Below are 60948 nucleotides of genomic sequence, written 5' to 3' on the forward strand. Positions count from 1 at the left end.
ATCTAAACAAACAGCTTTAAAAATTAAATAAATTACATGTAAATTTTTAATAATACATTTGTTATAAAACACAAAAAAAGTTTGATGAATGTTGGGTAAAAGGGGGACCATATGCCACTTTTTTTGAGGCAGCCTCAAATTAAAACCACAATAAATATTCTTAGTTATTTTCTTGGTTCGGGTAAGATGTGTTGGCTTTAGTTTATATTTTTCCTAAGTCATATTAATTAACATAATTTTTAAAACTTTTTCCATTGACCAAAGACAACAATATGAGATGAATATATCAAGGGGAAATTAAAAAAAATAAAAACATATTTTGCTGTTTTATACTTAAATTCATCAAACAAAGTATGTACAATAAACAATATATATATTGTTTATATCACATAACTTACCAAAAAAATTAAAACAAATATTTACTGCTTTTTTATTTTAACCAAATTTGGTTCTATATTACAAGCATTACATATAGGGACAGTTCTGCGGATTAGTTAAGTTAGCACAAAAAATACACACACTGAAATATTTTCACAGCCCTTGGAAAAACAATCAATCACGTCTGCCTCACATCACATCGTAAAGTTAATTTTTTAAACTTTCAGGAATGATCGATAATCGATAAAGGAAAACAAAATTTCAAAATGTGATAAAATCGATTACTCTGTTTCAAGTGCCCCTATGGCGAATAATTCCTGCAACTATTTAGGATGTTAAATAATTTTTCCTCGTATTTTTTTTCAAACCTTGATATGAAATTGTAAATATATTTAAGTATTTCACTTTCAGCATCAAGGAACAGGTAATGTGTGGCGTATACGTATTTTTAAATTATTTTTCAATACTCATACGCCATGTTGTACCATTTTGTTTCAATTTAACCTTTAATTTTTTCAACAAATAGCTTTAAAACTAAATAAATTACATGTCAATTTGTTATAAAATAAACAAAAAAAAAAAAACTCTGGCATTTTTGAATTTCAGTTGAATTGTGAATTTTGAATAATTTTTTATACATATAAATTATTTCTTTGCTTCTTTTTTATATCTATTTATCCAAGATTTTTTTTATATTTGATTGTAAACATATAAGTGAGCCCTTTGCTGTTTGTGTTCATTGTATATTCTACAGAGATAAGCTGTTACTTTTACGAGTGTGTGTATAAATAGTAAATGCAACTTTGGATTAGGCTATGTATTACACTAAGCAGTCATGGTTAAGGCAAAGGAAAACATTTCATAATGTTATAAATCAATGGCTGATAAAATAAGAAATATCAAATGTCATTTATCTTATTTAATACGAAAAGTAGCTTTTTTTACCAAAATACCAAGAAATATTGAATGGCAAAGGCAAAGAGTTATAAAATATGATTAAGAATTACGAAATTACTTACAAGAATTATTACTTTTATTCCAAAATTTTTATAAAAATGTTTAGTAAACTATTGTATTGTAGATAGCCAGAAAATCTTCTAAAATATTTTGAAAGTGTTTTTTTCTTTTCGGGTTATACTGCTTCTGTCTAAATTCTGCACAAGTCTGTTTCCTTCCCAATGTCATTAAAAAAATTATTCGAAGATAATTTAAAATATAAATCCAATTGTCCAGATATTTTCATAATAATTCAATTGCCATTTGTCTCTAAAAAATCTACTCTACAAAAAAAAACAAAAACATAAAAATCATCTTGGAGTACTTAAAACTACTTGCTTATACAAATAATATTAATACTACAAGCAGATAGTTGGTATTTGATAGTTGTCTATAAGACCAAACAAAAAAAAAACACATCAATAAAAAACAGAAGTCTTGTACGAAAGAAAACAAAAAAAAAACTTTTTCAACCATAAAAGTGGCAAAACTTTTGTTGACATGAATTTGGCACGTTCATATTGGTTTGATTATGGACTGAGTACTACTAGACGACGAGCAAAAAATATACAACAATTTTATTTTCTATTTCTTATTTGTTCCATTCGCTTTAAGTGACACTTAAACATTTGTCTCTAATTTTTTTAAGTTTTATACTATTTTTGTCTGTTATAGTTTTTGTAATTCTTTTTTTTTTTTTTTTTTGAAAATCTGCCAAAAAAAAAGTGGTCAAAAATATTAAGAGCAGCTGATAAAAAGAAGTAAAATGTAATTTTTAAGAAAAGCTACATATTTTTCTTAACTCTTTTTTAATAAGCTGTGTAAGTGTTGAAGCCAAAAATATAAATATAACTATTAAAAACTTATTAAAAATGTTCCAATAATATATTTATAATTTATGTTTTCTTTAACAAATTTAAAGCAATTCTTAACTTTATAAATCTAGTTTATAGATATTTTACAAATTTTATGTTTAAATTTTCAATAAATCTTTTTTAAACATATATGTATTATGGATTTATAAACCATGCAATAAATATTGCAAATCTAACCCTGTCTACTTAAATGTGTTTCTTCTTATTTGTACATAATTTAATAATGGCACAACCACTCTCGACATTAAGTACTAAATATTCAATTGAATTATTGATTAGCACATTTGCACCAGTGCACTTATACTAAGTTATGCAAAAGTCGGCTGAGATTATAAATGTGGGAACTTTAGCAGATGCAATTGAAATATGAAGAAGTAAACAGGAAGTTTATGCAAACAAAAGAATGAAATAAAGTTGGGAAAAATTACTTATGTATGTAAGTTTGAGGTTTTTGTCACTGGAATATTAATGAATTGTGATACTAAGGCTTAGTTGCATATGTCGTACAGTAGCTTAATTCAATGATCTGGCTGTATTCATTTAAAATTTTTTAACTTCGAAACTAATAAAATCGACTGTTTGTAGAATGCGTATTTAACCTATTTGAAACACAATTTATTATATTTGTGTTTGATTTACAAATTATGCGGCCTAAGTTAATCTACTTCAATAAAAAATTTATTATACGAATGCTATTAAAAGTATTTAATTTGTCTGAATTCAGACCGATTAAAACTCTTTCGGAAATATGACTTGTTGTTATTGCGAAACCACTTAAATAATCTGCCGTTAATGAATTCAAAATTTATGTGTCAGAATTTGACTAATTTTTAAAGTTGTTTTTTTAAAACATTAAGACTCCTTTTTCACCACCTTCAGATACTGTTTAACTAGTTATTCTTTCAGTTAAGACAATTTGTATATGAAAACATTCAATATGACTTAAAATTAAAATATAACTAGACATGGTAATAATTGGGGTATACATATGTTAACCTCGAACAAAATTATACCACATGGCGTATGAGTTTTGAAAAATATTTTTTTAATACTTATACGCCATGACATAGGCAGACTCAAACAAAATTATACCATAGAACTAGAACTGAACTAGAACTGAACTAGAACTGAACTAGAACTGAACTAGAACTGAACTAGAACTGAACTAGAACTGAACTAGAACTGAACTAGAACTGAACTAGAACTGAACTAGAACTGAACTAGAACTGAACTAGAACTGAACTAGAACTGAACTAGAACTGAACTAGAACTGAACTAGAACTGAACTAGAACTGAACTAGAACTGAACTAGAACTAGAACTAGAACTGAACTAGAACTGAACTAGAGCTAGAACTAGAACTAGAACTAGAACTGAACTGAACTGAACTAGAACTAGAACTAGAACTGAACTAGAACTGAACTAGAACTAGAACTGAACTAGAACTGATTTCTATAATATTTCTAGAACTGAACTAGAATAGAAGTAGAACTAGAGGATCAGTATAAACTTAAATTCCAATAGATTTCCTTCATAAAATCGGTGGCCGTCTATATAAAAAATATATTATATTTATACAGCAAACAGTTTAACAGTTAAATAAAACTCCGTTGCTAAAAACGAAAAACGGTCGAAGAAGTATTTTATGCGTTTTAAACACCAATGATGAGCACCTTGGTTCTAGATTTCTATAATATAAATAAAATGGGAATTAAGTTTTGTAGTTTCATGAAATAAAAAAAATCCTTTTAAAGAAATTTAAAAAGTCTATTATTTTGAACAATAGAAAAATTATTTTTTGGAAATTTTTACGTTCAATAAAGTTTTAGTGTAGTTTTTGAGTAAATAATTAAAACTTCCAAATAGCGGAAAATGCTAGAGAGTTGAATTTTTCCACAAAGATATTTCTTTTAGGTATTGAAAATGGGGAATATATTACTACTTACCACTTTATATTTTTTCATAAAAAAAATCAAATGTTTTCAGTTTAAATGCAGTTTTCATATTTATTAAGTTTTTTTTCACATTTTTAAATATTTTCATTCTTAATATTATTAAGTATAATTTATCTATCAATTACATTTATTGTTAATAGTTTTAAAATTTATGAAAAATATATTCAGAATATTCAGGGGGGTCTTCACATTATTACTTTTTTTATATATGTTTATATATTTCATTCTTTAGCAAATTACTAATAGTATAATATTTCCTATTCGTAAGTAATTTTATTTTTTAATTTTTTTATTGTTCCTTCACAATTTTCAATAATATTTAGTTGGCATAATCATCGATAAATGTATCGATTATATAGCGTTTTACTTCGTTTATGGATGTACGTTTCTCAGAGCACTGATAGCGTTCTTGATGTTCGGGTAGTATTAGGAGTTGTTGTAATTCACCCTGTTGTAACGAAAAAAAGATGAAAAAAATTACATTAGATTTTAGTCATTTATCTTAATGGCTTAAGTTAAAAACGTTTAAAATATATTTACTACTGTTACTAAATTGTTTTACTCACATTGAACCCTCTGCCTATTTCAACATCCGCTGTGACGGGCAGTGAAAATAAACGTTTTGATACAACAAAACTATTTGTCCAGGAACAATCAACGTGAATTGATATAAAATCACCATTCTGTATGCTATTTGAAATGTAAATAGAAGAGAAAACTTAAAGTAAACACAAGCAACTATAATATTTAAACCCTATGTCACTATATTGGGAAGGGTATTATTCATTTGTGCTGATGTCTGCAACAAAATTTTTAATCCTACTTCCACCTTAAAGTATATCAGTAACTTTCCAAGACGATTTAGCTATGTCTGTGCGCCCGTTCATTCCATGTAAAATATGTAATTCTATTAGTTAGTTAGTTAGTTAGTTAGTTAGTTAGTTAGTTAGTTAGTTAGTTGTATCCTGTTGAGATGGCAACAGCACCGAAGAACTTCCCCGAAGCATAAAAAAGCATACTAAATCAGTACTAATCTCCAATATATGGAAACTTTCCCGATCTTTCACCAATTTTAGCATCAATTCCATTCCCATGATCATAAAGGTCGATCTACGGCAAGGCAACCATTGAAAACTGACCTGACAATTCCTCAGCATATACTGGCATCCCACTACACGAAAGGTAAGAGATACCGATGGGGTTTAGGAATCCAGCATATGCTGCTTTGTACACAGACCTGTTCGAAGAGAGATTTATCCAACCCATTAGGTATAGGGTATATCAGTCCTTTAACCAACATTCTCTCACCGCGATTTTGGGTATTAAACCACAGCCACTACGTGCATACCGAAGGAACCTAAACCAACTGACCAGCCAGGACATAGTCCTGCGGCAACTGGCCACCCGTAGTGCCAAATTATATGGTGCTCTGGTTAGACCTCATGCCAAATCATTCCGAAGCGAAGCCAAGGATACATTCGACATCACCAGTTTATAGTCCCGGCAGAGTATCACCTCTTTACCAATACACCATGATGGAGATTTTATCATGGAAACATGCCCCCGGGGGTGAAAAGTGTATGTACATAAATCAAGTCCAAAAAAAATTATTTTGCGAACTTCTTGTATCAGGTTGGAATCAAACCTAACCACTAACCTACCACAGGCCGCAATGTCTATACAGTGTGTCTTTTAATAAGACTCAAACTCCGCCGATCTCAACATTTTGTGTGGTTAAGACGAGCAACATTTCCACATATTTTTCCCATATAAGATCCGATCAGTCAATTACACACTCTGTGCCTCGGTGTTCATGTAGTGGTATTTATTGAACACAAGTCGTCGGGATTTCATGGTGATTTAAAACCTAATACACGACCAATTCCCTATTTCGAAAATTTCTTTACAGTTCAAAATGTTTACTGGTAATGGATCATATTTAACTCACGTTGTTTCTAAGAAAAGTAAAGTCATCATGGATTAATACTAACAAGGCAGGTTTCTGGATTCACACATCCGTACTTCGATGAGGTTGTGACATTCCAAACAAATCTTTTTTTATTTAAATTACTTTTTCTTTTCCAAAAATCTAAATTAAATCTAAAAAAAATCATTAAATTTAAATTCCAAATTTAAAATCAAAATGTTTATCCTACCATAAGCTTAAAATGCACACACACACACCAACCCTTTCCAATAAATTTAAACCAAAAATTGACCAATTTTTTAATACAAACCATTTGATATAACAAAACTCATAAACCCACTTACCTTATAGCCACTTGATGCCAATGGTAATCGTATAAATTAAATTTAATGGGTAACATTTCGGTAGTTTTATCTCGTTCTAAGTACAAACGTAAACCATCTTTGCAGGATTCCAAATAGAGATTGTGTGTGGAATTGCGTATGGAGAATATTGTCGCTGTAGAACAACTATCATTCTGTGTTATTATGGAATGATGATTGCCAAAGGCAACCAAATGCACAGGCAGCAAATTGGTATAGGAATTGTCATAAAATAGATAAAGGGAAATGTGAAATAAAAAAATATATACAGAAATAAAGGTTTATTAAAAAGGATTATTTAAGTTTAGTAAAATTTAAGCAAATAAATAGTATTTTAAATGAGAATGCCATATTTTAGCTACCTTATGGGAATTGTAAACAAAAACATGAATTGAAATATTTAATTGGTATTCTTTCTACCTCTGCTAGTGATTTCAAAAAGACTTCATAACAATTCAATTGGAATTTCTGAACAATTTGCCTTCTAGCCACATACTCACCTTAACTCTTAAAGTCAACATAATAGTAAAATTTAATGAATTATGCCAATTTTGTACATAACCCATATTGATGGGTGTTGTAAATGTATTAAGATTTTGATTATTCGTTTCTGCTCCATCCGTTTCTGTATTTATGGTCGATGAAGATGACGATGATGCTGCAACAGCCATAGAACCACTTATTGTTGAGAAGAATGACGATGCTGCCGCTATTGTATTTAAGTCCATAGTCATTGTTTGCGTAGATACTGTATTGGTTTCATCATTGGTTGTGGGATATTTACGATAAAATTTCAATAAGTCATTAATATCATCTGAAATAAGAGAAACAAATCATATAGAATCATTAATGATAATGATTTTCAATAAATTTGAAAAGTAATGTAATAATAAGCAAGTTCGTATCTTTGGCAATGAGTGAAAAATTAAATAGCTTTTTAAGTTTTAACATCGGTCTTGAGCTTTGGCGATCATATGATACATTAAGTAATTAGTAATGAATTAAATATTATTTAGTATGGAAGGTGTTATGTCTGCTTAGCTATGTGTTTGTGATGATGTTTGTAACACCCAAAAATTTTTAGTCCTACATCCACCTCAAAGAATCACTTTCTGAGTCGATTTTGCTATGTCCGTCTTTCCGCCCGTCCGTCTGTCTGTGTGTCCATGTAAAACTTGTGCGTACACAACAGGTGGCAACTTAAAGATTATTTGATGAAATTTGACACAAACTCTTCTCTTGGTTAAAGTTCAAAGGCTATTGAAAACAGTTGAAATCGGTCCATTAATTCGCCTAGCTTCCATGCAATCCTATCCCCGAAAAGGGCTATTGGGCTCATAATTACATAAAATATTCTATTATGTAAACAAAAATCGGCAAAATTTAGTTTTATAGAACTCTTAGTAATACTACCGATTTTTGTAATGATCAGGCCAAGTTTGACCCTAACTCCCCTTCAGAAAATGAAAATACTAATAACACGATTAAATTAAAAGTTATCTATGTAAACTTTGAAGTAGACGTAACTTCCTCTACCAACATATAAAAATATGTCCCCTATTTACCCCTACTCTCCTATGAACCCTCTTGAAGAAAATCTCTTTGTTTGTCAACAATATGTAAAAATATTCCAGAATAAAGTTAAAAAATATTATAAACACTATTAACATACTGGTGTTTTTGTATGTGGGTGTGGCATTACGCCTACTTGAAATTTTGAAAAAAGTAGGCTTTAATTCCTTCTATTGGCACCCAGTCCTTTAGGCGGCAATAGAATAAACAAATATAGAAATTAAAGATTCATAGAATGTGATGATCCAGTCCTCTGTATACAATCAACTTCCAGACAGTTGAACCGAATTAAATAATCATTATACATGTTACTGCAAACCAATTTGCTTCAAGTGTCGGCAACAAAAACTGACACAAAAACAAAACAAATATTATATCAGTGACACTTACCATTACATTCGAAACTGTTGCAATTCCTTTGTTCAATGTTGTAGCCCTCACAGAACATGGTTGAAAATAGTTTTGCTGATTTATGTTTTTTGCGCTTAACTTTCAATTGTTGTTGCTGTTTTTTTAATTTTCTAGTATCCTTTTTATCCTTTAATGAAGCTGACGATGATAATGATGACGATGATGACGTTGATGGTGATGACAACAACGATTGTTTGTTAAATGATTTTTCATTGTTCATTGTTAAAGTTGCTGATGCAGCTAGTGGCGCTGATAACGTTGACATTTTTTCACTAAATGTATCATTGAAATGACCCTCAAATATGCGCATAACTTCGGGCTCTTCTGTTGTCGAATTTTCAACTCTAATCTCCGTTTGTGCTGTTGTTACAAAATGCAACATGTTGCCTGTTATTAAAGTATCCGTTTTGAGCAACATATTGTCGTTGCTGTAATAATGATGATTATTAACATCCGTTGCTGGAGTTGTTGTTTTGGCCACTTCCTTCTTTTTTCCAACCGTGGTATTTACATTGTTCACTGTATGCTCTTCATCACTTCTGCTATCTCTCACATCTTTTGTTTTCTGCTGCTCATTTATTTCATCATCAACTATTAAGCTTTCATTATCGTCCTCCACCTCACCTTCTTCCTCCTCATCTACTTCTACAACGACATCGGTATCAACATCTATGTCTACATCATCATCGTCCTCGTCATCTGCATTATTGAAATTCATGTTCAAATTAACCATTGGATTATCCAATAGACAACGTCGAAAACGTTGTTGAACACCTTTGCCACAGGCAACACTGCACACGGTGAAATCACTCCAATCGTCCCAACCTGTAAGTGGTATATAAAAATGAACAGAACAATCATTATAAAAATAAAAAATCTCTGGTTAATTTATTTTCAATGTAATTTTATTGTCAAGTAATTATTGTTACTTTTTTTACATTGAAAAGCTATTAAACAGTTGCACAAAATGTTATTAAATGTTTTAATTATGTTCGTATTTTAGATCCTAAAAAGATGTTTAAATGTTTAGCAAATAATAAAATACTTTGCAGAAATTTAAGGATTTTTTAAATTGAAGCATATGAATTGAAGTATTGAGCAGTTAGTCACCCAGCATGAAGTATAAATATTATAGGGACTTATGTAGTTTTGATTCGCAATTATTCTCATGTGAGTAATCACTAGTAATACTTGGTTCTCTAGGGAAAGACATAAATAAGAAGATATTGCAATTTTTTTACTAATTTCCGCACAATAAATACGTTAGTATTGATGAGGTGATTCAGTCAAGGACGACCTAACATTCTTTGAACCCGTTTATAAAGTTAATCTTTTAGCTGATCTTCTCACAAGAAGTTTCTGCTGTCGGAAAAATGTTCATGAAAATTAGTTTCAATTATTAAATGGTAACAAGTAAGTTTTGCACCTATAACCAAAATGATGATATCAATTACACAATGTATTTAACATACATTTTCTTTCGAATCGAGTTACAGAGTAATTCTCCCATAGTTACATTTAGCCTTAAAATTATGATATCAATTAACAAATTTGTAAAAAATATATATTTTTTTTAAATAACAAATTAATTAGAACAATTAATGTCAATAATTGAGACAAAAGTTAACATTGATTAATTTAATAATTGTTTAAACTAAATATTTAATATATACAAATTTGATTTTTTATTAATTTATTAATCAAATAAATTAAACTGTTTGGTAGAGAATTTTTTTAAAATCAATTAAGAAGGTGAATAAAACAAATTATTAATCGATTTCACCTTCCGACACTCAAAGGACTTCAAAGTGTTAAAAAGCATATTTTTCAAAAAATATTTTAAAATACTTCTATTGATCAAACAATGCCAAATTTGATGTCAAGCTAACAAAAAGAGTTGTAAAATATTTTGTGTTATTTTTGTTATTTACACAGAAAAAACTAAAAATGAGTTTTAATTAACAAAATAATAGTATCAAGCAAGTTTTGCACCTATAACCAAAATGATGATATTAATTACCAAATTTGTAAAAAAATAAAAATATATATATTTTTTTCAAAATAAAGAATTAATCAGAATAATTAATGTCAATAATTGAGACAAGATTTAAAATTGATTAATTCATTAATTGTATAAATTAAATATTTATTAAATATTTAATTTATTAATCAAATAAATTAAACTGTTTGATAGAGAATTTTTTAAAAATCAATTAAGAAGGTGATTAAAACAATCAAATTATTAATCGATTATACACAACGTTAAACGAATACTAGACCTTTAACAATGCGTTTAGCATTTACAAAAATTATCACTTTATTGACGCAATTTAACATATAAAGTGTTTAACCAATTGGTAAGGAAACTTGAATATTATATGCCTAAAATTTAAAAAAAAAAAATCAAAATAAAATATTAAAAATAAATCTAAAATAGAAAAGAAGCCCAGAAAATTTTTTTCAATCAATTAAAAAATTAAAATTTAATCAAAATTTTACACTTTAGTTTCAAACAGTTTCAAAAAACCAAACAATTAATACAAATAAAAATTTGTTTAAATAAAAAATAAAGAAAATTAAAACATGTCAATTGAAAATAAACTACCGATAATTTTTTCTCTGCAGTCAGGATCAAAAGATGTATAAAATATATTTCAAGATTTTTTTGAAAAAATAATATTAAAAATTTTAATTGATTTTTTAAGGATAACAATTTTAAAAGACATTTTTGAAAAATGTACTTTTTAAAATTTTGAAGTGGTTTTGAAAGGACACAGGATCGCGAAATGAAAAACTGAAAACGCAGATTTTTTCCCTTAAATTTATAGCATCAAATGTATATCATTCGGTTCTTGTTCTACACATAAAGTTCTTTTTTTAACACATTACTTTCCAACGTAGGTTTTACCTCAGTAAGTAGGTCAAACTTATTATATCGTTGAAATTGTTATATAGTTTTGCTAATATTATAAATTTTCTTAATATTTGCATTAAAAATTAAAATTCGAAAAACATTTCTTAAATTTTATAATAAATTTAATTTATTATTGCTCTGAAATATTTTCCCTTACTTATTTACGTAAATTACAAATTCCCTTCTAAACTCATACGATTTGTTTTTTATTAAATCACTGAATACAGTCGCTTTCAATGTTAAAATAGATACATGAAATAAAAAAAAAATTCTAAAAAAAAAATAAAAAGAAAAATGAAACAAATATAAAACATGAACCCAACATGTCAACGTACTCCACTCTGCTCTGAATGAGAAATGAAGTCAATTGTATTTTAATGCAAAAAAAAATAATAAAAAAATAGAAAAATCTAAAAAAAAAATACTTAAGTATGTACATATTTTAAGTCATAGAAAAATTCAACTCGTACCACAAGGTATGGATGTAGAACAAACGCTGCCATGCATTGGAGACAAAAACGAAATGCAAAAAATCAATAAGATAAAAATAATGAACTGTTGCTAAATAAAATGAATAGATATATTTTCATACAATTGTAAAAAAATATATACATAAATGAAGTTCATACTCAAGAGGATTGTTTCAAGTATAAAGATATAGTGTAGAGATATGAGTAAAAGAGTATTAGGAAAGGTAAATTTAACTTAAGAAAGATTTTAAGCAATTTATTTGGTTAAAATGAAATTCCAATACATGCATATACTTATTAATATAACATTTGGTAATCTTAAAAAAATAATAATATTTATTTAAATAATAATCCTACTTACCCAAATGTTTCCATATGTAATTCTCAAACTGTGATGACCAACGATGCAGACCATTTATACTGATTTTCAACACATCCTTTGTTGGCTGTTGCTGTTGGCGACGCTGTGATAATGTCGATGATGAGGATGATGTGTAGTCATGGATATCCATTAATAAATCATCTTGTTGTCGTTGTTGCTCTTCTATTGTTATCAATTTGCCAAAGATAATTAAATCACTTGGTAACATTTTCAATAAATTTTCATCAAAACATGATAATGGTTGAACAGTTGCATTTAATTGGCTGCAAATAAATATCGAAAAAAAAGAATATAAAAATATTATATTTAATAAAACAATATAATATAGATATACATATAAAAATAATTGCAGATAATCAATCAATATTTTTTTCACTTTATTCTACTAATATTAAAAAATGCAATTAAATACTTATTAGTTTACAAAGGATGAACAAATATTAAAAAAACTTATACTCATTTAAAAAATTTATTGAATATATGAAAAACAAAATCATGCAACCGTTACACAGCGGATCATTCTACAAGAAGTTGCGTAAATATTAATAATGTTTGATTTATAAATAAGGCCTGTAAACAATATGTGGAGGCTTAGATTTAAAATATATGGATTTCAAAGTTATTTTTCTAGGGTCCATCAATATGGGATTGAAAACATAAAACATCGAATTGAATCAGAATTTCATAAAATTTTGTTGAAAATATATATACTTAAACGTAAAGGACTATTTACGTATACGTTATTTATAATAATATAGTATTACCCATACGCAGTAGAGTACACATTTTAAATGGCACAAAAACATCGGTTAACAAATTAAAATATTCAAGATTTTAAAAACATTTAAATATTAAACAAGTAAGAGTGTTATATTCATCCATGCCGTACATAGTCACCATTAAATAAATAATATTTATTGGATGATTTTTATAACAATACTTCAGAAACATTGTAATAAGTTGTTCTGATTTACCTACTTATTAGAATGGGTTTATGCAGAACATTTCAGATTTCTGAAAAGAAATCTTGAAAATATTGATATCGCCTTTACTTCTACATCCAGTTTTGTGTTTCTAAAGTATTTCTAATAAGTTCTTCAGCAATACATAGTTATAGACTAGTTCATTGGAACGTATGAGATCTGGAACTCGTTGATAAATCTCCGAAACATAAATTTAATAAACTTAATTTCTTTATATAGAAGAGGATTTTACATGAAAATAAATAATTTCTAATATTTGAGATAAAAATGAATAGAATTGAATTTAAAGTGGAAAATTATAATTTTGTTTTTTATTGTTTATTCAAAAAAATTTATTTATTTTATTGATAACGACAATTCATTACCAAGTAATATATGAAATAACTACATTACCTACAATACTCATTACCAAAATTTGAAAATATTTCACTGGGTATGATTAATTATGGATCGATCGTACACAAATTTTACAGTAACAAAAAGTAAGAAATTATAGTCCAGCGAGGCCGACCATATAATATCTTACACCTGTTACAAAAAGTAAAATGTGATCAAGTTTTTATAATAAAATATAAAAGTTGAATTGTACCTTGCCTCAGACATACTTAAGCCATTTATTATTTAATAAAACTGTGGACATTTAAGTCAAATTTTTAAGGGAGCTTTTTATGGAGCTAAGGTCAAATGAGGTCCTTTCATTACAGGGTTGATGAGGGTCATCAAGGCTAGTATAGAATTTAGTTTTGCAGCTTTTTATCGACATACCAGTATATTAAACATAATTATAAACTTAAAAGAACTATTCAGCGGTTCTAGTTATATGGGAGCTAGGTGAAATCATTAATGTTAAACCATTTTCAATAGACTTCATCTCCGGGATAATATAAGATCATGTACCAAATTTCATTGAATTATCTTCAAAATTTCAACCAGTAATTTGATTACAAGGTTTACAAGCACTATCCGGAGGTTCAGTTGTATGGGGGCTAGGTTAAATAATGCACCGATCTTAAGCGATTTTAATAGGCTTCGTTCCTGGGACAATAGAAGATCATGTACAAAATTTTATTGAATTATCTTCAAAATTTCGACCCGTAGTTTGATTACAATGTTTACATGGAATGGCGGACATAGCTAAATCTTAATACTTGTACCAAATTTGTAAAATTTTCCACTAAATAAATTCCATTGTCATAAAATGTTTATTTCTAAAATTTTGTGATGAGATCTACATTCCGACGGATGTTATTAACAAAAAACCAAATTTCCGGGAATATGTTCTTTGTATGGGAGGTATATGAAATTGTAGACCGATTCTAGTGATTTTAAGCAGAGATTGAGATCTTATGTAGAAACGGATGTATGCCGATTTTTATGGAATTATCTTGCATAGTTTTCGAGAAAATTACATCAGAATGTGTAAAAAATGCTTGTTTTTTCGAGGTTGTTTCAAATTTTGATTCATAACTTTTCCCGATGTGAACCGATTTTGCCCATTTCCAATACCAAACAACTTAGGAAAACAGAGAACATTTTGGGTGAATTCGGTTAAATTCTATTGCTTTGTTTTATCGTGAGCGTGTTTTACTCAGACAGACGGACATAGCTAAATCGACTCAGAATTTGAGAAGGACCCAGAATATATATACTTTGTTGGGTCTCAGATGAATATTTCTTGGTGTTATACACGGAATGACAAAGTTATACATGCCCCCTATCAACTAATGGTGTTGGAGGGTATAAAAAACAACTAAAAGTTTTTATATAAAACTGTTCAAACAGTGCCCGTATGCTTCTTAAAGTGTATTAAAATATTGAAAAAATAAAAAAATCCTTAATGATACCCGTATATTTTAATCTTATGGTTAAATCTCTTCCATAAGCTGAATGCTACAATTTCAATTTCACTTTTATTCTTACACTATTTTACATTTATCCTTAATTGTTAAATATGCACTTTTGAGCACAAGGAAAAATAAATTGATTGCTCCAATTTAAACCCCACCATAAATTAAGTTCCAACAGAAAAAAAATAGCAAAAAACAAAACAAAAGAACAAGCTGTATAGTAGCAAAAGGGAAAAACATTAATCCAACAATTTCAATTTCTTATTTGTTGTGTGCATTCCTTTTTTGTTCACTTACCCCTCATATAAATACGAAGCCTCTGATGAATTAATAGTGCCACTGTTGTAGCTTGAGCCAGTGCCACTACTACCACCATTGGCACTGTTGCCATTATTACTGTCATTCGTATTGCTGCTGGTGCTAATGCCACCACCATTACCACTACCATTGGCAAAATTGTTACTACTACTGCTGGTGCTACTGCTACTCGTGCTATGTGATGTTGCATGTTCAGCAGCATTGGGTGTCATTTTTAGTAACGATGCCCCTTTGTAGATTGTTTCCGGTGTTAATGTTATTAAAATGGCATCAGCATTCATAGACGCCAGCATGGCGGCTCTATTAGTTGCAGCATCACTAAAAGTTTGCTGTTGCTTTTGTTTGCTTTGTTGCTGTCGTGTTTTTTCAGCAGTTTTTGTTGAAGTTGCGGATGATGACGATGTGGACGACGACGATGATGATGACGTTGTAAATTTGTGTACTTTTTGTATTCTTTTTAAAGATGCAAGAACTTTATTTTGTTCATTTTGCCACTTTAACAATAATGCATCGTTACTATTGTGCAAAATACGTAAATCTTCATCATCGTCATGATTAAAAATGTGGGCACCCAAGGCCTTAAGTATCACTGGACTTGTTTTGATGAGTTCACTAAGGCTTTTATGTTCACATGGCGAACTACCAGCACTTGTACCACCCTCAATGCCACCAACTCGACTGCGTCTTAAGCCTCCTTCACCTCCGCCTGCACCTCTAACAGGCTTTTCATGATTTCTTAACCTTCTGTTGGCTGCTGCTGTTGAAGTAGTTTCAGCTGTCGTTATAATGGGTGTTGCTAAAGTAGCCTGCCATTCTAATACAAGTACCAGACAACTAAATAAAAGGCAGGTTATAACATGCAGACACTTTGGCTGTTGGAATTTTCGTTGTTTCTTGTGCATAGTTTCTATTTAATATTTTCTTAAAAAATGTTAAGTAAAAAATTGTTTATTTTTAAGCTACAAAAAGTCTTGAGCAATTAATTTTTTTATTCCTTTCTTGTGTATAATACAGCAAAAATTCTCTACATGTTTTATGTAAGATCTTTTATTCTATAACTAGGTTCTTTTTTTCTAGCTGCTTTTTTATAGCAAAAAACACAATTTGCTTTTTAGTCGTGTTCTATCCAACACCCCCAAGTTTTTTACTTATACATTTCATGCTGGTATTTATCCTTGAAACATTTCAAAATTTCATAGTTGAAAGTCACGTAATGAAATTGTACTTCATTTTGATTACAGCTGATAAAAAATTATCGCAAAAGCATTTGGAAACATTGTGGTTGTTATGGTATTTAATTTAGATGTTGAATCTGTAAATAAAGGCAAAATAAGTTTTACATCAATTACAATAAAAGAAAATCTTGTTAATTAAGCTTAATAAATTTTGAATTTATAATTGTGTTTGACATTATCTTAATATCCGGCGAATGATTATAATTGCAAAGTTTATTACAAGTAATTGCAATAAAAAAGTACACAAGTCAGATTTCTATATTCGACTATGCCGAATCTTATATACCCTTTACCAATTCAATTGATTTTTGTATTTTATTATAATTTTACATTTTATATCTGCATCAAAGTAAGTAAAAACTACAATAACAAATAAATAGCTGCGTATTGAATCTACTTGTACACACGTCACACATAACATACACACAAACAAATATAAACTGCATTAGCGCAGAAAGAAATATTAACCGTTGTACTGTACTACCACCATCAAACTGTATTACCACCCTCAAACAAATATGAGCTGTATTACCAACATATCTGCTTGTTCTTTTTTTTATGCTTTAATTTATAATTTATTAAGGAAATTTTCTTAGGTAGTCTCAGGTTTTTGCCCATATCTCAGTTAATTTTGGACCGATTTTGCTGATTTTAAATAGAAAGCTTATCGATGGCTTGTCTGACAGAATAACTGAAGAGTTGGATCCCGAAGATATCTAGAGTCTTCAGAAAATTGATTTCAACAGACAGACGGACATGGTTTAATCGACACCGTTATCTATAAGGATCCAGAATATATATACTTTGTAGGATCGAAAGATTTTATACCATTCTCACGAAGGTGAAGGGTATAAAAAGATAATTCAAATTTACTCTAGTACGATTATTAAGGAATATGCACCTTTGAAATTCGAAGTATAGTGACTTACATATGTACATCCGTTTGTACGTCTGCGTCTCTATATAACACTCTGTTTATTTGTATAATAAAATTTGCAATCTTCCAAAATGGGAGTCAATTATTACCTAATTTTAATCTCATTATGGAAAAAAATATTTATAAAATTAGATTAGATTAGATTAGATTAGAAGAAAGGTCTATCTATTAAATTTTATAAGAAGATGTGACTTAGGATAGTTCTATAACGAACCTAAGTATAAGCAGATACTTGTTGCATGCGTATAAATTACGTAAGAATGACATTATAGTAATTAGTGTACTGGAGTAACACCTGTAGCACGGGGCGGATTTGAAAACTAACTAACTAACTAGCTAACTAACTAACTAACTAACTAACTAACTAACTAACTAACTAACTAACTAACTAACTAACTAACTAACTAACTAACTAACTAACTAACTAACTAACTAACTAGCTAACTAACTAACTAACTAACTAACTAACTAACTAACTAACTAACTAACTAACTAACTAATTAACTAACTAACTAACTAACTAACTAACTAACTAACTAACTAACTAACTAACTAACTAACTAACCAACTAACTAAGTATCTATCTATCTATCTATCTATCTATCTATCTATCTATCTATCTATCTATCTATCTATCTATCTATCTTTCTATCTATCTATCTATCTATCTATCTATCTATCTATCTATCTATTTATCTATCTATCTATTTATCTATTTATCTATATATCTATTTATCTATCTATCTATCTATCTATCTATCTATCTATCTATCTATCTATCTATCTATCTATCTATCTATCTATCTATCTATCTATCTATCTATCTATCTATCTATCTGTCTATCTATCTATCTATTTATCTATCTATTTATCTATCTATTTATCTATCTATCTATCTATCTATCTATCTATCTATCTATCTATCTATCTATCTATCTATCTATCTATATATCTATCTGTCTGTCTATATATCTATCTATATATCTATCTATCTATCTATCTATCTATCTATCTATCTATCTATCTATCTACATACATACATTCTAAAATGCTACATAAAATTTACTTAAACTTTATCACTTACGTACATGAATTATCTAAACAAAAAGTAGTCGTTTTATTATGCCTACTTTTATAAAGTATTTTGATTTTTAAGGGTCTGATTTAGTTTGTTTTTTTAATTATTACTTTTTATTGCAAGTCCCTGACCTCTTCGATTATTGTTAAAGGTTCGGCATAAGGATTAATGCAAGGCCTTCTAGCGTAGAATATGCTTCGATAAACGTTGCCATTTTTAACATAGTCAACATTTTTAGTCATAAATTAAATTATTGACATAAAGTAGATTCCAGAACGTACTAGTGCCTTTAATTAAAGATAATCTTCTCTAAGATCACAAATGTAGCAAACTAAAAGGCCTTTGAAACATTCATTCTGTAAACCATCAAATCTTATGTTATGCATTTAATATTCTTTTCAATAAACCAAATTAAAGAAGTTTGATTTAAATACATAAAAAAAGAAATTACAACCTTTTTTGTGTTTTTCCAAAGAAACTTTTTTATGTTGACTCATTAAATATTCATTGCATTTAATTAATTATAAATGTATCTTGAAAAAGTCATGATGTGTCCTTGAAACTTTTTTTCTCTGTATCTTTTTTCTAATTTTCATTTCCTGTCACATTTCTATTTGCATGTGCCCAACCAAAACAAAAAAAAGGTCAAGTACAGTTAAAAATTTCTCAAAAATTTCTTGCTAACTCTTGATGTTGATGAAACTTTAACGTGTTTTAAAAAGGTTTAGTTATTTTATTTATTCGTTTTTTCATCTTTTATTAATATGACAAAAAGTAGAATGAAATTATAAAATATTTTGCCAAAAACCTTTCTTATTACATTGTTGAATATTGAAAAAAGAAAGTAAATTCCAAATAAAATTCTTGATTTAGTTATGTTTTTTGAAGTAGGAAGGAAGTCTTTTTTTTCAATATAAAATAGTAAAATTTAATAAAATAATATTTATTAAATTGTTTTACAAAAATGCTAAAATATTGTAAAATTAAATTTTTAAGCAAATTTTATGCTTTATTATTAACGTTTGAAATTCCATAAAATACCATAAATTATAAATTATGTAGCAAATATTCGTTTTTTTTTTGTTCTTTTTAATTACAAAACTTATTAAAAAAGATTTAATTTGTAATTAAATTTTGTTCTCTAAATAAAAACCCATCATTTTAATTTTTGTATTTATCTGTTGAAATTTTTTGCTATATTTTCATTATGTATATTCATTGTTATAATAGCATTGTTTTTGCTTCAATTGATATAATAAATTATTTAATTAATTATATATACACATGGATAATCGATATTTTTAACATTAAACACACCTATTTACATAATTGTACTATTACAAAAAAAAAAAAAAATACATACTATTAAATAATAGCCCAGGGATGGGATTCAGCAAAATGGTTTAAAAAAAGACAAGCTATGTCAAATTTTAAAAACAATTGCTTTAGACATTAATGGAGCTATTTTTGATCAAGTACTTTTTATAGATATGATTATTTAAAATTAATAGCCCAGGGATGGAATGCAGCAAAATGGTTTAAAAAAAGATAAGTCAGACAGCTTACTAAGCTATGTCGAATTTTTAAAGCAATTGCTTTAGACATTAATGGAGCTTTTTACAGATATGATTATTTAAAATTAATCTGATTCCGCAAAAATATCTGATTTCACAGAAAGATTTATCGACACACAAAACTTACTAAGTATACACACGATTTTTGAACATTGCTCTCGGAAATGCATTTATTTGCAATTTTAGATACGAAATGAATCTTAATATATATTCCATGAAAATAAAAGTAAAGAAATAATAGAAGATTTTAAAAAAATGAAACAAATAATGGATCGTTAGGTGTATAAAAATATCCTCCAAGAGCTTTTGCGCTCATATACAGTACTATAAATGTCAACTAATTAAAAATATTTGCGGGATAATGTTGTAAATAGGCTTGTATATCTACAATTAACATAGTAGCGGATATTACATTTGTTTAGCAGTTTATGTCGTTGATTCACCTTTATTAAAATTCCCATTATTTTTTTACAACTACTCAGAAAAAAAGTTTTCAAATAAATTTTTTTACGTATTAATTGACAATTTTTCTCGATATATTTTAAAATTTAAATAAATATTAAATATCAAACATTGTCATATGCAAAAATAACTTTCGGCAAACAAGAACTTATCTTAATTTTTAACAACAGACATTTCTCTATGTGTAACTCCATCAGAAAACTTCCAAGCACTCATTCTCTTAGTTTGGAAATTACGTATGTGTGTTTGGAAAATAAACCAGAGAGCTCAATTGGGAGCTCGCTGCGCTTGTATGTCGTAATCAGAACAATATGAACGCGCAACGCTGCCTTAAACTTATTCATGACAAATTTTCTATATCATCATTCAGTATGTGCGTTTTCCTTGATGTTGGAATTAGGTCTATTATGGGAGCTATACCCAATTATTCATCCAAAAAAATAATTTCAGAGTAATAGATGTATATACCAATCGTATTTATGTCAAAGATTAGTCCAACATTTTTATTTGTTTATTAGTTAAGTGAATTGAAGTGGGCCTTATATAAAAGCTATGACCAATTATAGACCAATACTGATCTAGGCCGTTAATGTGTACGCAACTGAATCAATGTGTGTACGCATCTGAAAAATTTTGTGGTACCGATATGCCGTAAAAGAAATGCTTCCCTATAAACATCAGGATGATATTTTGAATAGATATTTTGATCTAAAAATATATAAATTTTTTAAAGCAGAATATTTTTGTTAAATTTTTAAACAGTGAGCGTATGAGTAATTTTCTAGAGAGGACTATTCAATTATGTACATAAATTACATCGCTTTACTTCAGAGTTGTCCATACACATTCACTTGATATAGGTAAAGCAGCAGAGAACAAAATGTAACCCAAAATAAAACTGTACTAATAAAATGACTGCAAACTAAAAAGTATATTCTAACTGTCAAATTGATATTATGGATTTTGATAGACAGTGTACATTAAAGTTCGTATATAAAAATCTATCAGCTGTGCTCTCTCATTCACCTACATAAATTCGGCTTTCTCAAATTTTTGTTGTTGTATTTCTGTGTGGATTTTAAAAATGTTGCGTACAGATCTTAATTCGGCAAATGCTGATCAGCAACTGAGTTGACTTTATTTTGCAAGTTGAGAGATAATCAACTAACACGTGCTCAAATAAGAAAATATAGAAGTAAGCTTATAGTGTAGGTGAGTCAACGCAACGTTAGCAGAATATTCTTGCCCTATCTCGCGTGGTTGGGAATCGAGATTTTGGGCAACAATACTATATTTATATTTTTAAGTAACCATAACTATTTCCTGAATGGATCCTTTTTTAGGGGCAAGGGATCTTTAACTGGATCAGTCCTTATTAAATTTGGAATAAAACTATTTCTTGAAGGGAACCTCGTATGGGGATAGGGTCAATTATGGACTGATTATTATAAAAGTTGAAAGACAGATTGTGGATCGCGAAAAACATAATTGTGTAAAATTTTATTTCTATATATTTTCTATCCCGTAATGAGTGTTAGGCTTTTTTTTTTTTTGAAACGATCCTTGTTTGGGGGCAAGGGTCAATTTTTGACTTGTATAAGTCTTATGTGTGTCTAATTTCATCACTATATTCATATTCTTAAGCAAGTAATTAGATTAATAGTCATTTTATGAAGGGGACCTAATATGAGGGTAGGGCCATGGGTTGTTAGAAATTGACTTATGCCGAATTCCATCGCTATACTTGAACTTTGCAGCCAGTAATGAGTGTTAATGTCATTTTCAAAAGAAAACCTTATACGGAGGAAAGGGTCAATTATGGACCGATCCTAAAAAGAATTGGTACAAAGATTCAATAGGGAACGTATTTCTGTTGAGTTTTATCGCTTAACTCGTTCTGAAACATATATACTTTGTGGGGTCTCATATAAATATTTTTTAGAGCTACACATTGAATGAATAACTTACGTACACCCTCTATCACTGATGGTAGGGAGGGGGTCCAGTACTTCTTTTATTTTGTTAGATGTTTAAAACAGTAATTCTTTGTATATTGCGATTCCTTGAAAATAAAGAGAAAAACTAATTATATTGCCAATTCTTAACTACACTTTTTGAATACTCTAATATATTTACTTTTCATATACAATTTATTCCTACAAACATTTCGTTTATGAATAAATAACATTTATTTAAAATCACTTTGTTCACATCTAATCTTGTCAAAGCTTCTTAACAAAACAAATATTCTTAAATAAACAAAGTACATAATTAAATTTAAATTCAAATACTTAAATTTGTAACGAAATTTCAAATTTATTTCCATGTCAATTTAAAATGATCAAAGAAATTTTATTAATCCCATCCCTGATTTTCTATACATACATTTTTGTATGCTATTATTCCTAATACCAAGCATAACAATACCTATAAATTAATAAATATAAATAATTTTCCCTTTTTGCTGCCTTTCAACATACGAAATCGAAATATTTTAATTAAATTTCAACGAGAATTTATTGAATTATTTGTTAAATTTAATAGCAACATCAGCAACAGAGGAGCAACAAGCTTTTTAACAGCATCGTCATTCGGTATCATAAACATTCGCATCAGCATTATAATAGTACTCATCAACAACATCATTATTTCCTATAATATGCTATTAAGTATGTTTGTATGGTTGTATGTTGGTTGAACATTAAGACAACAATTGAGGAATGGGAAATGAACGAATCCTTGTTTATGTATGTGTCTGTTATAAATAGGAAATTTACTAGGAAACCAGTGGAATGAAGCAGTTGAGGCAGGAGAAGGAGTAGCATAAAGCTTGTATAATGTTGTCAGCTACAATGATTGCTTTTGCAATTCACTACAAATATAATGCTCAGCTTTAAGAGTTAACAGCAAATAAATATGTATACATATAAGGATGGAGTCTAAGGGGATTTTTTGTTAATACCCACCATATGCATATCATATGATCTAATTTAATTTATGTTTAAATCCATCTTGACTTTTAGAGGTTGGTATTTTTCTTATACCTTTCACAATCGAATATATTTTATGAAAATATAAACATATTATTGTTTAATTTTTGGACGTTTTGCTGGAATAGAGTTTATATTATAATTTATGTGCTAAGGAAAATTGCTTTTGATGACAACTTAGATTTCAAGAGTGTAAGGACATTTATACCCGCCACAAAATAGCAGTGGAAATTTATTTAAGATTTGAGGAGGCACTGTCAGCCGAATAAATCATAACTTTGGTCGAACTGAATAAAAGTGGTTATATATTGCCTTCGTTCAGATATATTATCTTCGTTAAACGACCTGGAACTGACAAAGCAATTTGAAAAAACGTCATAGTTTTACATTGGACATATTACACAATCAACGAATGTGCCTTATAGCATACCTGAAAAATAATATGTTGGAAATTTTGAAACGCTAATTCCAGATAGAATGTCTTTTTAAAGCGAAACATTTGAGCAAAAACCTGTAGGAATAAGTTAATTTATAGATGGCTCTAAATTGGGAGACAAAGTGGGCCAGTGGGCCAGGGGGCCAGGGGTCAACAAAATCTAACTTTTTGAATGCCTTTTAATTAAAAATAGCTAATTCCTACGAACTTCCACCCGTTAAGTTCAAAAACCGTTATTAACATGTTCTGAAATTTTTGAACCATGGCGATTTTTGTATAGATATTATTTACGCCACTTTTTGGATGTTTTATCATTCTAAAGAGTATATAAATGATGAAAGTTATGTTAGGTTAGGTTAAGAAGCGTTATACGCCATAAAAACGGTACATATCCACTCGAAGAACTTAAGGTCCATTGTGATTCCCTTCAAGGCGTGAGAATTCAAAAACCGAAAAAAACAAAGTAAAAACACACACACACTAAAATAAACATGTAGAAAAGTATAGTCGGACATGGCCGACCATATAGTACTCAACACCATGAGTATATTTTTAAAATTTTTATTTTTCATAAAGAAACTTTTATGTTGAATTTTAACTTTAAGCAATTTATTTAAGCAATTTATTGATAAAAATACAAAATTTTCTAATTGGGGCCTTATATAGGTCAAATATGGGTGGATCCTCGTAAATTTGGGAAAAGAATAAATTTTTAAATAACAGTTAGTTTTGTTGAGTTTCATTACGATTCAAATGGTTACAAGTCAAATTTAGACGTTTAAGACATTTTTGAAGGGGGGTTTGTATGGGGGCTAGGGTCAAATAAGGACCTATCATTACGAAAATCTGCAGTGACATTTATACTTATATAAAACTTATATATGACAATTTTTAGAGAGATAATAGAATATTTGACGTAATTATGGTATAAAAAGTCCAAATCGGGAGTTACGGTTGTATGGGGGCTAGGTGAAATAATGGACCGCTTTCAACTTCCGGCTTCGTCTCTGTGCCAAAAAGCATGCTTGGTCCAAATTTCATCAACTTATCTTGAAAATTGCGGCCTGCACAAGGTTTACATGGACAGCCAGCCGGACTGACGGACGATGTCTGTCCGTCTTAATCGACTCAAAAATGATTCTGAATCGATCAGTATACTTTAAGGTGGGTATTGAACCAATATTTTTGTGTGTTACAAACATCAGCACAAACATATAATACTCTCAACACTATAGTGTTGTAGGGTATAAAAACGAAAATGATGGATATATCTATTTAACAAGTCTGTACCCCAAGCAATAAAGCGGTAAGAGAGAGAGAGAGAGAGAAAAACCTTCGTCCCCCTATAAAGCCCAGACGAAAAAGTGACTAATGCTCTTGGCAAAACCTTGGTAATATCCCCAATTCCGTTGTGAAACCTATTTCCTAGGCATTTCAGCCTGAGACTCTGTATCCTTGGACAGTGGCAAAAAATTATATGCTCGATCGACTCACTTCCTCCTCATCCTAACAAAACCTACAATAATTCTGTATATTACTGCCCACCATTTTGAGAATTCTGATAGGAATGTCTGTTAGGATTCCCATCAGACTTTTTTGTTTTACCCATAAACAACAATTTGCCATAAATAAATTTCAGATATTCCACAAAGTACAAACCAATAAAACTATTTTTTGTTAACATTGGGAATTTGTTAAAAATGCAGTGAAATATTTCCTATTGAATTCAACATTTGTTTATTATTTTTCTACTCACCATCAAAAAAGATGGGGGTATATTGATTTTGTCATTCCGTTTGTAACACATCGAAATATTGGTCATAGAATCATAAAAGTATATATATTCCGCGTCCTTATTAAATTCTAAGACGATCTACCCATGTCCGTCCGTCTGTCTGTTAAAATCACGAGAAAAGCTAGACAATTGAAATTTTGCATAAATATTCGCTATTGCTGAGGTTTGTTTGGTATTGAAAATTAGTCATATCGGTCCACTTTTTCGGATATCACCCATCATACAAGTGAACCTCCTGAAAACAGCTTTAACAGGCATAAAAAAAAATAATACTTCGTAACATAATTCTTCATTCCGAATTTAATGAGGACTGATCTATAACTGACCCTAGCCCATATAAAAGTTTCCCTTTAGGAACGAGTTTCGGTTATTAAAATACGAGTTTTCCTTATTTAAAATATGAGTATTGCGCTGAAACAGGTTCTATACAAACGAAATCAATGTACAAAATTTTATCAGTATCGGTTCATAATTGACGTCTATAAAGGTCCTTTTTCGAAAATTACTCATACGCTCACGATATAAAAATTTAACTAAAATATTTGGTTTTAAAAAAATAATATTTTGTTACTTCAAAAGAGATCGTTCGATAATTGACTTAAGCCATATTTTCAATATCGCCCTGATGTTTTACGGCATACGGTTTGATAGTGGGTATATGAGATTCGGCACAGCCAAATATAACACTCTTACTTGGTACGTACTCATGAATTCAAAATATTACACAATTCACAATTGGTGCCGTAACGTAAGTAAGTTATCACTATTCTTTTGTTTTTGTGAAACTAGAGCTAACCGAAATATTTCGATAAAAAGTTTGAGTATTGCCTGGTGTAATCATAAAACAAGCTTTTAGACAGAAGACCGAGCAATAACGGAATGTGTAAACTGGATTAGAATAAATATGGCGTCCACCGTGCTTGACATATTAACCAAGAACTAGAAGGCAATTAGAGTAATATCAGGTGATTAAGTTTAATTTGTAAAAACATTTAATTGAATACTCATTCAGAGGAAAGGTTTACATCATATAGGTATCACACAACTTGGGAGTAGTTGGCAATGAATCCCATAAGATCTTGGAATACTGAAACGGTGGTATAACCACAAAGATTATATCGGGTAACCCTAATGAGAGAAGAACGGGAAATTTCCTCAAAATGGGGAAGTCTAAGGTTAGTATAATGGTACTTATCCCGAGTGGACACACTCACAGCAATACAAAATTGGCAGTGCTGATTGAGAAGAATGTAGAGCATGTAGAGAAGACCAAAAAACTAGGGAGCACTTTCTTTGCAAGTGTCAGGAACTCGTCGAAGTTAGATCTTGGGAGTTATATTACTTATTTTGGAAATAATATTCCTCACCAACACTGTTTGGAAAACTCTTAGGAATTATGTTCAGGAAATTTAAATTTAATTTAAAATGAAAATTATTTACTTAATTAACCCACAATTCTATTATTAAAAAGATATATTTCAGAAGTTATTTTATAAAATTTTAATATATCATACAAAATATTCCTCTATTATCCTTCATTCAGCTCTCATAATAAACTTCAATATCTGCAAAAATTTAATAACGAAATGAAAAAAATAACATTTATTGTTTAAACGAAATCTTGCCATTCTATTACTTTATTAAATTCCAATACATATTGCATATTGAAAAATCTTTGCGATACTACTAGTAGAAGATAAAGCAAAGAGTATCGACTAAAGAATAAACAATATTGTATAACTTGGATTATATTCTTTAAACTTAAATTGTTTTTACTTAGAGTTTTTCTACGAAATGAAACGTATATTGTTCACCTAACAATATTTTCTTCTGTTTTGTTATGTTTTTTTATTTTTTTAGCAATTTCTTTTGTACACACATACATACATATATATTTACTTATACTTGTATTTATATATGTACATGTAAACGTTAAAAAAAAAAAACTGGCTGAAGTTAAAAGGTTTCCATGGATAATAACAATTACGGATTAGGAGCATAAACTACTCTAATGTTAAATGAAAATATTTTACAAAAGCAATGGCTTGTAAATAATTCCCATTTAGTTAAGCTGTTTTACCTACATACATACATACATTTATTTAGTTATTTCTTGGAACAATAATAGCAAAAAAATATACAAATTGGTTAAAAGTAAAAGAGGAAATGTAAAATACAAAAAAGGAGGAAACCGTTATAAAAGGAAATTCAAGTAAATTACATTTATGTATATGTACAAGTCGTATGTATGTTTGAGTTTCTTAAACGAAAAAAAATATTTTTAGAACATTTTTATATGAAAGGTTTTTTTTTTGCAATTCCTGATAGAGATTAAATAATTCATATGCCATGTAATGAATCTTTAAGCTTTCGGCCAAGAACTTCTTGTAAACAGATCATCATTATTAAATCCTTGAAAGATTTAATCTTAGTTTCGAAAAAAAGAAAACGTTACAATATCATTTTCTGTTTGCTTATATAGTTGTAGAAAGGCAATAATACCTATAACTATTACTTTAAATAAATATTTATTTGCTTCGTCATTATTTGCAATAATGCAAAATCAAAACAAGTAAGAAATTATAAAGGGCGAGGCCGACCTGCTACAAAAATAAAATATGATTTAGGGTGGGTCTCTTACTCATCAGTTAAAATAGGCTTAACTTACTGTTATATTAAACTCGGAACAAATTTAGGCGGACTTTAACCGATGATTGTGTTTTTATACCCACCATCAAAAAAGATGGGGGTATATTGATTTTGTCATTCCGTTTAAAACACATAGAAATATTGGTCATAGAACCATAAAAGTATATATATTCCAGGTCCTTATAAAATTCTAAGACGATGTAGCCATGTCCGTCCGTCTGTCTGTCCGTCTGTCTGTCTGTTGAAATCATGATAGGGACACATGAGAGGAGCTAGACAGTTGAAATTTTGCACAGATATTCCCTATTGCTACAGTTAATTTGGTATTAAAAACGGGCTATATCGGTCCATTTTTTTGAATAGCCCCCATACAAATGGACCTCCTGAAAACAGCTTTAACGGCAACTTCGTTTTGCAGCTTTTTGTCGAGATAAGAATAAATGGAATATAATTATGAACTTAAAAGCTCTATTCGGCGGGTTCAGTTGTATGGGGCTAGGTGAAATAATGCACTGCTCTTAACAATTTTCAACAGGCTTCGTCCATGGAACAATAGAAGATTATGTACCAAGTTTAATGAAATTGTCTTCATAAATGCGACCTGTAGATTTGTAATCAATGCATGAACGGATGGACATAGCTAAATCGACTCAAAACATCAGCACAAACAAAATATACCCTCCCTACTAAAGTGGTGTAGTGTGTGAAAATAGTGGATACGTCTTTCGCTAAATATTTGAATAACCATTTAAACTTAGCTTACAGAATAACTAACTAACTAGCTACACGCAGAGAAAAAATATAGTTGTGGTAACCATAATCTAAGAGCAACATATTATGGTTAGAATTATGGTTAAATCTACAACATATTATGATCATTATTAGTATAATAACCTATCATATTATGATTAAATATAGTCCGAATATTTCATCATAATATAGTGATAATGTGATGTTGTAGTATCATATTGTAGTTTCAAGCAACCACATTATGGTTTCATGTAATCATATAATGGCTTCAGGTAATCATATTATTGTTTCAAGTAACCATATTATGGTTACAAGTAGTCACATGTCTTCATGTAAACATTTTATGGTTACATATTAAACATAATATGGTTAATCTTATGTGCTCGGCGTAAAATGTAATTATTTGTTAATTTTCTTTTAAACAAACACAAAACTTTTAAGCACTGATATTCCCATAAAAATATATATCCACACTTTCAAGCCAATATACACACAATATAATTTTTTTTAATTATTAATTTTTTATATACCCTATTATATTTTTAGATATTATTTATTTTACACAATTATTTTAACACTGCATTTGATTAACAGTTTATTTAATCCGATCTAGTACGGATAAACCATACAACTGATATAAAAATGGCGATACCAAAATATTTTAAATAGTAAACGTATTTTACTTATATCTTAAACATTATATGCATAAGCGTGTAAAATCCTACCATTTAATGATTATTTGATAGTTTAAATGATTCTAAAGAATATAATATGTTTACATAATTATCATTATTTATTTGTTGTAAAAATAAATGTTTTTCAGAGAATCATTCTCAAATTTATAATTGTCATAAACACATAAATGTTTTCAGTAACTTAAATATTGATGAAGTTCAATAAAAATTAAAATTGTTTGGTTATGACAACAAATTATTGTTACAAAAAACATAGAATAGTTTTCCTAACCATGCCGAACCATGTTTTTTCTCTGCGTGTAACTAACTGAAGAACTGACTGGGCAACTAACTGTAGTGATGTTTGTAACACTCTAAAAGAAAACAAGTAGGAAAGTATAGTCGGGCATTGCCGACCATATAATACCCTACACTATGAGTATATTTTTAAAATTTTTACTTTTTATAAAATTTTTATTTTTGTAAAGAAACTTTTATGTTGAATATTACCATAATTCCAAAATATTTAAGCCATTTATTGATAAAAAAACTAAAATTTCTAAATGAGGCATTATATAGGTCAAATATGGGCCGATCCTCGGTAAATTTGGGAAAAGGATATATTTCTAAATAACAGTTAGTTTTGTTGAGTTTCATTGCGATACAAATTGTTACAAATCAATTTTAGACGTTTAAGTCATTTTTTGAAGGGGGGTTTGCATGGGGGCTAGGGTCAAATATAGGCCGATCCTTACGAAAATCTGCAGTATCATTTATACTTATATAAAACTTATTTGTGCCAATTTTAAGAGAGATAGCAGAATATTTGACGTAATTATAGCATAAAAAGTTCAAATCGGGAGGTACGGTTGTATGGGGGCTAGGTGAAATAATGGACCGATTTCAACCATTTTCAATAGGCTTCGTCCCTGTGCCAAAAAACATGCTTGGTCCAAATTTCATCAAATTATCTTGAAAATTGCGGCCTGTACCTTGCGCACAAGTTTTACATGGACAGCCAGCCAGCCGGACAGACGGACGGACGGACGGACATGTCTTAATCGACTCAAAAAATGATTCTGAATCGATCGGTATACTTTAAGGTGGGTATTTTATACCCTACACCCACTATAGTGGTGTAGGGTATAAAAATGGCCCTATACTAACCTTTAGGTATGAAATCGGTTGAAATGTTCATTATTTCGCCTAGCCCCCATACAACCGTATTCCCGAATAAAGATTTTGAGCTCATTGTTGTGTTAAATTAGTTTTGTAGAACTTTAAATGACACTAATGTAGTTTGTAAAGATCAGTCTTCATTTAGCCCTAACAAATCCCCCTCAGAAAATGATTTCTAGGCAATATTCTTTATAAACACTTATAAAACGATTAAATTCAACATAAAAAGAAGATGTAGACTTCACGTCTACTTCTCCTCTACCAAAATTTATAAAGATAGGCTCTTTTGTAGAAAATCTCTTTTTTTATCAACTATAAATTAAAATATTTCGGAAGTAATTAAATGCTTTTATAAATTAAATGTTTAACAAAAATTCTTCAACAACCCTTAATAATTTCCTAAGACTATACATACCGAAGACAAAATTGTCTTTGTCTTTTACCTTAAAGATACAATTATTCAAGTACTGCAACTACCTTTCCACAAATAATCAAAAAGAAATCAACAACAATTTTAAGTACTTGTCGTTTTTTTGACTTGTTTTCGTTTTTCCTCATAAATGTTCACATTTTTTGTTCAATTTTAATTGACATTTATCATGTTGCTTCTCTTAAGAGTATTTTAGGTTGGAAAAAATTCATCATACATCAATTATCAAAAAAAAAAAAAAGAAAACCCAAAAAAAGAAATACATTTAAACTGACAATTAACAAGTTTTGTCTCTTTTTGTACCCTATAATAAAACAGAAGGTTATTGTGGAGATGTTGCGACAAGAATGAAATTTATTGAAAATGATTTAAGTCAGATAACAATTGTAAGTAATAATATTTAGCATGATTCTCAAAATATATCTTATTGGCAGATGTAAAAACGTTAATATAAAAATTGTGAAAAATTTATAAAAATTGGTGTAAATCTTCCTAAATGCCATAATATGAAAATCCCATAAATGTTATATATAACTCGGGTATGATGCCATAACGCCGCATATGCTCAATTATGCTTTTTGTTTTATTTTTGGGAATGATTGTAAATGTTCATGACAAAGTAAGAGGCAATAACTACACTTAAGGTAGAAGGAAAAATGCAAGGATTTAAAAAATGTCATATTGTTTGTTGTTGCCAATTAAAATAAAGAAAATTTAAGGACATGAAAAGTAAAATTCAGGTATATTTTTTCGTGCCCAAAAATTGTTTTTAATTGTTATAAAGAGTTTTATTTCATTAATAAATCCTAACGTTTGTTTTGATATGCACCTTAATGAGTAGAATCACTCGAAAGACAACGAACTTTAACAAGTATGAATTTATAGTCGGACATTGCCGATCATATGATACCCTACACTAGTCAGTATGTTAAAATTTTGAATTGTTTTAAATAAAGCATTTAATTTGTTTAATTGTGGAATATTTTTACCTATTGTTGACAAAAAAAGAGATTTTCCACAAGAGGGCTCATAGGGGAGAAGGGGTAAATATGGGCCTTAGAAATATTTGTAGAGGAATTTACGTCTATTTCAAAGTCATTTATGTAGATTTTAATCGTTTTATAAGTAATTATAAGTTAATTTTGACCTTCAAAACTTTTTCTGAAGGGGAGTCTGTATGGGGACTAGGGTCAAATGAGGTCCCATCATAAAAATTAGTATTGTCATTTATTATTTACTAAAAAAAGAGCATGTGCCAAATTTCATGAAATTATCTTAAAAATTGCGACCTGTAGCGTGAGCACAAGGATTACATGGACACACAGACAGACAGACGGACATAGCTAGGACCAATATTTTTGGATGTTACAAACTTCAGCAAAAACGCATAATACCCTCCCCACTATAGTGGGGTAGGGTATAAAAACATCACGTCCAAGTGATAGGTTTACATGGCATTCAGCGTATCAAGGCATCAACTGCCAAGAGTAAAAGGTGCAATCTAAACCACTCTCGGACTGACAGACAAAAGAATGAATATATTCAAACACTCGCGAAACCTAACTTACCATACAAAAGAATGATTATATACAAGCACTCGGGGAACCTCACTTACCATGATCACCATTGCCAGAAGTCGGTTCAATGTAGAACCCATACAGAACCTTAAAGTAGCTCTGACAAATGAAGAAGAGGGTCTGATTTACACTTTAGTAATATAACACTGTTCTGCATAAAATATTTTTTTCGCTCTGACTACGACAACTTAAGTACTCATGAATCTAGTTTTGATTTTAAAATACTTATGGAGACCAGTGTAATTTTTAACTAAGGATAATTCTCTAATGAGTTTAAGCGAAGTTGAATGATGATCAAATGCATGATCGAGTTTTAAAAGAATCTCTGCAGTGAATTATGGGTGAATTTAAGCCTTAAACTAATCTCTGTTGCAAATATAATCCAACGAAACCGCTATAAGAATTCTCTTACCGAAAATGACTTTCGAAGAACCCGAGACGTGCACAGCTATACAAAATTGGACATAGGGATTCTGACGAAAGGCATGCGGAGAGGACAGTCCAATTCGGGAACTCTTTATTTAAGGTTTACTTCATTCGAGAGTAGTAGGCAACGAGAGGGCGAGATCTCGCAAAACCATTCAATGCAACGCAATCTAAATATATTAAAACAAGTAAGAAATTATAGTCAGGCGAGACGAACCATATAATATGATTTAGTTTTCATAATAAAGCATTTAAATTGAATTGTACTTATACTGTTGAGAAAAATGGACATTAAGTCAAATTTTTAATGGGGCTTTTTAAAGGGACTAGGGTCTAATGAGGGCCTATAATTACAAAGTTCATGAGGTTCATCAAGGCTAGTATGGAACTTATATGAAGTTAAAAGCAATATTTGGGGAAATAATGCAACGATGTTAACCATTTTCAATAAACTTTGTCAACGGTATCATAGAAGATCATGTGCAAATATTATTGAATTATCGTAAAACTTGTGATCTGTAGGTTGACTTTAAGCTTTACAAGGCTTGGTGAAATAATAAACCGATCTTAACCATTTTCAATAGGCTTCATCCCTGGGAGAATAAAAGATCATGTACCAAATTTCATTAAATTATATTCAAAATTTGCTACCTGTAGTTTGATTACAAGGGACGGACAGACGGACGAACATAGCTAAATCGACTCAGAAAATGGTATAGGACCAATATTATTGTGCATAACAAACATCAGCACAAACCTAATATACCCTCCCCAAAGTGGTGTAGGATATAAATATGACTGATAGAATCCCTTGCTATAAAGAAACGGTGGATAGAACGGATTCAGAGGACAGAGGGAGCACATTTCTTGCCATTGTCAGGCATTTGTCGAAGATCGCTACAAGTATCTTGAGAGTGATATCATTACGGAAATAACATTCCTTACGAACAAAGATTGAAAAATTCTTATTAATTTCGTCCAAGAAACGGATTTTTCTTCTACAGGGCGCACAACGGGCCCTATAGGTGTATTTCTTTTATCTTATACAAAATCAGTAATAAAAATTTTTAATAATTTCACGCTAAAAAAAAAATAATTAAATGATGATTAAGAATAAAACAGAAGTTTGCAATGTTTTTGTAAAACTCTATACTTGAAATGTTTATAGAAATAAAGAATAAAAATATATTTTAATTTGGCCTCAAGGTTAACCCAACTCCTTAGAAAGACAAAAATAAATCCTTTATAAAGAACGTTTTGCTTAAATTTTCGTTGTTCCTGGAAAACATAACCAGAAATGTTAAAAAAAGAACAAGTAATGGAAAAGCTATACAATAGACTTTACTTAACAAAGAGGGAGCTGTATATGGATAATGTATTTTAACATTGGTATCTGGTATGTAACATTAACAGAACATAATCAGATTAAGGAAAAAGATGTTTTCTATTTATAAGATCTAAGAGAGTTTTTTTTTTCTTTGAAAATTACAACTAAAATAGAAATGTTCATCTTTAATGCGTAATATATGTGTGTATTCGTAGAATAACAAAATCTTTTCGTTGTGACAACCACATGTTTTGCTAAACGAATGATATGTTGCAGCAATTCATTACTTATATATAGTTATACGGAATAAATATTTTATTTTTATTTTTAGTTTAATTAAAAATTCGTTTATAGTAACTAAAGTTATATGCTAAGTATGCATTAATTTAAATATGTAGGGTTATAAATTATTCGTCTTAACTTTCTTTAATTTGTTTACTTGCTTTATTTAACTGTTTTTTTTCTTATTGGTTAAACCTTTTGAATTTTTTAAAATGAGGTTTTGTTTATACAAAAACAAATACAATTTTCATTTTAATTAAGTTGTAATCATGTAAATGGTTTTGTAAGACTTTTTCTTAAAGTTACACAATGAAAATAATAATCTTGTCAAATAAATAAAGGTGAAATGAAAAATTTTAATTCTGGCAAAAGAAAAAACAAACAAACAAACAAACAAATAAACACTTTAAGACTTTAAAGCAATTTAATGGCTGCTTAATTAAGATCCGAAAATTAAATGAAATAAACTATACATAAGGGAATAATTAAAGACACTTTAAAAAAATATTTTGCTATAACAAGTTAGAGTGTTATATTCGGCTGTGCCGAATCTTAAATACCCTCCACCAGCTGCTTTTATGTTATTACTTTTCTAATTGATCAAATATTTGTAGAAATAAGTTTTCTCATGTCTTTAATAGAAAAAATCCTATAAGTTAAATCTATTACAATTCCATTTATAATTATGTTCTACACAAAATTTTGTTCAACACAAATTGATAATGCTCTTTAAATACGGTTAAAGTGCTTTTAGGGGCTGGACCTAATATAGGAGAAATAGAAGTATAAGTACAAAACTAATATTTTTGCCAAATAATGTATCAATAGCTTAATTTGGTAATAAGTAATGTGCGTTTAAGAGATTTTCGAAAAAGGACTTTGTATGGGAGCTATGTCCAATTATGTATATAAAGACAAAATTTAGAATTTTGCATCTATATCATTACTTGGTAATAAATATTGTGTATCTAAGTGATTTCCTGGAACTAGTATGAGAGCTATGACCAAATATGGACCGATCGTAAAACAATTTTATAGTGAATTTATGTATATAAGAGCAATATATTTGATAAATGTATGGATATCAATATTTGGTTATGAGTTATGTGCGTATTTTCTGATTTTCGGAAGGGAAACTTGTATGTGTGTTTTTCTAAGAGGGACCTTGTGTGGGAGCTATGATCATTTATGGACCGATTGAAAAAACATTTCACAATATTATTTCTCTGTATATGAGCAACACTTGCGCCATACTTTATATGGATATTTTAATTAAGTAATGAGTTATGTGCGTTTTAGTGATTTTCGGGAGAAGATTTTGTATGGGAGCTATGACCAGTTATAGACCGATGGAAAAAAATTCCTTAGTAATATTTTTTTATATATGATCAATACTTGTACCAAATTTTATATGGATATCTTAATTAGGTAATGAGTTACATGCTTGAGTACAATACTTGTACCAAATTTTATATCGATATCTTGATTTACTAATGAGTTTTGCGCGTTTAAGTGATTTTCGGGAGGGGACCTTGTATGGGAGCTATAACCAATTATGAACCGATCCATAAAAACTTTCATTGTAATATTTCTGTATATAAGAGCAATACTTGTACTAAATTTTATATCGATATCTTAATTTAGTAATGAGTTAAGCGCGTTTAAGTGATTTTCGGGAGGGGACCTTGTATGGGAGCTATGACCAAATATGGACCGATCCAAAAAATCTTGCATTGTAATACTTCTATGTGTAAGAGCAATACTTGTACCAAATTTTATAACGATATCTTAATTTAGTAATGAGTTATGCGGGTTTAACTGATTTTCGGGAGGGGACCTTGTATGGGAGCTATGACCAATTATGGACCGATCCAAAAAAGCTTTTAATTGTAATATTTCCGTATATAAGAGCAATACTTATACCAAATTTTATATCGATATCTTAATTTAGTAATGAGTTGTGCGCGTTTAAGTGATTTTCGGAAGGGGGCCCTGTATGGGAGCTATGACCAATTATGGACCCACCAAAAAAATTTTTCCGCTGAATTAATTCTATTGTCATAAAATTTCAATTTCTAAAATTTTGTGAAGATATCGACATTACGACGGAAGTTATTAACAAGAAACCAAATATCCGGGAATTTGTACATTTGTATGGGAGGTATACGAAATTGTGAACCGATTCTGGCGATTTTACGCAGAGATTAAGCTCTTGTGTGGAAACGAATGTATGCCGATTTTTATGGAATTATCTTGCATAGTTTTCGAGAAAATTATATCAGAATGTGTAAAAAATGCCTATTTTTTTCGAGGTTGTTTCAAATTTTGATTCATAACTTTTTCCGATGTGAACCGATTTTTGCCCATTTTCAATACCAAACAACTTAGGAAAACGAAGAACATTTTGGGAGAATTTGGTTAAATTCCATTGCTTCGTTTTATCGTGAGCGTGTTTTACACAGACAGACGGACATAGCTAGATCGACTCAGAATTTGATAAGAACCCAGAATATATATACTTTGTTGGGTCTCAGATGAATACTTCTTGGTGTTACACACTGAATGACAAAGTTATATATACCCTCTGTCACCACTGATGGTGGTGGAGGGTATAAAAATATATTTTTTATATTTTTATACCCTACACTACTAACATGGTGTTGTTTCAACACCAAAACATATTGGTCCTACACCAATCAGCACAGAATCACTTTCTGAGTCCGTCAGTCTATTCATCCTTCCTTCCGTCTGCCTGTCTGTCTATCTTTTTGCCTATCTTTGTGTCCATGTAAACATTTTGAGCATTTTGTAAGTTATTTTAATGAATTTTGGCACTTACGCGTCCAATAATGAAGTCTATTAAAAATATGTAGTTAAAATCGGTCCATTATTTCACCTATACCTATATAAAGTCCCCTTTAGAAAATTACTTGAATGTTCACACTTTACTAAAAAAATTAATCTATATATATAAAATTCTAACGTTACTGACTGACTGACTGATTGACTGATTCATCATCGCACAGCCTAAACGGTTAAAGCTAAAGAGCTGAAATTTGGACTACATACGTACTACTATTTGGGATGAAGATATTGAAATTAAAATATTAATTTTAAATAATTATATAAATATAATGAATAAAAGTATTATTAAATATATTAGGATACACCCAAAACTAAAATGATATACTAACACTTAACAAAAATAAAGGGAAACATTCCAATAACATTTTTTAACAAATTTTTTCAAACATAATCAAAATATGTTTTTAAATGTAAGATTATTTCAGCATAATATCTTCTGATAAAGGACTATATTAATGTATGCAAATTGTAAATATAAATAAATATATGTATATATATGTTGAACATGCATGAGTGCATAAATTTACCACACCTGGAAAATATTAATTATAATGCCGGAAGCTCAATTAAAATAAAACAATAAAGACATAGCTAAATAAAAGAAAGGTAATGAAAATAAGCTGCAAAACATATATTCATGGAAATTTATAAAATGTATATATTACATGGCAACTAATTAATTAAAAACGCATCATCTATAATATGCAAACAGAACAGAAAAGGCAAAAAGTATAATGTTGCATTTTGTTTTTATTTTGTCTTACTCTATTTGCAGTTAAAGAAGTAAAGAATACATACATAATGATAACAAAACAATGAACCAAACAGCCAGCCAGTCAACTACAGAATCGACAGACTCGCAGCAATGCATTCAGGCAGACAGACAGGCATCTATTCAGCTTACGAACCACAGTCTCAATGAAAACTCACTCTCATTAACCGACTCTATAGAAATAAAAAGTGTTGAATGTTTATTAAAATATAAACATAAATATAACAAGTAAGAGTGTTATATTCGGCTATGCCGAATCTTATATACCCACCATAAAACCTTGTTTGACTCGAATGAAACTTACTTATGTCGAATTTCATCTATATACTCGTATTTTAAGGACAGTTGTAAGTGTTAAAGTAATTTTCTGAAGGAAACCTTAGACAGAATTGTATTAAATAAATTTGTGACGAATTTCATCGCTACAATCGTATTTTTAGAAATCTTATATGGGCGGTAGGTTCAATCATGGACCGATCCTCATAAAATTTTTTAGATAGATTTTGACTCGTATGAAACATACTTATGTCGAATTTCATCTATACATATACTAGTATTTTTAAGCCAGTAATGAGCGTTAAAGACATTTTTTTAGGTGACCTTATATGGGGGATACGGTCAATTATGGACCGATTCTCATAAAATTTTGCATAGTGATCATAAGAAACTTACTTATGTCGAATTTTTCGCTATATTCGTATTTTTAAACAAGTTTTTAAACAAGTTAGCTGCTTTTCGAGGGGTCACCTGTCTGGGGGTTATCCGATATTGTCCATTTTCAATACCAAAAAAACCTTACGTATAAGAAATATTTATGTGAAGCTCTTTCCATTCGGACTCTATCGTGCTTTCAACAGACAGACGGACGGACAGACATAGCTAGATCGTCTTAGAATTTAACGAATATATATACTTTTGTGGGTCTATGGCCAATAATTTGATGTGTTACAAACGGAATAACAAAATCAATATGCCCCCATCGTTTTTGATGGTGGGTATAAAAAAAGGCAAAAGAAACAGCAACAATAATAACAAATACATGAATGGAATGAATTTTTAACACACACACATATTAATACACTTCTCATATAATTTTACTGTTTGTTGCAACTTTATGTTTGATTATGTAAAAATTTAAAAAGGATATTGTAACACAAAAAATACGATTTTAATTATCAAGTTTTATAAAAAAATGCCTTACTTTACATAAATTTCTATATGCATGTACCCAGTAAACAATTTTTTCAGATGTCTGATGTTAGAAAATTTCTGAAATAATTCTTGTACTTTATCAGAATTTTTAACGAATTTCTAAATTTCTATCAGACATTTGACAGAATAATCGGCAAATTTTTCTTGTTTTAGAATTTTCTGCACAATTTCTGAAGTCTGCACATTGTCGAAAGGGAATTTCAGTGCTACGACAATTATGAGACTAATATGCACATTGGCTGATGACAATTTGATTTTTATTCATATATAATTTTCAGACATAAAGGAGAGTAGTCTGTACATTTTCTGAAGTAAATAATAGAACGGTTTAAGAATTATATCCGATAAATCTACACATAATCTGAAGAGATTTTTTTTCTTTTTTTCTTTAAAGAAAAAATGAATAAACAAACGAAGCATTTCGCAAACGTTTCCATAATGTACAAAACTTTTTAAATAGTTTTGAACATGCGCAAAACCAAAAACAAAACAATTTTAAGTGAGAAAGTGCGAAGACAAAACAACCCAGAAGTCCCCAAGTTATTACAAATTAAAACGATTCTGATTGTATACTAATATGTCAATAGGAAAATTTTGTGTAGAGCATACAGCATAGCATAGCATCCGATTCTGATCAGTATTATTCCTTTTCTATTGTTAAATTAAATGCACATTTATTTCATCTCGTTTTTTTATTAATTTTTATAGTCTCCACCACCATCAGTGGTGATAGAGGGTATATTTAAGTTTGTCATTCCGTGTATAACACCAATAAATATTTATCTGAGTCTCAACAATGTATATATATTCTGGGTCCTTATCAAATTCTACGTCGATAACTATGTCTGTCTGAATCTTAAATACCCACCACCAGCTACATATATATAGGACTGACGGCACCCATCTTATGAACCGATCGTGAAAAAAATCTTGAAATAGCTTTATTAAGTAATAAGAAATGTGCGTTTAAGAGATTTTTGTAAAAGGACTTTGTATGAGAGTTATATCCAATTATGTATATAAAGATAACATTTCAAAATTTTGTATCTATATCATTATTTGGTAATGAATATTGTGAATTTAGGTGATTTTCTGGAGGGGACCTAGTATGAGAGCTATGACCAAATATTGACCGATCGTAAAACTATTTTAAAAGCAGTATTTTTGCTAAATGTATTGATATTAATATTTTTAATGAATTTCGTACGTTAAGAGATTTTCGGGAGAGAACCTTGTATGAGAGCTATGACCAAGGATGGTCCGATCGTGAAAACATTTCGAAATAACATTTATGTGTACAAAAATAATATTTATGGCAAATATTTAATGGATATCACTATTTGATAATGAGTATTTTTCTTTCCAGTATTTTTCTGGAAGGGACTTTGTATGGGATCTATCTATGACCAGTTATGAACTGATCCGAAAAAATTTCACAGTATTATTTATCTGTATATGAGCAACACTTATGACAAACTGTATATGGATACCATAATTTCGTAATGAGTTATGGCGTTTAAGTGATTTTTGGGAGGGGACTTTGTATGGGAGCTACGACCAATTATGAACAGATACAAAAATACTTTCTTGGTAATATTTCTGTATACAAGAGCAATACTTGTACCAAATTTCATATCGATATCTTAATTAAGTAATGAGTTATGCGCGTTTAATTGATTTTCGGCAGGGGACCTTGTATGGGGACTATGACCAATTATGGACTGATCGGAAAAACCTTTCACAGTAATCTTTATATGCATATGAGCATTACTTATACTAAATTATATGTACCAAATTTTATATGGATATCCTAATTTGGCAATGAAAAATGTGATCTTCGGGTGGGGACCTTGTATCGGAGCTATGTACAATTATGGACCGATCCAGAAAATTTTTTCTGAATGAATTCTATTGGCATAAGATTTTAATTTGTAAAATTTTGTGAAGATATCGGCATTGTTAATGAAGTTATTAACAAAAACCCATTTTTCCGGGAATGTGTACTTTTGTATGGGAGGTATATCAAATTCTGGACTGATGCTGGCAACTTTCAGCAGAGGTCAAGCTCTTATGTAGAAACGAACGTGTAATGATTTTCACGGAATTATCGTGGATAGTTTTCGAGAAAATTACATCTGAATGCTTATTTTTTCGAGGTTAAATTTTGATTCATAACTTTTCCCGTTGTGAATCGATTTTGCCCATTTTCAGTACCAAACTGCTTAAGACAATATTGAATATTATCGGTGAATTTGGCTGACTTCCTTTGCTTAGTTTAAACGTGAGCGTGATTTAGGCAGACAGACGGACAGACATAGTTATCGACGTAGAATTTGATAAGGACCCAGAATATATATACATTGTTGAGACTCAGATAAATATTTATTGGTGTTATACACGGAATGACAAACTTAAATATACCTCCTATCACCACTGATGGTGGTGGAGACTATAAAAATTAAAAAAAACGAGATGAAATAAATGTGCATTTCATTTTACAATAGAATAGGAATAATACTGATCAGAATCGGATGGTATGCTGTATGCTCTATATATATATATATATATATATATATATATATATATATATATATATATATATATATATATATATATATATATATATATATATATATATACATATTTCATTCATAAAAAAGCTATCTGCACAATTTTTTTTCGGATCGGTCCACAATTGGTCATAGCTGCCATAGAAGGCCCACTTCCGAAAATAAGTTAAAATGACATATTTCATTGATAAATAAAGCTATCGGCATAAAATTCGACTTGAGTATGTTACATGCAGATATAAACTATTTTACAAAACTTTTTGTCAGATAAAATTTCCCGATCTTCCCGGACATAGTTCTTATAATTAGGCAACTGTGATAAAATTCGAAGCAAAAATGTTTTGTTTTCATACAAATAACTCCCTTTAGGAAATTTTTTCTAGATAAACCCGTAATTGACTCTTATATAATGTCTACTTTTAAAAGTCACTTAAACGCATATACATATTTTATTGTATTATCGGGACAAAATTCGATTTGAATATGTTTTGTAACATATAAACCACTCAACAATTTTTTTTATGCGGCCCATTTTTGGTCATATCTGGCTTAGATGTCCCACTTCAGAAATAATTTTTTTACGCAATTGGGGGTAGAATTCAAATTATTATTTTTATTGGCATACAAATCATTTTTCGAAAATAACTTAAACGCATATTGATAATCGAAGTTATCGGAATAAAATTCGACGTAAATGCGTATTTTGTATATATATCCGGTTCATTTTTAAAAATCACTTAATAACACATTAATTGTAAAATGTTTATATCAGGCCTATATAACTCTGAAATAAGGACATCAACCTCGTTTCAAAAATCATTTAAATTAAAAATATAGATGTCGGAATAAAACCCGACACAAATTGTAAATATACAAATATTTTTATTTGAGGCAAGCATTAGTTTTGTCGAAATATTGAAAAATCATATAGTTAAATGGGTTTTAATAAAAAAGTTGCTTGCTGGTGGAGGGTATTTAAGATTCGGCACAGTCGAATATAGCACTCTAGTTTGTAGATTATTATTATACCCACCATCAAAAAAGATGGGGGGTATATTGTTTTTGTCATTCCGTTTGTAACACATTGAAATATTCGTCTAAGACCCATAAAAGTATATATATTCTGGGTCCTTATTAGATTCTAAGACGATCTAGCCATGTCCGTCCGTCTGTCCGTCTGTCTGTCTGTTGAAAACACGATAGAGTCCAAACAGAAGTAGCTAGCGAGCTGAAATTTTTCACAGTTACTTATAGTTGACTCAGTTCGTTTGGTATTGAAAATGGGCAATATCGGTCCACGATTTCGCCTAGCCCCCATATAAGGCCCCCTTTAGAAAATGACATTATCGCCCATAACTTACTAACAAAAGCATCAATAGCGGTATAATTCGGCACAAACATGTTTGATGGGGACATAAATCTTTTCGTAGAATTTTATAAGGATCGGTCAATAATTGACCCTACCCCCCATATAAAGTCCCCTTCAGAAAATGACTTTATCGCTCACAACTGACTAACAGAAGCAGCAATAGCGGTGTAATTCGACACAAACATGTGTTATGGTGACATAAATCTCTTCGTAGAATTTTATAAGGATCGGTCCATAATTGACCCTACCTCCCATATAAAGTCCCCTTCAGAAAATGACTTTATCGCCCATAACTGGCTAAGAAAAGCATCAATAGCAATGAAATTCGGCACAAACATGTTCTACGGGAACATAAATTTCTTCGTAGAATTTTATAAGGATCGGTCCATAATTGACCCTACCCCCCATACAAAGTCCCCTTCAGAAAATGACTTTATCACCCATAATTGACTAACAGAAGCATCATTAGCGGTATAATTCGGCACAAATATGTTTTATGAGGACATATATCTCTTCGTAGAATTTTATAAGGATCGGTCAATAATTGACCCTACCCCCATATAAAGTACCCTTCAGAAAATGACTTTATCGCTCACAACTGACTAACAGAAGCATCAATAGCGGTGTAATTCGGAACAAACATGTTTTATGGTGACATAAATCTCTTTGTAGAATTTTATAAGGATCGGTCCATAATTGACCCTACCCCCCATATAAAGTCCCCTTCAGAAAATGACTTTATCGCCCATAACTAGCTAAGAGAAGCATCAATAGCAGTGAAATTCAGCACAAACATGTTCTACGGGAACATAAATCTCTTCGTAGAATTCTATAAGGATCGGTCCACAATTGACCCAACCCCCCATACAAAGTCCCCTTCAGAAAATGACTTTATCGCCCATAACTGCCTAACAGAAGCATCAATAGAGGTTTTGTTTGGCACAAACATGCTTTATGAGGACATAAATCTCTCCGTAGAATTCTATAAGGATCGGTCCATAATTGACCCTAACCCCCATATAAAGTCCCCTTCGGAAAATTACTTTATCGCCCATAACTGGTTAAGAGAAGCATCGATAGCAGTGAAATTCGGCACAAATATGTTTTACGGAAACATAAATCTCTTTTTAGAATTTTATAAGGATTAGTCTATAATTGACCCTATCCCACCTATAAGGTCCCTTTCAGAAAACGACTTTAATGCTCATATCTACCTTAAGAAGTATATATATAACAATAATATTCGACATACAAAAGTTTTATAGCAACTAAAATCATTTTCATAAATTTTATAAGGATGGGTCCATTATTGTCTGACCCCCCAAATAAGGTCCCCTTTAGGAAATGAATTCATCGCTCATTACTACAAAATTCTACACAAACAAGTTTCGTGCGAGCCAAAATCTCCCTATCAATTTTTATAAGGATCGATCCTTATAATCCTTATCTCCCATATTAGGTCGCCTTGACTTTAATGCTCATATCTGCTCATAACATACATATATATAAAGCAATAAAATTCGACATAAAAAAGTTTTATAGGAACTAAATTCATTTTTTGAATTTAATGAGAATGGGTCCATAATTGAACCTACCAAGGTCCCCTTCTGAAAATGATTTTAAGACTTATTACTGACTCAAAAATGTGAGTACATCAGTAAAATTCTACATAAACATGAATGATTTGATGGTGGGTATATAAGATTCGGCATGGCCGAATATAACACTCTTACTTGTTCGTTCTTCAACTGTTTTTTCTAATTTTCTGTAATATTGAGGCTAGAATCAATCAAACTTAAAGAGTTCTCTAAAAGGGGAATTTTTGATATTGCAGATATATATATATATATAATATAATTATATATATATATATATATATATAATATATATTATATATATATATATATATATATATATATAATATATAATATATAATATATATATATAAATATATATAATATATTATATATATATATATATAATATATATATATATATATATATATATACATTTACAATAATGATATTTATTTTATTCCATTACGATGAGGGTAGCGAAGCACACTGGGTATAGCTAGTATTACGATAAAATAACTGCAAATAACTTTTATACAAACATTAACTCCATTAGTTATCAATTTTTTAAGGATTGGCCCAATTTTTATATCTTGATATGGATTAGATCTATTTTACTATCTTTTCAAAAATCGACATATCTAAGTATTATATAAGTATAGGTTAGGTTGATAGGAGAAGGTACACTACATCAAATCCAAAGAAATTAACATAGTGCACTATCGCGTCTTTTGTGTTCTTCTTTTTATGAACAAAAAGAATTGTCCACTGAATTATTATTCTTCAATGTTTAGAAATCTATACTACATCAAATCCAAAAAAGTAATCCCAGGTCACTCTCAGGTTTTTTTGGTTCTTCTTTTCATGAAAAAAAAAACGAAATTGTTCACGGAATTTTTATTTTTCAATGAGGAATGTTATTCCTATTATCTAACACATATTTTTAGTTTCAGATTTAGTTGCGTCGAATGGTTTTGCCTTCATCAGGTTAACTATCTCACGTCCACTTCTCTTTAGACCAATTACATTTGCTCTTTCGGCCGAAGTGGCCTGGTAACCATATCATAAAATCCAATTCGGTCTTAAATTTAATTCTATGACCTTTCAGACTTAGTTGCGTCAAATGGTTTTGCCTTTATCAGGTTAACTATCTCGAGTCCCCTTCTCTTTAGAGCAAATGTCAAAAACGAAAGGACAGTTTTTGACATTTGCCCTTTCGGCCGAAGTGGCCTGGTAACCATATGATGTAAATCTTACCTCTGGGAGAATAAACAGTTTATTATTTCCTACAATCCAATTCGGTCTTAAATTTAATTCTATCACCTTTCGGTAAATATATAAAGCCGTATGGTCACCATATCTCCTTATGGGTCTTTAATATAGAACCCCAGACTCACTTTGTCACCCAATTTAGAGCCATCTGGATAGCAATGGATTCCTACATTGATGACATGTTCTATATCCACTTTTGGTCAGTTCGCTGAACTCTCTATAGGGGTGTTATATTACACTTTTTTCCTAAGAAGTCCACCAAATTATTATGATGCATAAGCTAGAATTGCTCGAATTGCACTTTTTTAAAGCCAACTTGTCATAACTTAAGCAATCGGCTAGGAATCATATTTGTATGTCAGTGTAAACTTTATGCTCCAGGTTTCATAGATAATTAAATAAAATTTGTTTTATATTCTTTTCTGGATCCAATGACGAAGGCTGTTAAAAATTATTGAAATCGATACATTATTTCACCTATTCCCCCACCATATATGGCTCATTATTATAGTAAACATATTTGTATCTCACTAAAAATTGGCTCAACTATGTTTTAAGTAAATCCACCGAAAAAAAGAACTTCTAAAGAAGCGAAAAAGAAGTAGAATTTACTCCATGAAAACGCTGATGATTTTAAGATAGGCTTGTCAAGGGAGAGATGTTCTTTTTTTGTTTAATTTGACTTAAATAATTTTTACACATTAGACACACTTAATACAAAAGATTCATTAAACATAACTGCCACAGAAGGTATTCGTCACTTAGTATTACTTTTGAAGTGGTGATAAATGTTATTCTTTAGAAAGTACTTCGTTTTATTTTAGCTGAACACAAGTTGCTTCTTTGAAAGTCATTAAATGTCACTTCCACAGAAGGTAAAAAAATACATTTAGAGATACTTTTGAAGTGATGACAAATGTTATTCTTTGAGAAGTACTTCGCTGGGAGGTTAATAATCTTGATAATAGAGATTCATTTTACTGTAGCTCACATACAAATCCATCCACTAGGATTAATGTCTTCTTTCAATAACATAGTTTTTCGTTAATAAATTTATTAGATATCTTGTAACTAAGGTAAAATTCAACATTAATGATTTATTATAGAAAATAAATCATATTTAATATTCGTAATTGGTAAAAAATATCATATGGTCGACAACACTATACATTCTTACTTGCTATGTTCTATAATTAATTCCAAAAGAAAATTCCTATTAAAAACAAACGTATGGTTTAAGTCAATTTAGGTTTTTATATTATTAAAATTACAATTTTATTGCTGACTATATCCTAAAATTTGTAGACAATAAATTTATATACTTTATATAGCAATAAATCATATTTTTTTAACTTTAAGAGCAACAACAATAAAAATATACTTATAAAATATAATAATACTTAAAAAGGCCCATTATTTAGCATAATTTTCATCATCATTTCACCCACAATAATTTTTAAAAATAACAATGCAAGTAGTACTAACTAAGTAAGAATAATTGTCTTGATTTATTTTCCGTTTTTTCCCCCTTTTAAGCTAAATGAAAAGAAGATTGTGGTTTATTTTATTGATTTTTTCTCTGGCATTTTTATTTTAGCAAAACCTTAACATATTATTGAGAAATGGAATTTAATATATGTTTTCTTTTTTACACTCATACACACACAGAAATTCCTTTTTTATATGTATGTGAAAAATTTATATATTTTTGCTTTAAATACTTTAACATTATACAAAAGATAAACTTTTTGAGTAATTGCTATAAAATTGTTTAATTGTAAATAAAATCGATATTATATTTGATGAAAATAAAAATTTTTTTTTAATTACAAAATTTTTTGAATTTTTGTTTAAGTTTAATTAAGGGAAAAATTATTATTTATTTTTTTAAATTGTAAATATGAATACAAAAATTTTTCTAATTAAAACAAGTTAAAGTGCTATATTCGGCTGTGCGGAATCTTAAATACCCTCCACAAGCTACTTTTATGTTATTACTTTTCAATTGGTCAAATATTTGTAAAAATAAGTTTTCTCATGTCTTTAATAGAAAAAATCCCAAAAGTTAAATCTATCATAATTCCAAGATTTATTGAAGTAATTTGCATGTATGTATGTGTGTGAAAGATTTAGAGATTTTAAAAATACAAATAGATATATAATTTTGTTCTACACAAAATGACAATGCTCTTTAAATACGGTTAAAGCGCTTTTAGGGGCTGGACCTAGTATAGGAGAAATAGAATTTTTGTATACAAAACTAATATTTTTGCCAAATTATGTAACAATAATAAAGCTATAGCTTTATTTGGAATAAGTAATGTTCGTTTAAGAGATTTTCGTAAAAGGACTTTGTATGGGAGCTATGTCCAATTATGTATATAAATTGTATATGAGCAAGACTTGTACCAAATTTTATATGGATATCTTAATTTATTAATGAGTTATGCGTGTTTAAGTAATTTTCGGGAGGGGACCTTGTATGTGAGCTATGACCAATTATAGACCGATCCAAAGAAACTTTCATGCACAGAAAAAATTATCAGTAGTTTATTTTCAATTAACATGTTTTAATTTTCTTTATTTTTTATTTAAACAAATTTTTATTTGTCTTAATTATCTCGTTTATTTGAAACTGTTTGAAACTTAAGTGTAAAAATTTGATTAAATTTTTAATTAATTCAATTAATTTTTTAATTGATTGAAAAAAATTTTCTGGCCTTCTTTTCTATTTTAGATTAATTTTTAATATTTTATTTTGAATTTTTGTGCAATATTTATAATTCTTAAATAGTCAATAAAATTGTAGGCATATAATATTCAACTTTCTTGACAATTTATGAAAAACTTTATATGTTAAATTGTGACAATAAAGTGATAATTTTTGTAAATGCTGAACGCATTGTTAAAGGTCTAGTATTCCTTTAACGTTTTTGTAATCGATTAATAATTTGATTGTTTTAATAAAATATCAATTTTATATTTATTAAATATTTAACTTATACAATTAATGAATTAATCAATGTTAAATCTTGTTTCAATTATCGACATTAATTGTTCTGATTAATTCGTTATTTGGAAAAAATATATATATTTTTTTACAAATTTGGTAATTGATATCATCATTTTGGTTATAGGTGCAAAACTTGCTTAATACAATTATTTTGATAATTAAAACTGAATTTCAGTTTTTTCTGTGTGGTTATATTTCTGTATATAAGAGCAATACTTGTACCAAATTTTATATGGATATCTTAATTAAGTAACGAGTTATATGCGTTTAAGTGTTTTTCGGTAGGGGACCTTGTATGTGAGCTATGACCAATTATAAATCCATCCAAAAATTTTTCCTCTGAATAAATTCTATTGACATAAGTTTCTAATTTATAAAATTTTGTAAAGATATCGACATTACGACGGAAGTTATTAACCAAAAACTAAATTTCCGGGAATATGTACTTTTGTACAGAGATTGAGCTCTTGTGTGTAAACGAATGTATGTCGATTTTTATGAAATTATCTTGCATAGTTTTCGAGAAAATTACATCAGAATGTGTAAAAATGCTTATTTTTTCGATGTTATTTCAAATTTTGATTCATAACTTTTCCCGATGTGAATACCAAACAACTTAGGAAAATGAGGAACATTTTGGGTGAATTTGATTAAATTCTATCGCTTCGTTTTATCGTGAGCGTGTTTTACACAGACAGACGAACAGACGGACATAGCTAAATCGACCCAGAATATATATACTTTGTTGGGTCTCAGATGAATATTTCTTGGTGTTACACACGGAATGACAAAATCATGGAGGGTATAAAAATAACTCAAACAAGTTTGAATGTACGAATACAGTTAATCAGTTTGATGTTTGAAATTTGAACATGAAAACTAGCATGGATACCAGCCGCGGATCCAGCTCGACTGTTTGGGTGGGGAACTTTAGTTTTTTATACCTACACCACTATAGTGGGGAGGGTATTATACGTTTGTGCTGATGTTTGTAACACACAAAAATATTAATCGATCGATTCAGAATCATTTTTTTGAATCGCAATTTTCAAGATAATTTGATGAAATTTGGACCAAACATGTTTTTTGGCACAGGACGAAGCCTATTGAAAATTGTTCCAATCGGTCCATTATTTCATCTAGCCCCCATACAATCGACTTTTTATGCCATAATTACGTCAAATATTGTATTATCTCTCTAAAAACTGGCACAAATAAGTTTTATATAAGTATAAATGATTTTCGTAATGATCGGGCCTTATTTGACCCTAGCCCCCATACAAATGACAAAAAAATGTCAAACGTCTAAAATTGACTTGTAACCATTTGTATCGCAATGAAATTCAACAAAACTAACTATTATTGAAAAATATATCCTTATCCCAAATTTACCGACGATTGGCCCATATTTGACCTATATAAAGCCTCATTTAGAAAATTTTGTTTTTTTATCAATAAATTGCTTAAATACTTTGGAATTAAGAAAATATTCAACATAAAAGTTTCTTTATGAAAAATAAAAATTTTAAAAATATACTTATGGCGTAGGGTATTATATAGTCGGCCATGCCCGACTATACTTTCATACTTGTTTTTCACTTATTTTTATTTTTCCTCATTTTTGTATTTTGTATGAAAAATTTTCGGTTTGGGGGGTGGATAATTTCCCTTTCTCCTGGTGAATACGCGCTGATAGATACTAGATATTAAATAAACTTAATTTAAATTTAAAACGCTACTCATTTCAAATCATCTTGCATTCGATCCGATTTCTGAATGGAACTTTGTATGAGTGCTAGGATTAAATGAGACAGTTAAAGTTTCAAGGATACTAATATCAATTCTTTCAAATTATTATTAGACGAAAGTCAAAATAAATATTTTTAAATTTATATCAAAATTACAAACCTACAGATTCGAATATATCGAATATATAATTAATATCGTTCGATCTACATAACATATTATAAAGAGATTATAGTTGCTACAAAACTAAATATAGCCATACTAGTAAATCTATTACTAAACCAATTATCATTGTCATCGGAGGTGAATTTTTTCTTTGTATTACACATTTATATATATACCAACCATTTATAACCATGGTAGTTTAGGGTGCAATGAAAATGATGCTAAATTATCTATAATCAAATTTAGGTTTTGAAAAAAAAATAATTTTCAATGAAAGTATTAATTATTTTATAAACAATTACATCCAATCAATACGTAGATCTAGAGATATTTCAAAAACTTACTCTTATAAGGATAACAATATGGGCATTTTATGTCAACTCTTAGAAATTGGGGCATTGAGGTAGAATACGAATCAATTGCTCAGTCACTTCTTTTTGGTGTATGAAAATTTGATTTATAAACCTTTGATAATAGTTTATGAATAAGACCCTTTATTAAGTACCTTTGTTGTTTTAGGCATTAAAATATAGTTAGATGTCCGAAATGTTCGGTATACTTTCCAGAGAAGTATACGTTTTTAATATGCTAAAGAACATACTTCACTTCTGATTGAATATAAAGGTCGATGCTTCAAGTCTTTTAAGCACTTTCGCAAAATGGAATGTATTTCACTATTTTATGATATTATTATTAAATATCTTGCTTGAGATAATAAAACTTGTTCATAATATCGATATTTTTTCTATATTTTATCACGAATACATCAATTAAAGTCTATTGCCAAGTTGACTGCACAATACGTTACAAAACAAATTCATTTCTCATTCACTTTCTGACTTTAACAATGTCCCGTAATTTCCAATTTAAAATTATAATAATCTGCCTGTGTCCTTTAGTTCCAACTATAAAATAAACCCACCATTAAATTATTACCGAAGAAGAATACTTTCTTATAAATAACACCGTTAGACAAGAACCGGATGATATACGTCCGATGCTATAAATTTTAGCGAAAAAATCTGCATTTTTAGTTTTTCATTTCGTCATCCTGTGTCCTTTTAAAAGCATTGCAAAGTTTTAAAAAGTACATTTTTCAAAAAATATTTTAAAATACTTTTACTAATCAAACAATGTCAAATTTTGTATCAGGCCAAAAAGAAGAGTTGAGAAATATTTTCTATTATTTTTATTCTATCCTGTTAAGATGAAAATCTGTGAAAAATGTCTTTTAAATTCTTTCTTAAAAAAATTTTGAAAGATTTTTTTTATACATCTTTTGATGCGGACTGAATTAACTAAAAATAACACAAAATATTTTACATTTTTTTGTTAGCTTGACATAAAATTTTACATTGTTTGATCAGTAGAAGTATTTTAAAATATTTTTAAAAAAATGTACTTTTTGAAATTTTGTAGTCTTTTAAAAAGGACACAGGATCTAACAATGCAGTTTTTCTCCATTAAATTTATAGTTTCAGACATATGTATATTATCCGGTTCGTGTCTAATTTTGAGTGTCGGACGATGTAATCTTTGATATTTATGAATTAATGCTTTTGTTATTATCATTTATTTAATTTTAAAATTTTACCATTACACATACATATATCGATATTAATATGAATATGAGGAGTGGATTTTGGCTCGAAGGAAAATTGTTTATGTCGAATATGGAACGATCCTCGTCAAATTTTCTAGAACGATTTGACTTCATACAAATTTTGCTAATGTTGAACTTTATCGCAAAATTAATGCAGAATTTCATCACTATACTCCTATTTTTAAGTCTGTAATGAGACTTAAATTCATTTAGGGGGTAGGGTCAATTATGAACCAATCCTTATAAAATTTAAAAAAATATATTAAGGTTCCTTTAAAATGTCCAATTTCATCGCTATAGATCAGGGTTCGGTAAACTACGGCTCGAGAGCCAAATACCGCTCTTTAGATGTGTAGCTGTGGCTCTTTAGTTTCTTATTCACATTTTGTTTTATAAAAAAAAATATTTATATATTTTAAAATTTTTACTATTCAATTAACTAGCAATATATTAAAACTAACAAAACAATAAACACAACTTTGTAACTTTGATTAATCCTTTCATTTTCATCACTATACTTCTATTTTAGCCTGTTGTATGTCGTCACTTCTTTTTCGAAATTGTGGAGTAGGGTCAATTTTAAATCCATCCTTTTTAAATTTGGTACAAATATTTGTGTTCTTATAAACTTGTTTATGACGAATTTTACCACTATGCTGGTATTATTGAGCTTTAAAGTCATTTCTATAAGACGAATTTCTGTGGGGATATGGTTAACAATTTTATTAGATCAGTTATGATCGTTAGAGTCATTTTCTGAAGAAGGCCTTATGTAAGGAGACTGGTCAATTTTGTTCCAATCTATTATTGTGTAACATATTATTAAGTGACATAAGAGCGAATTTTTTCTAATGGAGATCTAATATGAGGGGTAGGATCAAATATGAGACGATCGTCACTAAATTTGGTAAAGTTATGAGTGTTAAAATCAAATTTAAAAATTTATTTTTGTTCTTATACAACTTGTTTATGTCGAATTTTGTCACTTTACTACTACTGTTAAGTCAATTATGATCCTTAGAGTAATTTTCCGAAAGGGGCTTTATATTGGGGTTGGTCAATTATTGTTCGATGTAAGCGATATATCACAGTATAATTTCTGTTTGCATAAAAAACTTGTGCAAAATTTTATGTCGAATGCTGCCAAATTAATTTTCATAACTATGACACTTTATACTGTATTTTGGGACTCTAATAAACTTTTATCTTTATAAACAAGTGCTAAAAAACACATTCGAATGAGCCATAAAAATTAAAAAAGGATTTGTAGTCAAAAATCTATAAGAAAGATTTCTTGCAGAATTGTCTTGTAGATAATGAAAAAAAAAACGGATCCAGAATTTCGAAAAGGTAATAAAAAAACAGATATCACATTTAGAATTAGCAGCTAAAGATACATTAAAATCAGTCAAATTGGTTTCAATAGTTTTCACAAATCTTCATTTCGTTGACCTGCGAAATTTTTGATATATAAGTAGATATCGAAACCCGATAGTGCTTCGATATAGTAAGATATATAGATATCCAAAGATAATTAGAACGCACAAAATAACATAGAGAAGTTGAGTGTAGAGTTCAATATGATCGTATATTTTGAAATATAAAAATCTTTTAAAAATATTACTAAGCAAATCGTTATTTATCAATTTCAAGAACTAGACTCACTAAAATAATTTTAAAATATTTCTCCGAAAATCGTAAAAGCATAATTTATCAATTTCTAGGTATGAAATAAGTTCATGAAAAAAATTGTTATTATATCAATTCCTGCAACTAGACTCACTAAAATAATTTAAAAATATTTCTCAGAAAATCATAAAAGCTTGATTTATCAATTTCTAGGTATGCAATAAGTCCATGAAATTTTCAACGTCAGTTTCACTGTAAAAATCCATTCAAATAATAAAGGCACTACATTTTTTAAATATTTGAATAAACATTAATTAATTTTTATTTACCGAATAATATTTAATGATAAATGTACGTGTATGTATGTATTCCTCTTATTAAATTATAATTGGATATTATTTTTAATATTTTTTTATATTGTTGGCTTAACACACTTTAATGATTTGATTGATTTACACTTTTTTAAAATTTGTTTATTTTATATCACCATTCGTTTATTTAATATAATTAATTCAAATGACATCAGAGTATGAGTAATTTGTATTAATTAAATAATACTCATACGCACTGTTTAAAGCAAATTTATATTTGTATCTTAAATACTTGTTCTTTAAGTTTTATTCATTGTTGCACTTTGCTATAAAATCTTATTTGTTTTTTAAGTTGTTGTTTTCTATAGACAGGTTATTTATTTTATTTTATTTTATTTTATTAATTATTTTTGTTGTTTTAAATTATAAACAATTTAATTATGTTTGTTTACGTTTTTATTATATAAATGTAATTTTACAGACTTTTTTAAACTATTGTTAATATATATTTAATCCTTTTGCTGTTTGTTATTTTCTAATAATCCTTTATTCCAAGCTACTTTTAAGTTAGTAATAATCCTTTTGAAGCTGCCTAACCGGTTGGCTCCGTCAATGTATCCGAAATACTTCTAAACCGCACGGCAACGTTCAACTGATTTGTTTATTGCAAACTCCAGCATTTTTATACTGTTGTCGTAGATATATACGAAAAAAAGCTTTAATTTATCCCCCAAAGCTTTTGTGAGTAAATTCCTGAAAGCTTAAGAGCGCATGGATAATTTCTTAAGTAAATCAGCCGGTAAAATTTTTGTTTACATTAAAATAAAACACGTGCTAGTATATAAAGAGAATTTGTTTACATATTGATTTCAACATGTGAGTGGGTTTTGTTTTGTGGGCCAACAATACAAATAAAACTTACGGAAGAAAAATAAATAAAATAAAAAAACAAAACAAAACAACAAGCACGTGCTTAACTAAGAAAAGTATAAAGTATAATAACAAACTAAATAATGAAAACAAATGCACATACATACATATGGAGGAATTGTTTAAATACAGTTATATATACTTCCTTAATATAAACATTTGTGTAAATGTGTATAAGGATATACAATAGGTTGATCCAATAAAGTTGAAAATTATTTAAAAACCTTTTTCGTAGTTCGCCACTGTTATTTTACTTTTTATTATAAACGAAATATTTCAGTTTTGAAAACTGAATTTCGTATTTTATATAAAAAATTTGTAAACATATTGAATATTTGTATTCAGCTACTAGTCCTAGAAATTGACTTCTATTTAAAGTCCTCCCTATTACATGAATGTATGTGCAATTTTGTTTTTATTAAGTTAAGGTATATGTATATAAAACTCATTCACAAACAATTATACAAATATAAAATTACTATTCTGTTTCTTTATTCTTATTTTTGTTAGTTTTGTACACACATACATTTAAGATAATAACAACATATGTGTCACATGTTATGAATAGTTAACATTTTGCACTGAATATATAAATATATTATAATATATATAGTATTTATAGTATTTATTTGTACATGAATAGTGTATGCTTTTCGACTTGTATGGAATAAACTGTGGTTTCCGCTTCCGGTTTTTGTTGTATTAAAAAAAAATATGAACTCACTTTCGTCAACTATGATAAGTGTACAATTTATCTTTTTAAACATTGTTGGGACTCTAATGTAAGCATGTGGCACAATTTTTATTAAAATTATTTTACATATTTTCAATTTTAACTTCCTGGAAATTATTTTAGAAAAATTGTAGCGAAAACATATTTTCAAAATTTAAATGTAATACCATATAATACAAATGTTGGAATAATGAAGATTAAAATTTAATATGAAGACTCCTGTAAGCTGGATATTCCCAATTCGTATGATGTCCACAAACGTTCTAGGAATTAGCGAACAAATGGGGACATACTTACATGAGAAAAATTAAGGCTGTAAAGGAATAGCTAAATAACTAACTAACTAACTAACTAACTTACTAACTAACTAACCAACTAACTAAGTAACTAACTAACTAACTAACTTACTTACTAACTAACTAACTAACTAACTAACTAACTAACTAACTAACTAACTAACTAACTAACTAACTAACTAACTAACTAACTAACTAACTAACTAACTTACTAACTAACTAACTAACTAACTAACTAACTAACTAACTAACTAACTAACCAACTAATTAACTAACTAAACAACTAACTAACACATCGAAATATTCATTTACGACCCATAAATATACACATATGTATATTCTTGGTCCTTATGTTATTTTCAGACGATCTAGCCATCTGTCAAAACCGATAGAGTCCAAACGGCAATAGCTAAATGCTAAAATTTTGCTCAGATTTTTTCAGTTAATGCAGGTTGTTTGGTATTGAAAATGGGTAATATTGGTCCCCGATTTCGCCAAGCCCTCATAAAAGGTCCCCTACAGAAAATGTCTTTAACGCTTATAACTGGCTAAAGGAAGCATCTATAGTAGTGGAGTTCGGCACAAACATGTTATAATTGACCGTAGCTCCCATGACTTTAATGCACATAGCTGTCTAAAAGAAGCTTCTATAGCAATAATATGAACTTATTTTATAGGAACCTAAATTTATTTGTACAATTTTATAAGGATCGGTCTATAATTGACCCTACCCGCCATATAAGGTCCTTTAAAGAAAATTACTTTAAAGCTCTTTACTGATTAAAAAAGCATCAATAAGGATCGGTACATTATTAACCCTACCAGCCGTATAAAGTCACCTTTAGAAAATTACTTTATCTCTCAGTACAGCGGTGCAGTGATGACACTTGACGCAAAATTTTTGAGGATCGGTTCATAATTGACCCTATCCTTATATGATGTCTCCTTCAGAAAATCATTTTAACAATTATTTATGGTTTAATACGAGTACAGCGATGACAACAATATACACAAATAAGTTTACAAGCCAAAATCTATCATATTTTATAAGAATCGATACATACTTAATTGTATAAGTTCCCCTTTAGCAAGTAATTTTAACTCTCTACAGCAGTAGAGTATAGTGATGAAATTCGACATTCATAAATAAGTTTTTTGCAAGAAAAAATCTCTCTACCAAATTATATGTGGATCCTACACCCATAAAAGGCACCATAGAAAAATGAAATAAATGATGTCTTAAAAATGCGATTACAGCAAAAAATTCCAGATAACTAAGTTTATTACATGCCAAAATCTCTCTACAAAATCTTATGAATAAAGGATAAAAATTGATCAGAAAATTACTTTAACGCTCACAACTGACTAAATAATAGCAGTGTAGTGGTGAAACTTATAATAAACAAGTTCTATAGCAACAAAAATCTTTCTAAAACTCTATTCCAAAAATAATTTTGATATTTCTATTGTGTGTAGTTTCCACATAAAATTTTAAATGAAAGTTCCCGCATGATATATAGAGACAGCACCTTAATTTCAAATTATTAAATTTAGTATATATCAAATAAATGAGAAGACCTTCCAAAATGCACGCAGAGAAAAAATATAGTTGTGGTAATCATAATCTAAGAGCAACACATTATGGTTAGAATTATGGTTAAATTTAAAACATATTATGATCATTATTAGTATAAAAACCTATCATATTATGATTAAATATAGTCCGAATATTTCATCATAATATAGTGATAATGTGTGTTCTAGCATCATATTTTAGTTTCAAGTAACCACATTATGGTTTCATGTAATCATATAATGGTTTCAAGTAATCATATTATTGTTCCAAGTAACCATATTCACATGTCTCGGCGTAAAATGTAATTATTTGTTAATTTTCTTTTAAACAAACATAAAACTTCCAAACACTGATATTCCCATAAAAAATATATATCCACACTTTCAAGCCAATATAAACACAATATATATTTTTATACCCACCATCAAAAAAGATGGGGGGTATATTGATTTTGTCATTCCGTGTGTAACACATCGAAATATTGGTTTAAGACCCCATAAAGTATATATATTCTGGGACCTCGTAAGATTCTAAGACGATCTAGCCATGTCCGTCCGTCTGTCCGTCTGTCTGTTGTTGGCACGATAGCGTCCACAAAATAAGAGATATTGAGATGAAATTTTCACAAAATATATTTTATTGATCAGAAATGTTTGGTATTGAAAATGGGCAAAATCGGTCAACGATTTCACATAGCCCCCATACAACTGTACCCCCCGGAATATTGTATAAATAGCTTCAAATATTCACAAATTCGTTGTTTATGAAGCAAATACCATAAAATTTCGCATAGGTCAGTTTTTTGACGTCTGAAAAATATTTCTGCATTATGGCGGACATAGGACCATAATTGGCCCTACCCCCCATATAATGTCCCCTTTAGAAAATGACTAAATAGCTGATTACTGGCATAAAAATGGGAATATAGCGATGAAATTTGACACACATAAGTCTCATGCAAGTCAATTTCTTTCAACCAAATTTTATGTATATCGGTCCATAATTGACCCTACCCCCCATATAACGTCCCCTTCAGAAAATGACTTTAACGCTCATTACTCTCTTAAAAATACAAGTATAGCGATGAAATTTGACATAAGTAAGTTTTTTACTAGCCAAAACCTCTCTATGAAATTTTATGTGGATCGGTCCATAATTGACCCTACCCCCCATATAACGTCCCCTTCAGAAAATGACTTTAACGCTCATTACTGGCATAAAAATGGGAATACAGCGACATAAGTAAGTTTCTTACTAGCCAAAACCTTTCTATGAAATTTAACGTGGATCGGTCCATAATTGACCCTACCCCACATATAAGGTCCCCTTCAGAAAATGACTTTAACGCTCATTACTGGCTTAAAAATGGGAATATAGCGATGAAATTCGACACACATATGTTTCATGCAAGTTATTATCTCTCAACCAAATTGTATGTATATCGGTCCATAATTGACCCTACCCCCCATATAAGGCCCCCTTCAGAAAATGAGTTTAACGCTCATTACTCTCTTAAAAATAAAAGTATAGCGATGAAATTTGACATATGTAAGTTTCTTACTAGCCAAAACCTCTCTATGAAATTTTATGTGGATCGGTCCATAATTGACCCTACCACCCCATATAAGGTCCCCTTCAGAAAATGACTTTAACGCTCATTACTCGCTTAAAAATACAAGTATAGCGATGAAATTTGACATAAGTAAGTTTCTTACTAGCCAAAACCTCTCTTACTAGCCAAAACCTCTCTATGAAATTTTATGTGGATCGGTCCATAATTGACCCTACCCCCCATATAAGGTCCCCTTCAGAAAATAACTTTAACGCTCATTACTGGCTTAAAAATGGGAATATAGCGATGAAATTCGACACACATAAGTTTCATGCAAGTCAATATCTCTTAATCAAATTTTATGTATATCGGTCCATAATTGGCCCTATCCCCCATATAATGTCCCCTTCAGAAAATGACTTTAACGCTCATTACTGGCTTAAAAATACAAGTATAGCGATGAAATTTGACATAAGTAAGTTTCTTACGCCAAAACGTCTCTATGAAATTTTATATGGATCGGCCCATAATTGACCCCCCATATAAGGTCCCCTAAGCTCATTACTGGCT

General features: G+C 29.3%; 1 protein-coding gene across 1 annotated transcript; it reads right to left on the reverse strand.

Moving 5' to 3' along the window:
• Window positions 1–4274: 4274 nt before the first annotated feature.
• Window positions 4275–55940, reverse strand: LOC111674864 (putative uncharacterized protein DDB_G0277255). Its single transcript, XM_046949392.1, has 8 exons — window positions 55310–55940; window positions 15369–16701; window positions 12221–12504; window positions 8455–9300; window positions 6993–7306; window positions 6475–6647; window positions 4770–4893; window positions 4275–4651 (listed from the first exon to the last, which is right to left on the reverse strand). The coding sequence occupies exons 2-8, from the start codon at window positions 16289–16291 to the stop codon at window positions 4523–4525; spliced, it is 2793 nt and encodes a 930-aa protein (XP_046805348.1). The 5' UTR covers window positions 16292–16701; window positions 55310–55940; the 3' UTR covers window positions 4275–4522.
• Between the last annotated feature and the right edge of the window lie 5008 nt (window positions 55941–60948).

The sequence above is a fragment of the Lucilia cuprina genome, chromosome 4 (assembly GCF_022045245.1).
Source record: "Lucilia cuprina isolate Lc7/37 chromosome 4, ASM2204524v1, whole genome shotgun sequence".
In the NCBI taxonomy this organism is placed as follows: Eukaryota; Metazoa; Arthropoda; class Insecta; order Diptera; family Calliphoridae; genus Lucilia; species Lucilia cuprina.

What these genes read in the sequence shown, in the direction of transcription:
- LOC111674864 (XM_046949392.1), bottom strand. Translation starts at nt 16,291, where the DNA reads ATGCACAAGAAACAACGAAAATTCCAACAGCCAAAGTGTCTGCATGTT. An exon ending in TTACATATGGAAACATTTGG is followed by an intron (nt 9,301 to 12,220) that starts GTAAGTAGGATT and finishes TACCACTTACAG; the next exon opens with GTTGGGACGATTGGAGTGAT. An exon ending in AAATAGGCAGAGGGTTCAAT is followed by an intron (nt 4,652 to 4,769) that starts GTGAGTAAAACA and finishes TCGTTACAACAG; the next exon opens with GGTGAATTACAACAACTCCT.